The sequence below is a fragment of the Seriola dumerili genome, unplaced genomic scaffold (genome assembly GCF_002260705.1).
Source record: "Seriola dumerili isolate Sdu_G_001 unplaced genomic scaffold, Sdu_1.0 BDQW01000017.1, whole genome shotgun sequence".
NCBI classification, from domain to species: domain Eukaryota; kingdom Metazoa; phylum Chordata; class Actinopteri; order Carangiformes; family Carangidae; genus Seriola; species Seriola dumerili.
In genome coordinates this window covers 12,492,091-12,564,179 of record NW_019174272.1, presented here as the reverse complement: position 1 = coordinate 12,564,179, position 72,089 = coordinate 12,492,091, and the positions used below count along the sequence as shown (strand labels likewise).

At 41.3% G+C, this 72,089-nt stretch overlaps 2 protein-coding genes across 2 annotated transcripts; one reads left to right on the top strand and one right to left on the bottom strand.

Annotated features, from left to right (window-relative positions):
- The first annotated feature begins 25,901 nt into the window (after nucleotides 1–25,901).
- Nucleotides 25,902–48,983, top strand: apba1 (amyloid beta precursor protein binding family A member 1). The gene is made up of 12 exons (XM_022757412.1): nucleotides 25,902–27,497; nucleotides 32,365–32,463; nucleotides 32,545–32,584; nucleotides 33,552–33,697; nucleotides 40,298–40,330; nucleotides 42,427–42,513; nucleotides 44,186–44,371; nucleotides 44,494–44,673; nucleotides 46,046–46,258; nucleotides 47,555–47,674; nucleotides 47,762–47,902; nucleotides 48,912–48,983. The coding sequence occupies exons 1-12, from the start codon at nucleotides 25,929–25,931 to the stop codon at nucleotides 48,981–48,983; spliced, it is 2,886 nt and encodes a 961-aa protein (XP_022613133.1). The 5' UTR covers nucleotides 25,902–25,928.
- Nucleotides 48,984–54,724: 5,741 nt separating this feature from the next.
- fam189a2 (family with sequence similarity 189 member A2) lies at nucleotides 54,725–70,247 on the bottom strand. The gene is made up of 11 exons (XM_022759099.1): nucleotides 69,802–70,247; nucleotides 67,417–67,473; nucleotides 64,055–64,165; nucleotides 60,040–60,159; nucleotides 59,113–59,220; nucleotides 58,687–58,820; nucleotides 58,426–58,561; nucleotides 57,601–57,673; nucleotides 57,098–57,280; nucleotides 56,642–56,982; nucleotides 54,725–55,941 (listed from the first exon to the last, which is right to left on the bottom strand). The coding sequence occupies exons 1-11, from the start codon at nucleotides 70,078–70,080 to the stop codon at nucleotides 55,603–55,605; spliced, it is 1,881 nt and encodes a 626-aa protein (XP_022614820.1). The 5' UTR covers nucleotides 70,081–70,247; the 3' UTR covers nucleotides 54,725–55,602.
- Between the last annotated feature and the right edge of the window lie 1,842 nt (nucleotides 70,248–72,089).

The following is a 72,089-nucleotide window of genomic DNA, read 5'->3' as shown; positions in this document are numbered from 1 at the left end:
GTACTGTGGTTGTGGAAACAGCTAAGTACTAAATCCAGTCTCAGTGTGGTTACTGTTGCTCAGCACTGTTGGACCTTTTCACACAGAGATGACACAGCAGGAAAAGCTCAGGTGTAAATAATGACATGATGGATCACACTCAGCGACCCTGGTGTTGATCACGTTGTCTCACTCTCACACTGAAATAACATCAACAGATTTCATTGTTCCTAAGAAAGTTAGAGGTAGTTAACATCAAATTTATCATTTTTACCTTAAAGTTTAACTTAAAGCTCGTGATGTTGATGCAGGAAAGTCACTGACATTAATTTGATGATCATGAAATAATTAAAATAATATAAAAAACAGCTGCTGATGATTTTTCCTCCTCTGGAAAACTTCAGGTGTGACAAAGACTGATGGTGGATTGATGCCGAGCCTACACACACTGTGTGTTTACCAGTCTACTGATTGTCCTGCTGTTAGTATAACTAGTCAGTGATTGTGTGTCAGCAGGTGTTATGAATTTAAAGGGTGTGGACGCCACACCAGCACAAACAGCCCTGTGCAGGTGTTATACCACTTTCTGTGACAAACAACTGAGGCAGGAAATCTGTTGAGATATTGTCACATTCTGCAGATGAAGTCAGTTTTTTTAAAACTCAGTTTCACACAATTTCTTACATTTAATCAAACTAAATATCACCTGTCTCCTGTAGGTTAGGATTACTGCTTCGTTTTACAGTTTTTTTCGATTGCTTAAGCACGATTTGGAAAACAGGGCCCGGTTTTTCAAAACACTACACACAGTTAGCAGAACACTTCAGATCCTTTGCAAAATGAAACTCTCTTGTAAAAACTATACAATAATTTATAAAAAACATATTTTGTTATCATATGAAACACACACGTTTTATATGACTTAATTCTGTTTGAACCAGTTACACACTGCTGTGCTTTTAGCAATTCTACTTCTCAGTGATTAGAGCACTGTAAGTGAAGTACACAGAGGAAGTGCAGATATACAATAAATTCACCAAACATTACACAAGACCAATGCTGCAGACTGATGAAAATACCATTTATTTCTCTCCATACACCCAAATCAGTCAACATGGAGAATCACAGCAAAACATGTCCCAGTTTTCATGCTACTACAGTCGTGTGCATAACACTGTCAGCTCAGCAAATATCAGACAAACATATAATACTGTATCCAGCACAGATTACAATTACAGTAAAAAAGAAAAAAAAAATCTGACAGTACAATAGAGTACAGAAAATACGAGACATTATCTCTTCACCTAGCTGGATCTGGCCAGAGAATTTCATCAACATCACAGGTGATATCCTCATCGGCAAGACAACGTGGGAAGAACCGTCTTGAATGTGGAATCCATCCTTGCACAGCTGCGGCGTCGATTTGGTCACAGGCCTCCTCCATGGCCTGAATGAGGGGTACCTGAGCCTGGGGACGGAGATCGTCAACCCGCCACCGCCATGCAGAGAAAAACTCTTTCATTGGGTTTAGAAACTGAGAGTATGGTGGAAGGTGTAGTAATGTAAACTGTGGATGGTGTTGAAACCAGTTGTGGACCAGAGCAGAGCGGTGGAATGACACATTGTCCCAGATGACACTGTATTGCATCTGGTGCATTTGGTTTACTGCTGTGACGATGTTGTGCAATCGGTCCAAAAATGTGAGAATGTGAGGTTTGCTGTAAGGGCCCATATTGGCATGACGAATTTCATTTGATAAATTTGGTGCTCTTCTTCTTTGAGCACGTTCTCCTCCTGCTTCAGGTCTTCCTCTTCCTCTACCTCCTTCTCCTCCGCCGTGGATTCCCCCTCTCACCCTCACTCTTCTTCTTCTGACTCCTTCCATTTTGGTTGAAGACAGGTGAATTCACGTGCTGCATTTTTATACTGCTTTAACCTGATTGGTGTGTCTACAGTTAAGCAATCGTGTATGCGCACCTGATGGCTGAGTTTAACCAACTGGCTCATAGGTGTGGCAATTTGACAGTCAGTGCTTTGGAATTGCAAGGAAGTGACATCATGATATACTTCTGTGTCTAATGTATACAAAGTGTGTTTAGTGTTTCGCAAATCACGGTGTGTATTGTTTTGCAAAAAGTGTGAGGCTGACATTGTGCTCATAGTGGTGCAAATCTGGGCCGATGTTTTGCTCCTTGAGTGAAAGGTTTTGATAACTGTGTAATACTTTTGATTTTAGTGTTTATGCAATCGAAACTATAAGAACGTGAAATGTCTGAATGATTTATTTCAGCTTTTATTTCTTTCATCACATTCCCAGTGTGTCAGAAGTTTACAGACACTTTGTTCGTATTTGGTAGCAATGCCTTTAAACTGTTTAACTTGAGTCAAATGTCTGTCACAGTAAGTTTGAATCTTGGTCCTTTCCTACTCACAGATCTGGTGGAACTGAGTCAGGGTTGAAGGCCTCCTCCTTGGTCACATATGCCCTTTTCAGTTCTGAGCCTCGTGATGGTCATTATACCCTGACACCCCTGAAGTAGACTGTACCATTTCTTAAGCTTGACATTAGTTGAACGTCTCCTCCAGTGTTGCTAATTTAGCGACTTTTCAGAACCCTTTAGTGACTTTTTTTTATTCTTAGCCACAAATCTAGTGACTTTTTGGACAAACCCTCAGGCTACATTCCAGAGAGTTGCCAGCTCTGCACCGCGGGCAAGAGGCACCTGTCTCTGTGCCTACTCTGTTCAATGGGACGCAGAGAGGTGTTTGCACAGCAGATGACTGAGAGAAGAAAATGAATAGAAAAAAAAAAGATATTCTCAGTATTCAGTCACTATGTTTCAGTCACTGTTCTGACATGTCAATGAGAACAGCTTTATTGTGAGTTCAGCTGTATTAAAATACGGTATATGTGAGCGCAGAGAGGAGGGGAGAAGCAAATGTTGATGAATGAATGAACGTCTGCTTCATAAGTTATCAGAGAAACAATCAGGACAAAGGTTAGCATCAGTCTCAGCTCCAGCTCTTCCCTGAGTCTCTGTCCTCCGTACAGCGTCGCTCAAACACTGACTTTAAATGTCAAACTGCTTCATTCAGTGTTTTTAACAGTTAGAATCTGTTTGATTTCCTGAACCACTGACACTGAAGGAATCCAAACCAGGAGAAGCTTACAGCAATGGTGGTGAAGACAACAACTCCCATGATCCCATGCTATTTCATGACGTCACCCAACGCTGTCTTTTGTTATTGTTTTTGATTGAGAGACCTAGAGGCAGAAGTTACAGACTGTGTGTTTAATAGACAGGGAAATAAACAGGAACATATCTCAACCTATCTATGGGAACCTTTTCTGTGGTTTCCTTCTGTCCCACGTGACATGAACTCAGCATTAAGTCAACATTAACATGTTGAGGATTTTGTCCGGGGAGAAATAAGCAGGCTGTTCATTAGTTCATTCCTTCCAGTATGAAGTCTTCATGCCGTGATGAACCAGTGACACACACTCAAGACAAACGGAGAACACACACACAAACTGTGACACAGCCTGAGCCGCTGCTCCTGCTCCCAAATGTGAGGTGATGGATGAATGATGATGGTGATGAAGAGCAGTGAAAGGCCCAGGGCTCCAGGAGCTGCTGCCCCATCACATCACAGTCTACCTCACACTGTCTCAGAATGAAGGATAGGGTCAGTCGAGGAGCTTTGGTGTTTGCTGTGTGATGAAGCTGTGCCTGCTCATCTCTGCTTCTTACCTGTGCAGGTAAACAAACACCACAACTGTCCAAACACTGAATCCAAACAACTCGCCATCTATATAAGAGCGTGTTTGAGTGCACAGTAGTTTATCAGACAAACAGATCTCTGGGTTAAGGTTAGCCTCTCTTTACACCCATCAGCCACAGAGTGGTTCACGTCGCTCACACAGCACAGACACACACACAACATGCCGTCAGCGTGGAAGGACACAAAAGACACAAAGTGCGTAATCTGTAAAACCTGAGAGGCCAAAGTAAATAAGGAACAACCAGGAAACATTCGAACAACAAACTTAATCAGACAATTAAACGCACAGTATGCCTCTCTGGGTCTCAGCTTCTCCCGCTTCAGTTTCCTTCAGTGTCAGTGGTTCAGGAAATCAAACAGATTCTTACTGTTAAAAACACTGAATGAAGCAGTTTGACATTTAAAGTCAGTGTTTGAGCGACGCTGTACGGAGGACAGAGACTCAGGGAAGAGCTGGAGCTGAGATTGATGCTAACCTTTGTTCTGATTGTTTCTCTGATAACTTATGAAGCAGACGTTCAGCAGGTTTTTACCAGCAGCTGAATTATCCACAGAGGTGTCCTCCTCTCCACAACAAACACACCAGGGGATTCAAACCAGTAGAAACACCCAGAAAGCAGTTTCACTTAAAAATCAGAGATTCATCGAAGCTCATCAGTGGACATGCAGGACAGGACGTCTCCAGCAGCTGGGAGCTGAGCTGTCTGTCAGACAAACACAACACTGACACATCATCATAGAGGATATGATGTCATTGACAGGAGACCAAAGGACATGTGCTGTTTCCATGATTAAAATCACAGGTTTCTCTGGTTTGAGAATTGATGGAAACATTTAGGAAAATGTACATGTAAACACTACTAGAACGTAGATCTAGTTGTGACATTTTAATGTGTAGAAGTTACAAATTATGACTTCAGACAATGAGTCATGAAGCAGAACAACTCAAAACAGATCAGTTTACAAATGCAATTCGGCTCCATGTACATTTTATTAATATGCAGAGAGTGATCAAAATGATTTAGCCTGCATAAACCAGGCTGAATAAACTTTCCAGTTCATCTGCAGTAAACCTTTCCTCCTCTTTGTCATTGTCTGTATGATAATAAAATGAACAGAGAGCTGAATTACATTTGTAACCAGCTTCATGACAGATAGTTTAAGTTGTGGCTTCAGCAGCATCAGTACCTGTGTTGTCTGTATTGCCATCACTAGCCATGCTGGACTCATGCTGCGTGCTCCTGTGAGTCTTTCTCACACAGCTGAACACTGGGCCCATACAGCATGCTCACCAGCGCTCCTCTCCAGCTGGGCCAGTAGATGGGATGCGAGGGCGAGCTGACTTCCTGTTGGCTCCCTGCTGGCTCCCTGCTCACAGTGATGGGATAAAATAATGTAATTACACAGCTCTGCTGCTCTTTCTAGAAAGATGTCTTCCCTGTTTTACAGCCGCTCTCCTCCAGTGATTGTGTGTAGGAAAAAAAAATGCTTCTCAGGTCATGTGTGTGTCACATGATGCATGAGTGCAGGAGGTTGTAATACCCATTGCAGCCACTAGGCTCCACATTACACATTAACAGCCCAGCTCTGTTCCTGAGGGCTGGGCTTTGATATGGAACACTATAGAGACTATCTCCAAATGATAATGTAAATTTGAAAATGAAAATGTTCCACAATAGCAATGTAATTTTCCACATGTTTGTGTTTGTGTTAATTGAGTAAAAATGAAAATGCGATAAACCAATTTGCATTTGCATTTTCACATGCTTATGAGCATTCTAGGTACATATTACAATGAAAATGGAAAAGCAGTTTGACATTAATTTTCAAAGTCACGCTCTGCTGCACAGTGTACAATATTCAAATGTTATTTTAATGAAAACTAAAATGCAATATAAACCATTTAATTTTCCACATTTGCAAATAATATTCAGGTCAAAATTAAAATGCAATTTTCTTACAATTTGAAAATAAAACTGAAAACAACATTTGACATTTCATTCACGTCTTCACCTGCTCTACAGTGGACAATATTCAAATGCACTATACAAAACATCTATTGCATTTTCATTTTAACTCAAATAACACCAACATATGTGGAAAATTACATTGCTATTGTGGAATTACATTTTCATTTTCAAGTTTACATTATAATTTGAATATAGCGCCCTATGGGCTTCCATACTTGGGCAGGGTTTCTCTCTCACTCCTGTAATTTCTAGAAGTTAGATCTATTTGAAGTCCGACTGTTATGGTCTACATCACAGTCAAAGTCTACCAGCCCCTGAGTTCCTTTAACAGGGTGTTTCAGTGGGGGCTGAGCCCTGCTGTAAATTGTGTATCAAAGGCAACACACAGCAAGGTAAAAACGAATTTACCGTGTTGGCATGTTAAAGGTGTTCAGGGCTGGTTTCACAAAGACAGACTCTTACTGTGTCTAAGAGTCAGACTTCAGATAGACGTCTGAATTCATCTGTTTAACAAAGCAGTTTAGTTCTTGACTATCTTAAACCGGACTGTGGTGCAATGAATTCTGGGTAGAATAAGACATTTTTCAAAATAAAGAAAATGGCCGAATGAGGAACCAGATTCAACTGCTCAGCTCCGTTTACTCCAGCAGAAAATGTTTGTCTACTGGAAGAATTCAACAGTTACAAAGACTTGACTTGAGGAGTGAAACAATAAAGAGAAAAATCTGATTTGGAAAAAGATGGCTGTAGTCTCCAGAAAATTAATTCCCTTCTCTTTGCTCTCTCTATAACAGTGTTAGCAGACCACAAATTATGAGCCACTGCTCAGTGCAGGTGTCACTGATTGTTACCATGGTAACCTTGGTCTTAGGACTGAATTAGCCTGGGGGTAAGGTATCTAATGTCTTAAAATGAGTCAGTCTTTATTTCTGTGAAACAGTTGTACTTGTATTAGATTAATCTGTGAGCAAAATGAAGACTGGACCAACACTACAGACCAGTCTGACATATCTCTGTGAAACTGGTCCCTGATCTGCTGTCTGAAAAGACTTTATCAGCAGCAAACGAGCAGCATAGCCAAGAACTCTTCCTTTCTCAACATCCTTTTCCTTTTTTTTTTTTTTTTAAAACAAAATGTATTCAATAGAATTTCCCAAAACTATTTTACAATCTGAAAAAGAGATTTATTTTAACCTTGGTTGCATTAATATGTTGGGACTCAATTCAGTAAGTTAGATAAATTTCAAGACAGAAAAAAAGAAAAGACAAGAAATGTATATTTACACATACCTACATACACAAATAGGCATCCAACCTAACCCAACCAAGATTCAATGAATTTAACTCGGCCGAACTCGACTAACTTCATTAACTACATCTGTCCATTCCTGTCTTTTTATTTCTAAAAACAACAGGAAGCATCTTCCCTGACTAAGAAACAATGAGGGTAGATTTAAAAAGTCAGTCATTTCCCCTCAGAGATCGTCAGTGCTGCAGTTTGCTGCAGTTTGCGGGTTCTTTGATTGACAGCTCCACCTCTGTCCACCAGCCTCAGCTTCATCTCAGTGGACAGAGGCAGCCTGCAGTCGGCCGCCTGCTAGGACCACAGAGGATGAAATAAGTGGAGGTCCTGGTGGAACAAGAGCGGTGAGAGGCCTCCCCAGTACAAACACACTCAGATTAAATAAAGAACATGAGGAAATGGTTCCAGGCTGCAGCCACTCTGTGATGTACATTTCTGCCTCCTTGAGCAGCCTGAGGCAAAGACTGCACCTCTTACAGCACAGTGAGTGTCAGCTGTGACGAGGCTGAAACACTCCGAGGATAGACAGTGGTTTTCTGCTGTGTTTTGATGCGAGCTGATTAGACGAGCTCAGTGAAACACACTTTGATTTTTAGGTGAATCTGTGTATAGCTTTGTCAGAGTTGTTTTTTTTGTGACGTGACACTTGTAGGATGAAACCTCTAAGTTACGCATCCATTTTCTTTTTATAAACACTGCAAACTCAGCAGGCAGTCAATGTCCTGCAGGTCGCCCACCGATCGGAAGGTCGTGGTTCGATTCCCGGCTCCTCCAGTCGGTGTGTCAAAGTGGCGAGATACTGAACCCTGAGTCTGCCCTGGTGTATCAGACTGTGAATGTTGTGATGTGAAATGCTTTACGTGGTCAATGAGACTAGAGAAGTGCTGTATGACTGCAGCCCATTTACCAGGTTTCTGCTCTGGATTGACTGTAGAGAAACATCAGTGCGGGTGATGTGATGATCAGGCCTGTATTTTGACAATGTCGGATTTTTAGTTGTGATATAATATTTCTTTTTGTTAATGATTTCATAATCAGTGATTACAGTTTGTAGGATTAGCTACGGATATAAAGACGTTTCTGTTCCTCCTTATTTATCAACTGATTCGTTGAAACAGGACAGAGGAGAGAAAAATCAGGAGAGGCTGAACTGAATCTAGGGCAGGTCTCCATGTGTGTGTGTGTGTGTGTGTGTGTGTGAACTCAGGCTGTGTCTCATAAATCCAGACAAAAGACACATTTCTGTGACTGTGCAGCTTTACAATGATGATCATAAACACAGAAAAGTGTTTGGCCAGCTGTGATTGTGATTCAGCTGACTGTGACTCAGACAAATACAGTAACGTTACTGTAAGTAGGCAATGCTCTAGTGTCTTATAGTTCCTCCTTTACATGGTTGAACATGAACCTCTGGATCTCCCATCCACTAAGATACTGGCCCCTGAATCTCCCTCAATTAGCATTCAGCGTGTGAATGTGCGAATGATCGACCGATATGGGTTTTTCAAAGGCCCATGCCGATGCCAATATTTCGAGAGCAGGGCGGCCTGTGGCTGATAAACAGAGCCGATATCTTTTTTTTTTCTGTTGAATCTGATAAAATACAAGAATTTAATAACAATAACAAATAAGACACAAAATTGCTGAACATAAATGAACATTTATTGTTGTTGTAACACTGTTGTTTGCATCGTCTGCAAATAGATCTGCACTCTGTCTGCAGTGCACTTATTTTAAATTAAAAGATGTTAACTTAAATGTCCACAGGTAAACTTGTAAAACTTATGAATGGAAAATAAAGTTTTAGTGCACTTGAGAGAGAACAAAAAAATGTAAACTTATATAAATAAAAAAAATAAATGAACAATATCAGTACTGTGCAGAGTAGCAGCATTTAAACAAAGTTAGTCAGTAGTCCCAGTTTATGAGCTGTAAGTTGTAATGCAGGAAACAAAGTTTCTCAGCATTTTCCCCACTGAGCCTTTCCTTCTTATAAATGCTCCCAATCTCACTGAATACTCTCTCGCTGGGAACAGAGTGTCTGTCTATGGTGTCTGCATACATTTTTTGTTTAATCGGCCTCGTGAGCATTTCAATCGCCCAATGCCGATTATGATAAAAGGTTGTGAGGATCCTCTGGACTGCTGGGAACTGCTTTAAGATGTGTCTCAGTGACCACTTGACCACCTGAGACGGATGTTAATAGCACGTCTGAACGGGGCCTTAGTGACTGTGGTCCTCCTGCAGTCCTACTGTTACAGTAAGTCTAAGTAAGTCTCTGGTGTAACTATAGAGGACAAACACTAAACATAGAAACAACTTCCGTGAACACCTTCAGACATTTACCTTAATATTAACAAAAGAATTGACAGAGAGAAACTGCTTTAAGACGAAGTAGCATCAGTTACAGTGCAGGTTAGTGAGTGTTTTTTTCCTCACAGGCTGGTTTCATTAGATTAGAGAAATGACTTTCCTACTACAAAGCAATATTCCTATGAAGGTAATTTGGGTGCAGTGAATATGGTGCGAAACACATTCATACACCTGTATCCAATGATGTGAAGTCATGGACAGAATAGTAGTAAAATCATGATTTGACCAGAAGCGGTCCAGACAGATACTCGGTTTTGACTTAGTCTTAGTTTCCTCTTTCAGGCGACTAAACGAACTCCTCTAATTGGCCAAAAGTTTTCCAACCTGTGAACAGAACAGGCCCCTGGCTCCACAGATATACAAATCACTTTTGCTCCTCATTTTACAGAGATATGTGGTGTCAGAGGGAGAGCGCACAGAACTTGTCATTTGCGACTCGGCAGCGGAAGATTCAAGCAGTTGTAGTTATTTAATTGTTTTTGGTGCTGCAAAAATATCCAAGAGAAAATTGATTTGTGAGAAAATATTCTTCAGATGTGCAACTCTCATTGCATGAATTCACATACTGATTTGCAGATGTGCATATTATGTCAGTGGCTTCACAGTATGTGTGCACCTGCAATGAAGAATTTAAGAATGTGTAACTGTTGTGTTTGTGGGAGAGAAAAAAAATTGTGTGCAAAAAGTGTGCAACTCCCAGGGCAATTTTTCTCTGTGACCTCAAAGACTTGTCAGTAGCTTCACAGTTGCAGTGACAGAGAACAGCAACATAAACAGATTCCTTCAGACTCTTCCATGGAGGCTGGTGAGGGGCAGGAAGTGACAGTCATGGTGGTGGAGGTGGGAGAACACCGCTGCCCCCCTGGAGAGGTCACCTCCTCATTTGCCCTTCCACAGAGAGCAATTACCTGCCGGTTTCCATGACAACCAGCAGTCCCGCTGCCATCAGAGGGCTGAGGATGAGACAGAGAAGGGAGAGGAAGCATAATGATGAGCAAAAGCACAGTAACATTCTGTGTCTGTGTCCGCTGCCAAACGCGTCACCACATGATGGAGCCCTGTCGTCATCACAACGTCACGACAACAGCCAGCTAATGCAAATAATGAAAATGTTTGTAACATGTAACATTCTTCTGCAGCCTCAGAGCTGAATCAGCACAGTGGTGCTGATGAGACAGAGGTGGGAGGAGGGAGCTACAGGTGTGAACACCGGAGCTGCACAATGTTATGAGTGTAAAGGACAGGATGCAGTTTCGAAGGGGCAGGTTGTGATATTGTATTACAGAATTATATTACAGAAAATTACAGGACAAATGTTGGGCTTTTCTGGCCGTTCCAAGTCGAGGCTTAAAGCCCAATGTTATCCACGCTTTCGCCATCAGGACCCCTCGACTTTGGAGCGACCTGCCCGAGCAGATAACACAGAATCAGTAACTTCTTTTAAATCACTTTTTAAAACTTATTTTGTAGACTTGCTTTTATGTGATGTTGTCTTTTTATCGTCTCCATATCACCCTTTTATTTGTTTGTGTGCGTGAGTGTGTGTGTGTGTGTGTGTGTTTTTTTCGATACAGCATCTACTCCCTCTAATTGTCCTTGTTTATATTGAAGCATATTGTTTGTCCTCCCTCTGTAACTCTGCCTTATTTGTGTCCTACCTTTGACTGTCATTGCTCTTGATTGTCAAAGCACTTTGTAAACTATGTTTTTAAAAGGTGCTATATAAATAAAGTTATTACTATTATTATTATTTCAATGTTATGACTGCAACCTGTAGAAATCTCAGACAATATATGATATAATATGTGTTTTATTCAATTTTTATTTAATTTACGTTTACATGAACATCGTTTCTTGTCGTATTATAATTATAATTTAGCTTCAGACATTAAAGATGAAGAAATAAACAATTGTCTGGAGTAAACAGCTGACGTCAGAGTGATGACCATCAAGAAAAAACAATGAAGTTGTTGATATTTGTGACTCCGACGTGTTGAAGGGAAAGATTCAGAAAACAACTCTGTCTCTAATCCATGCAGAGGAAATCTGGGTTACAGCTCTCACTTACTGTGTGTGTGTGTGTGTGTGTGTGTGTGTGTGTGTGTGTGTGTGTTGACCATATTTCCCTGTTATTCTGCATCACTGGAGAGAAGACAACTGGAGAGTGATGAACCCTCTTCCTCCTCCTCCTCCTCCTCCTCTGTCTTTATAGGTCACTCTTCTCTTAGACTGTGACGCTGAGCTCTGATTGGTCAGTGAGTCACTGAGGATTCATATGGACCACAGTATTAGATTTAATAGATCACTGTCTAAGCTATATGTTCTCTTCTCTCTGTTCCAGAGGCATGAGAAACATCAGAGAATCTGAAACTTCAGCTGGACATCAAACCAACACAGACGAACACCTTACAGCTGCTGACAGAAGGTGAGTTCTGGTGGTTTAACACGAACAGGTTCATCTCTGAGTGTGTGAGACGTGTTTCAGCTCTCAGGAGGAAGTAGAGTCTCGGTTGACAGGTAAAGGTGGAGTTTCTACTTCCATAGCTACAGTCTAGAGCTGCTCGATCATGGCAAAAATCATTATCACAATGTTTTTTATCAATATTGAGATCATGATTATTTAACATGATTACTCATTGACTTTGGAAACACCACGCATATATTGAACTTAAAAAAAAAAAAAACGTCTTTTAAACACTAGACTTTCTTGAACTTTAAATACAATTTAACGGAAAAACTAAAATAATGAGATAAATAAATAAATAAATAATATATAATATCTAAATATATACAATAAAATAAATAAATATAAATATAAAAATGAATAAAAATAAATTAGACCAAAATAAATCTGATCAAATATGTTGAAGTGCACTGCACCAACATACTGAAAACTTGTGATCTATGTTTAATATATTCTGCTCAGTAATTCAGTTCAAGGAAATTAAAGACCGGCACAATTCTGAACCGGCAAACTGCTCAAGATGACGCAATCTTACGAACATTGCTAACCTATGCCAAAACGTAACCAGGAAGATGGTTTTTGAAGGGGATGAAATTTGTTGCGAAACAGAATGCAGCACAGTAATTGTTTTATCTCATTTATCTTGTTTTCATAATCATTGGAAGCCAAACTTAATGGTCCAGCCCTATTACAGTCCAGTTCCTAATTCGTCCACTTCCCTTATCTCTGCTCTGAGTGAGGAAACACCAGGCAATCCCTTGCATCGGACTGATCAGCTGATCATATTGATCTTATCCTACATCAAACACGATTGGAGTTTTAAACCAGAAATTTTAGGGGTTAGATTGGATTAGTGTTGTGATTGATCATTCGTCATTTAAAATGATTAAATGTATTAACAAAACAACCATGAACACACTTTATTGATTCAGTAGAAATGCTTCTTTTCACCATCTGGAATTTAACTTTTTACCTGTAAATGATCAGGGATGATATCAAAGTGAGGATCTGTCCCTACATTCTCTTCGGTCCCTGTTTCCTCCTGTAACACCTGTCGTTCTCCTTAGATCCACAAGATGTCCCTGTTCCACTTTCTCACCTTTTGCCCTTTTGTAATCACCTCAGTGTTTCTGCCCGCCTACACAGCTGATCCCTCCGTTTCTCATTATCCTGTCAGTATTTACGCCTGCTTCTTGTGCGATCATCTGCTCTTGTTTCCGGTCATGTTCCTGCGTGTTGATGTGCTACCTGCAGGTTTCTCCCTGTTCCTGTGAGATCAGCCTGTTTTAGTGTCAGTTCATCTAGTGGACACTTTTTGTTTGCAGCAAATCCTCTCTCGGTCAGACTCAGTCAATCAGTCAGTTATCATCCTGTATCATTTTCTCTCCACCTCAACACAACATCCACTATTTTAGTATTTGAACCAGTGGAATAAACACATTAAGACAAGTTGTGGGTTTAGCTCAATCATTCAGTAGTATGTTCCTGCAGTACCAAAGGCTGCAGTTTCAAGACTGCATTTCTAGGACCCTAGTTTTTACTTTCTGTCTTGTGGTTGCATCACGGATGGATCATAATTAGATAATTATCAGATAAAATAAAGATGGAATCATATGATATGGCCTTTAGCGTCACTAGATCTCGACCAGATATTCGAAAGGTTGGAGAGAGGCAAGACACAAGGACAACTCTGGGGTCGGATTCAAGATCATTAACTGTTATAATCTATATATGTGTGTATGTATATATTTATATACACACGCACACACACACACACACACACACATATGTTTATTTATTGTATATATATATATATATACATATATATACATATACAATAATAAATAAACAATAAACACATGAAAGAACCTCAGTGACTCCTGAGAGAGAGAGATAGAGAGAGAGAGAGAGAGAGAGAGAGAGAGAGATGTTACTGGCTTTCAAATTTTCCTGACCCTTCAATACTCATTAGCCTACTTATTACTCACAACATTAATACTAATTTAATACAACTTTCCCTGGAACTATAATTCAGTAGTTTAATGTTGCTGCAGTACAGGACCACAGTTGTGTATTATTAAGAATGATATATCATTTTATTATTATTGATATGGTAGATGGGTAAAAATAATAAAGTAATTTGTTCACAACTCTTAATATATTTGTAAGAGCAGTCACACTCACTCTTTGATGGCTGTCCATGTTCTTACTGAAATGTCGTCCTGTTGTCCACTTCCTTAGGTGGCAGTGTTGTGAAAAACTAAGGTCCTACAAATGGTCCTGAAACTGCTGCAGCAAGCACACAGTGTGAAGTGTAATGAACGTTGTGGCCTCAAGAGGCTGCTGCTGAGGCTTTAGACTGTTGGTCTGCTTTTATTCTGAAGGCTGGTTAGCTCTGTCAGTGCTGTGTATCCAAGCCTTTTTATATACAGTCTATGATCCTAACCTAAATATGAGGAGTCAAATTTGGGATACATGTAAATTGACTGTCCGCCTTGTCTGCCACTTGCTAACAGAGGGTTTACCCACCAACAGACGTTAGGCGCTAACGTTATTATATCATATTACTCCTCGGACGTCTTGACTGGGCAGTGTCTCGTCCTCATTTCTGTTACCGCTCCGTTACCTCTTGTCTGTCTGTGTGTTTACTGTCTGTCATCTTCCACCAACATCAGTGTTTTCTGCCTCTTCCTTCCTCTGTCTCTGTGAAGAATAATGCACAGTAATTCAGTTATTGAGCTGAAAACTGAATCAGCTCCAGAGTGTGAAATGAACCACGTTTTCAGTGAGCTGTTCTTCAGTGGATGTGATGATGTTTCCTCTGACAGCAGTTACTGAGCTTGTACTTCACGACAGTGCATGTGACTTACCCAGTGTAGAATGCTTGATGAGCAGTCATGTGACTGTGATGACATCACCACAGATGTCACATGTGTGGCAGTTCTGCATGTGTGTGACCTCAGGATAGTATACATCTTTACTTCTATAGATTTACACATGTTGCTTCTTATAATTTCAGGATAAACTAAATCTTGAGCCAGTTATGGTGGTGATTAACCCCTGACCAGCGGCTACACCCTGCAGCTCATATAGCTGTAAACAAGTCAGTCAACTTAACATGAGTCAATGTCGATGTCAAGTTACTAACCAACTACAGGTTATAAAGATCAGACTAACTTTTTAATATTAGAGAATTTCAGTTAAAGGATGATTGTATTGGATTTTATTCTCTTAGTTTTGTCTGCTAACACTGGACTCAGCAGATTACAGTTTTTAGTGATTTCTTACACACTTTTTGCACGATTTGGCTCATTGTGTCAAAACTCCACACACAAGCCAAATAAGACCGAAGACTTGGAGCTGAAGATCTCACTTCTATGTCAAAATGATACTCTGCAATCAAAACCTGACAATCCTTTTTCAAAATGGCATTTCTGGGATAAAACCATACACACACGCACCATCTGAATTTCTCCTTCAAAGCAACAAGAACACACTGGTGAACTTAACACAAAACACTGCTGTCTTTACAACTTTGTACATCTTTTTTTAAATTCTGTCATCCAGGCTTCACACAACACAGAAATAGAAATACAAAAAACAACTCATTTTGCCAGGACAGGTTTTTACAGAACAGCAGAATTTACAGGTTTTTACAGTTTATGTTTCCATGTTTTCAAAGTTCTCACAGAAGCTCACCTAAGCTCTACATGCAGCACTAAGGCTCAGACTGATGGGTGTTCAATTTCTGCTTAAGTTTTTAGGTGTGTATGTGTGTGGTGCCAAATCCAGGTGTGTTTTGCAGTTTGAAAAAGAAGTGTTTTCCCAATGATTGCTAGATTTAAGTCTTGAATGAAGTGTCTAACGTAAGAACAAGCGTGTAGTGTTTTTACAAGTGAGTTGAATTAAAAACAAAGTTAAAAGCAGAAAATATGTTTGTACATTTGGCTCCTTTGTTTAAGGCATGATTTCAAAAGTTAAGGTTTTAATGCTTTAGTCTAAGCATTCACTTTTAGTGTGTAAGCAATCACAAAAAAACTGTAATAGCTGAGATGTGGGAACAAGGTAGTCAGACTTTAGAGTGATACCAATCTGTGTGTGTTTTCAACATCCATCACAGGTCACAGTCCCACTTCCTCCTGTGCTCACTGTAGCTGTGCACACAGTTTCCCTGTGCAGCAGGAGATACTTGTTTGTTTCACACATCTGCTTGTTTTTCTTGGCCTTTTGGTCTTTATCATAACTTACAGACAAACTTAAATATATAAAAACATATAAAACTGAATGTGATTGACCTATGGTCTGATAAAACCAGTATTTAAAACAGTGACATTTCAGTGTAAAATTAATTCAATTCGATTAGTGAATTTAATGTTACTGACCTTTAAGAGTGTACTCTATCTGAACGAGGTTATATGACCTGCTGGGAAATCAAAAGTTTTTATACCTGATCCAAACACACACACTAGAAGGAGCAGACCATCATGGCCTTGTTTAAAAATGGGGACAGTGGCGCACTCATTCTCTGGTCTGGAGGACACGCTTAGTGTCACATGCAAGAGTGACAGAAATAGAGTGACATGATATGAGTAAATAATGGAAAAAAAGATCTGAGGATTTAACCTTCTGACAAGCATTACTGATGGAGTATACTGGCTCCTTAAAGAGTTCAAACCAAAGTTAGCTATCATAGCCCAGTATCTATGGGGTTACTGTGTTCTTCAGTTGGCAGTTACACCCTGAGTGAAGCTAAGTTGTTGTTCGTTTCATTTATTCCTTCAGGGTAAATGTCACCTAAGCACCTTCAAATTTATAGTAGTGTACTCTTCATAGTTGATTTGTTTACTCTGTTGTATTGTGCTTTGTTATATTGTTTGAGGGAACTATAACATTAGGTAACGGCATGTTTTTGAAGCCAGTGACACTAAAACGCTAGCATAGTTCCTCAGTGATTTAAACAGTTCTTTTTCTAATCTGTATAATCGAAACTGTGACAGCACATTAACTGTTGGAGCTATTTGGTGTTATTTAGTTTAGTGTTTAGATTTCATTATTCTATTTTGATCTCATTATGATTAAATTTCTGTTAGCATTCTGTTAGTTTATCATTTCTGTAGTTTGGGTGTTTTGTTGTTATTTGTTTGTTTCATTTGGGCACGGTAGGGAGGCACCATAGGTTGTATAGGTAAGCGCACGGTAGGGACCAGCATGCACCTGGGTGGGCAAATGGTCTTTTACCGGAGCGGGAGAGGCACAGGAATTTTTCTTTGTTCTGTGTTTGCTTGTTATCCGACTAAATAAATCACGTTTTTTGTTGAAATTTGACAGTCGTTTGGACCTTATGTTTTCTCCCATCCGTGTACACCACAACCCACGGTGCAGAAGTGGCCTTTTGAGTTTTTTATGATCTAGAGTTTGATTTGAAACCTTTTGTTGTTCTTTGTGGACAAACGGCCACTACATTAACCAAGAAGGTAAAGACTGTGATAGTCGGTGGTACTGGTTGATTTTGTTTGAATATGCCGGATTGTAAACTGTTGTTTGGCTGAGCTTGCTAAACCCCCTGATATTTAAGATCACGGCAATTGTCTCCTGTTGCCATAGCAACAATAAACACTCGCGTAGGATTAAGCTACACTGTAAATACGATAAGGACCATTGTATTTAGCACAGAAAGCATGATTTTAGTAGTCAGAAAATCTATAGAATATAATCATTTTGATTTGTAATTCTTATATATTGGAATATTTGGGTAAATTTATTGTATTCTATAAAAAAAATATACTAATTATAAGAATTGTACAACAGAGAATGTGTTTAATACTTTCACAGAAAAATGAAACAATTGCATTGAAAAACATGTACTAGAAAAAGTTATATTGGCAATACTGGTACTGGAAAAGGTTCAACTGGAAGGTAAAAAACTGGCATTGAAAAAAACTATAATCTTATCTTGTTAAATAAAAAAAAATTGTAGGCCTATTATGATTTTCAAAGTCAATCTCCACATTTTTTTATTTTTATTTTTTTTAACACTGTCACTATTTTTCAGTGTCATTGGTTTTCAGTGCAGGAGGGGACTGGCAGGTTTTGAAGTACAGGTTAGCTAGCTGACTTCTTAAATGCTAACTTTAACCCAGTTTAGTCCTATGTGAAAAACCACCTGAGGCTTGGGAGTTCCAGGTGAACTTGTGTAAACCATCGCTTAGGTGTGTGGTCCTGTCAGGCTTCTGAATGCTAATAAATCAAACATTCCTTGCTGAATGAAGTTGTCCTGCTAACATAACAGATTAGGCACTACTTTAGCTCCCAGATAATGTAATGCATATTACTCCTCAGATGTCTTGACTGTGCAGTGTCTCGTCTCTCTTTTCCCTTTCCCCTGGTAATTCTTCTATGTGTCAAACACTATATAGTGGGTAAGTGAGTTACATTGTGAACATAGCCACAGTGTGACTGTTTACATTGTGCAGTCCGTGACATCACCTTCAGAGGATTCTATGATGTCACTACTTCAAAGGTTTCTATGTTACAACCTTAAAGGATTCTATGACATCACAATTTGAGAGAATGTTGCTCATTGAGTTTGTAAATCATATCTATTACCCCACCAAGGCTTTTTTTTGTTTTAAAATGCTCTGCACACACTGGCACAGTTTTTAATTGGTCAGTAACACATGAGAGTTGGAGAGAAGAGAAGAAATTGCATTCCATTTAGTTTATATCATACCTTTTAGCACGTGCTAATACCTGCTAACAGAGAGAACAGACATTTCCAGATGGATGCCAATCCCAAACCATTTACAGCTGTTACAGAAACAGCTGATGAGACCGATAAGAAACCACCTGGCATCAATAAGGAAACTTTCCCTGTCTCTGTTTGTCTTAAAAACCAACAACTCCAGATAGAAAAATATGATGTTCTGTCTGGTAATGTAAGTAATTATCTCATACAGAGGGTCCTAGGGAGGGGGTCATTTGGGCAAGTGGTCCAGTGCATAAACTTAGACACCAAGGAGAAAGTGGCCATCAAAATTATGAGGAAAGATGAGTCCTGGGCTGCTAAAAGAGAGGTGATCATTCTCAATAGACTCAAGAAGCTTGACCGAGACAAGAACAACTTGATTAAGTTTACTGAGCAATTTGAGGACAAAGGACATGTTTGTTTGGTGTTTGAAATTTTGGATATAAGTATCGAAGATTTAATACAGAGGATGACTTTCAAGCCACTGCATCTGTCTGAGATTCGAGTGATCGCACAACAGATGCTGGTGGCTCTGGACGCCCTCAAGAGCCTAGGTCTGGTACATGCAGACATCAAGCCAGACAACATAATGTTGGTCGATCATCAGCTGCAGCCATTCAAGGTGAAATTGATTGATTTTGGCATGGCTGTTCCAATTTCCAAAGTACGCACTGGCACCATGATACAGATCCCTGGCTACAGGGCCCCTGAAGTCATGTTGGGCCTTCCACTGACCGAGGCTGTAGACATGTGGGGTCTTGGCTGCATTTTGGCCTTCATGTACCTCGGCCAGGACCCGTATCCATTACACTGCAAACTTGAAGTGTTGAGAGTCATAATTCAGATGCAGGGTCAGCCTAATGATCATATGCTGAATTCTGGAATTCATACCAGAGACTATTTCAGCAAAGACCAAGACTCCCCCAGTCCTTCATGGATGCTGAAAACAGAGTGCATTTTCCCCTGTTGCAAGAATCAAGGCTCCATCACCAATCGGCGTGGGGGTGCTTTTGACATGTTTACCAGTTTTGATGACATGGCTAAGACTCACCCCGAGGTGAACACTTCCACTGAGTATGAGGACACAAAGGCCTTTTTAAGCCTCCTCAAACGGATGCTGCATGTAGATCCTGAAAAAAGAATCACCCCCAGCGAAGCACTGGGGCACCGTTTCATTACCATGAAACACTTACCTAATGATGCGAACCCCAACCCTTATGTGTCATCATCGTATTTGAAGATAAAAGAGTGCCAACTGGAGGAATCATCAGTTGAATTCAAGCGCTTTGTCACATCCAGCGAAGTTTTAAGTTGGAATGGAGCATCCATCACTAGCTTAGATGAGCCACTTACAGCTGATGAAGAAACTGTTCCTTGCACTAATGATGAATCACCACACATAGCTGGCTTAGATGAAGCCAACAACACTTGTTCAAATTCCAGAGCCACAGCTACAGCTGACAGAACTGCTGCTGACAATAATGACAGACCACCAGGGAAAGCTGACATAGATGACAACACTGCTGCTGAGACTGATAAGAAACCAACTGACATGACTGAGACAACTTCACCTGCTTCACCTGTTAGTCATGATTCTGAGAATGGATACCTCCAGATAGAAAAATATGATGTTCTTTCTGGCAAACAAAGTGGGTACCTCATAAAGAAGTTCTTGGGGATGGGGGCGTTTGGGCAAGTGGTCCAGTGCATAAAGTTAGACACAAAGGAGAAGATGGCTGTGAAGATTGTGAGGAAAGATGAGACCTGGGTTGGTAAAAGAGAGGTGACCATGCTTGAAAAACTCAGGAAGCTTGACCAAGACAAGAACAACTTGATCAAGTTTACTGAGCATTTTGAGCACAAAGGACATGTTTGTATAGCATTTGAAATGCTGGACTTAAGTGTTGAAGATTTAATAGAGAAGACATCTTCCAAGCCACTGTATCTGTCTGAGATTCGAGTGATCACACAACAGATGCTGGTGGCTCTGGACGCCCTCAAGAGCATAGGTCTGGCACATGGAGACATCAAGCCAGACAATATAATGTTAGTCAATCATCAGCTGCAGCCATTCAAGGTGAAACTGATTGATTTTGGTTTGGCTATTCCAATTTCCAAAATTCAACCTGGCACTGTCATCCAGACCATTGGTTACAGGGCCCCTGAAGTCATGTTGGGCCTTCCACTGACCGAGGCTGTAGACATGTGGGGTCTTGGCTGCATTTTGGCCTTCATGTACCTCGGCCAGGACCCGTATCCATTACACTGCAGACTTGAGGTAATGAGAGTCATCATGCAGATGCAGGGTCAACCTAATGATCGTATGCTGAATTCTGGAATTTATACCAAAGACCTTTTCAGCAAAGACCAAGACTCCCCCAGTCCTTCATGGAGGCTGAAAACAGAGTGCGTTTTTCCGTGTTGCAAGAATCAAGGCTCCATGACCAATTTGCGTAGGGGCTCTTCTTACACATTTAACAGTGTTGATGACATGGCAAATGTTCACTTTGAGGTGCAGGATACCAGTGAGAACAACACACAGGACTTTTTAGGCCTCCTCAAACGGATGCTGCATGTAGATCCTGAAAAAAGAATCACCCCCAGTGAAGCACTGGGACACTGTTTCATTTCCATGAAACACTTACCTAGTGATGCGAACCCCAACCCTCATATGTCATCACATATGGATGAAGCCAACAACACTTGTCCAAATTCTGGAGCTGATAAAGAAACTGTTACTTGTACTAATGATAATTCACCACACACAGCTGGCTTAGATGAAGACACTTGTTCAAATTCCAGAGCCCGAGCTACACAACTGCTGCTGACAATAATAACAGACCACCAGGGAAAGCTGACATAGATGCTGCTGAGACTGATAAGAAACCTGGCCTGACAGAGGTAACTTCACCTGCCTCTGTTGGTCATGGTTCTAATGGGGACAAAACTGCCACCTATGAAGGAACCACAGGATTTGTAGAAGTCAAAACCCGAAATAAGTTTATCAGGAGGATATGCCAATTCTTCTCACGAAAGTTCAAGAAAATAAGTTGTTGTAGAGTAGATGTTATTGAATAAAGACACACCGCACTTGATTGAAGATACAGAGAGGTGCAAAGGTCTGAGACCAGTGGATTATCATGGGCAGCACAGCAGTGCAGTGGTTAGCACTGTCACCATACACAATGTTCTCCCCATATCTGCGTGGGTTTACTCCAGGTGCTCTGGTTTCTCCCACAGAACAAAAACATACAGGTCATGTTAAGTGACAACTTTAAATTTCCTGTTAATATGAATGGTTGTCTATTTATGTTTGCCTAGTGATTGGCAGCTGACCTGTATGGACACAAATAAATTAAAATTACAAATTACAAAATTCTACTCTCCCATTTAAGTGAATGTCATCCGTTATTGGGAATATTTAAGATGCAGAATAAAAAAATGTATTTGTTAAAAAAATAACCATGTGTCATTAATCGTTAATTAATTGATGATAAAGACTATTTTGTTAGAAGTGAGTACTGCTATCCCTATAGTAGTTTGCTTCAAAGGAAAAGCCTTTCCTGCCTTTATTGGCCCCTGATTTGTGAATAAATATACAGTAACTATTCTGTCCACACAATTGTATTTCTGAGCAAAGCCAGATAGATCGATAACAAAAACTCTAATAGACCTGTGTTCTGTAAAAAGGTGTGGCTTTAATTAGCTTAATGCTAATTTCAGCATGCTGTATTTTCTATTGTTATCACAATAATTCAGTCCAGTTATGGTTCCAGTCTAATTTAGTTTAGGCATAGGCCACATCAGCCTCCATAATGAAATTTTGAATTTCAATTTAACATAACTGTTAGCACAGGAAGCTAACACTAAGCTTTAGAGGGGTAAGTACAACAGTGCCCCAGTGCCATATTGTAGCCAGCTAGTAGAAGTTGGTAAAGGAGGGATAAACAGTTCTCATGTACGGAGCATGGGTTCTACATGTTGCTGAAAAGAAGAACAGAACAGAACATGCACCTAAATTAGCACTGTCACCCACTAATGAGACTACATAGTTAGTGATTGTCTATTCACACTGATTTTTCCATAAATGAATAATCACACTTCTCACTGACACCTTACAGTGTTTTACAGAGTTTCCTCTCTTCCTGTAAGAAGCTCTAAATCCATCCACTGACAGCATGATGAGTGGGGGACACACAAACCTACACACAAAATCAGAGAAGGAAAACAAATGCTGGCACCTTAACCATTGTTTATTGTATAATATAGGCTAACATAGACCATAGAGAGGATGACATGAAAGAAGGGCCACAAGTTGGACTCCAACCCGTGCCACTGCAGTTATGAGGAAACTGATGATATAGTGATCTATAGGAGTGCTGTTCTACTGACTCTACCTGAACAAGGTGAGGTGTGTTTTCTCACAGCACACAGAGCTCGTCAGTTACTGCTCATTGATAAACTTCTCCAGTCCACCTGTAGCTGTAACTGGTTGGTTTTACTTGACGTCACATTATTCACGTATTATACAGGTGAGGTGGTTTCCCTAATCAGCAGGTTTGCTCCTCTGCTGAGAAGAAGACAGCTCTTGTTTTCCTTTCTTTCTGTGACATCATCCTCTACTCCACAGTTGACTGTTCTGGGCTGCTTGTACAGTCTGTTGTGCTTGTACAATGCAGCTTCTTCAAGCCTGGTTTGAGTTAATGTTGACTAAGCTCAGCTAAATGGTGAGAGCATGACGTGAAAGTCTATGTTAATTCTAACCGGGCTTTTTCAAGTAAGTGCAGATTTCCTGAGTGACATTGATGGAATACCCCCCTGGTCGTATCATTACCATTTTATTCTGCTTTATTGCTCAGATGTAAACATACCTGGCTGGACATTCAGGTATCTTGATATTCTCACACTCATCCTGCAGCCATAATTTTCTCCTGAATAAGAAGAATACAGAGAGAGATGTTAATATACAGCACGGCTCTGAGGATGGTAACGTCGGTTTGTCAGTCAGTCCACCACTTTAGTCTGGACTAAAATATCTTAACAACTACCATATGGATTGTAATTACATTTTATATAGACATTCATGGTTCCCAGAGGATGAATCCCACGGACTTTGGTGATTCCATGACTTTTTCTATAGCACCATTCACAGATTCATTTGTGGTTTTGAGTGCATTGTCTGGATGTTGGATGGATTGCCATATAACTTGGTTCAGATATTCCCCTCAGGCGCAGTTAGATTTTTTGTTCATGGACACGTGCGTAGAGACGTTAGTTCTCCTCTCAGTTATTTAACTAATCCAGATTTTGTCAGCTATCACACCCCATACCGCAGCAGTTCAGCGATGTGAGCCGCCACGCTCACGCCACGCATCCAGTGTTATCGGACGGAAAGCTGTAAGGAGATATGTCACTTCTATCTCAGTATGGTTCTAATAAGGTTTATTTTTAGATTAACCTGGACTTTAATCCTTGTCTCATTGTAAGTATATAGGTGAAAATCATCTTGGTCTTAAAGTGATTTTGGGAAACTGGATCCTGACCGCTATAAAATAGATAGATAGATAGATAGATAGATAGATAGATAGATAGATAGATAGATAGATAGATAGATAGATAGATACTTTATTTATTCCCTAGGGGAAACTCATGTGTCCATTAGCTCATTGTTGATAATAATAATAATAATAATAATGATAATAATAAAAACAGTTAATAATAAATAAACAATAATAATTACATTAGTCCACTTCCTTTGGCTGAGTTGTTATACAGGCTGATGATAGTGGGAACAAAGGATCTCCTGAACCTCTCCGTTCTGCAGTGCAGTGAAATGAGACATTTGCTGCAGTTGCAGCTGTTTCTCTGTCCTGCCAGAACATTGTGGAGAGGATGGTTGGTATTGTCCATGATGGCCTCCATCTTACATTGCATGTGTCTCTCCACAACAGTACTGAGTGAGTCTAGACTCCTGCCAAGCACAGACCCAGCCTTTTTGACCAGCTTATCCAGTCTCTTTGTGTTCATGTCGGACATGCTGCTGCCCCAGCAGACTGCAGTATTAAAAAGTTCACTGGCCACCACTGACTGATAAAACATGCGCAGCATTTCACTGCAGACGTCAAAGGACCTGAGCCTCCTGAGGAAGAAAAGAATATGTCACGACTGGACAGGGAAGTGAACCCAAACGCACGACTCAAGACCAAAAGATCCAAAAATAAACAATCTTTATTGATAAAGTAACAACAAAAAACACTCTCTTAGGAGGCAAAAAACTACTAACAAAAAATCGCTCTTGATAGAGGAAAAAACACGTTCGTGAGAAAATAACCAGGATAACACAAAAATACAAAGGTACCTGACGTGGCTTGGCTATGGTGTGAACTGGCTTGGCTGACTGTAACAAACAAGACGAACTAGCACAGGACAAAGGGAGACACAGACTCTAAATACACACAAGGTAAGGGGACACAGGTGGAGACAATCAGGGAGGGGCAGGCAATCAGGGAGGGGCAGGCAATCAGACAGGCGGGACACACACGGGGGGGAAGGAGCCAGTTATCTGAAACGAGAGGGAAGTAAGATTTCAAAATAAAACAGGAAGTCACGAGACATAAAGACAGGACAACACAAAAATAACTTAACATAATCTCTTGGACATGACAGAATATGGTATTCTAGCCACTACCTGGATCACCACTGGGATATTTTTGAGTATCACTGTGACAGTGCTTACATATAGTGTTCAGTGCTTTATACAGTATATGGTTCAGTCCAATCTAATTTGTGGAGGTGGATAGAATCTTTATTAAAGTTATAGCAGTCATGTCAAGTCCAGAGAAATCACTTCACAGTTTCAAAACCAGGAAAATAAAAGTAAATGAAATCTCAGCCGATATGTTGTGTACTATCTGCCCACTTTAATCCTGCTCTGTCACAAACTCTACAAAAGCTCAAAAAAGACATGAGTCTGCAGACAGCTATTAGTCAGAAGTCAACGGTACAATGAACTGAAGAAACTGTGTTATTGTCTGATTCCTAACTTGGACTGCTGTTGTGACTGAGTTGTACCTCCATGTTATTGAGAGTGTGAATGGTGAGCACGCCAGTTTTGTGAGAAGTCACGACGTCACCATACTACCAGCACCACCTGTTATACAATTAAAGCACTCCTCTCATGTTCTCCCTCTCTGTCCATTACTTTCAGTCTCCTCCTCAAAGCCCTCGCCCCGACCTCAGAGAGGTCCCTGCTGATGATGGACTCCTAAAGCCTTTCTCCGACACCACTGAACCAACCAGAACCAGACAGCCATGAACCCCCAGGAGATGGAGCTCGGCCAGGAAGTGATGGAGGAAACCGACGCCCCTCCTCACCATCGCCACAACAACCACAACAGCCGGTCCCGTAACCACAGCAACCAGGAAAACCCGTACAGACGCTGTGAAGCCCCGGCTGGAGGAAGCGCTGGCGGCAGAGCCAGGGCGACACAACAGCGTAGGCCACAGGAGGAGCAAGACATGGAGCTGCAGTATGGAGCTCAGTCCCCACAGCCCCAACAACCCCAACCCATTCCTCGACCCGCAGTGACACGTTATCGCAGACAGGGGGACAGCGAGGCCCGGATCCGAGCCCAGCAGCAGAGGCACAGACAGAGGCAGCAGAGGGAGGCAGAGAGAGCACAGCACTTAGCACAACAACAGGAAAAGCAACACCACGCAGAGATGACCCAGGAGGATGAACGAGAGAGGGACGACTCAGTGCTGGCCCGCTCTGCCAGCACCGAGAGCGGCTTCCACACCCACACTGACCGAGCCGAGGGGGACGATGGCCTGGTCATGATGTCTCTGGAGCCTGAGGGGCAGCCAGAGGCAGAGGATGAGGCGGGGAACTACGGAGTTCAGCTACGGCCAGAGGCGGAGGGGTACTCTGAGAGTGCCGAGGCTGAACAGCAACATCTCCATCCACATCTATCCAACTATCCTCCTCAGACCCCACCCCTGCCTGATATCCAGAACCCTCAGAGAGAGGATGAAGCAGAGGGGATACTAAACGCTGGCTACTCCAACTACGTCTACACCCAGCCCCTCAGCCACTCCGGGGGGAGGGCTGACGTCTTGGTCGGTCAGAGCTTGGAGAGTTTAGATACTGGACTTGTGGATGAAGCCTATTCTGAGCCATATGACATTTACTCACTGTCTGAGCATGTTTACGAGGAGATCTGTGACGCTCCAACGTCAGTTTCATCTGCTGCGGAGGGGGCTGGGGAGCCAGAGTCTCTCCAACAGAGGAGGGCCGGCTTTCGGCTGCTGGAGAGCCGGGCCGGAGGTGGCAACTACCATCAGCAGGAGGCGGTGGGCTCCCGCCTGCGCCATTATGATGAGCGCTCAGATGGCGAGTCAGACAGCCCAGAGAAGGAGGCAGAGTTTGCCCCATACCCCCGTGCAGACAGCTGTGAGCAGGAGGAAGACATTGACAGCATTGTGGCTGAGGTCAAAGAAAGCCTGAGCTCTCAGAGTCTTCATCATTGTGCAGAAGACACTATTGATGAAGAAAATGAGCTAACACAGGAAGAAGAAAAACCCCAACCAGAGTCCCAGGCCAACTCCGATAAAAACCACAAAGCTGCCAACCGAGGGAAGCCAGCCCGAAAACAGGCAGTGAGTCCTTCAGAGGAGCCTGTAGCAGTGAGGAACAGTCAGGAGAAGAGGGACGCCATAAGTCTGGCCATCAAGGACATCAAGGAGGCCATAGAGGAGGTTAAGACCAGAACGGTGAGATCCCCTTACACACCTGATGAGCCCAAGGAGCCTATCTGGGTGATGAGGCAGGACCTGAGCCCCACTGCCGAATGTGACCTTCAGCCATCATTGGGGGGTGACGTAAGTACAGCATTTCTGGATATTATTGATCAAGCTGTATTGGATAATATCTCTGTTGTGTTAGTCTGCTGTTTATATATGAATGTCTTAGTATACTTTGCTGACCTTCTAGGGTCAGGTCTGTTTTCTCTCCCTGACCTCTGGTTGTGTCACAGTGGTTAGACACCTTTGAGTCTCTTTACTCTCTGAGGCGGCTGTTCTGGTGTAGGCCAGACCCCTTACTGTTGTTCCAGTGGAGGGAACTCTTAATGCTCCAGCATGCTGTCATATTTACACAATAGTCCTGAAAATGGTCCTGATCTCAACCTTTGGGATGAACTGGACTGTGGGGCAGACCTCAGGGGCTGACATGGAGTAGTTTTCTGGTGTTCACATACGTATCTTTGGCCATGCAGTGTATTTTATGATCACACAGTCGACTGACAGAATATGTAAATACCCATCAGTGACAGCACCTGTATCGTGCATTGCCTCTACAACACAGGTGATGACACAGAGTTAAATTGTTCATCAGGACTTCACCAACTCATCCACACCACTATTTAAAGCTGCTGTTTTCCAAAGCTGAGAAGTCAGAGAAGACACAAACACAGAGGTCACATTAATCGACTGAATTAGCTGAGGTGTCGCCGAGCAGACAGCTAGCTGCTAGACACAGAGCAGTTAGCTAACTGTCACTTAAGGGCCCTCAATTATTCATAACTTTAAGCCTTGATAAAATGTAAACAGGTGACTTATATCAAAATTAACCTGCTGTACAGTTATCATGAAAGAGGAAATTAGCTATAGAGACCAAAACCGGTTTTTGTTCCAGACTGTAATCATTTCTGATGTAAAGTTGAACATTTTAACATGAGAGTCGATGGGGATTGACTCACTGTTGGAGCCTGTCTCATTAAAGGAACAGCAGTTTTTGACACTTCAGTGTTGGCTTAATTTTTTAGCATTTTTCAGTTGGCTCTTGGCCACTATCCATGCTAATGCTAACAATGTATTCACCACAAGGGCAATAGACATACATAGTATGATCCTGTGTTTCTGTAAATCCTACAGAAAGAGAAGGAGGCTGGTTTACGACAATGAGCTGCTGTTTAAAATATTAAACATATGAAGTCACCCCATGTACCCAAACACACACACTCCTCTCTGACACGATTGAGATGAGTGTGTGTGTTCAGTGGCCTACAGAGCAGGAGTCGGGATGTGGGTAGCTTAGCTTAACATACAGAAGCAGAAGCAGTGGGCCACAGTTCCAGAATGAAAGTCTTCCTAAAACCACATTTATGTGTGTTTGGATGAGACACACGTTGATGAGAGAGGTGTGGGATCACAGTCTGTCAAAGATGGTGTGGGTGGTGAGGAGATCACAAACCATTAAACTGAACAGTCCTGTCCACTCCTCCAAACATCGTCCTCGGCCTGAATAGAACCCCCTCCCCTGTTGTCACTCCCTCTTCTCAATGATTTATTCAGTGAGGGTGAGACAGAGAAAGGTGAATGTAAGACAGGTTTAATAATTCAGTGAGGATCCAATAACAGAAAGACAGGCTCTGGTTTCCTGCTGACATCACAGTGATCAGAATGTACCTGAGAGGATTTAATAACACCTGGGCTTCAGCCTTCCTATTTATGGGTAGAGATCAGACAGACAGATGCAAAGACAGGTAGACAGACAGGTAGACAACCTGTTGCTTCCATGGTGAATCCTGATACCTCAGTATCACCTGAGCAGTGGACTCTCAGTCTCCTGGTGTATTTGACCACACGACTGTGCTCTGGACACCAGTTCACCTGTGCTCTGGACACCAGTTCACCTGGGCTCTGGTTGGTTGAGGTTCATCATGGAAAACTTCTGGATGTATCAGGTGGAGAAGCTTGAGGAGGAACAAGCCAAGCAGAGACCACAGACTGAGCAGCAGGAGACAGATGAGGTGTGGACAGAGTGGTTTTTATACTGGTGTGTTGGTGATTCATATCTGTAGTGGTGGTTTGATATGTGGAGAGTGGTGACATTGGCCAAATGATGTGTTTTATGGGTTCATATCAGAAACAGAGGGTGATGGTGGTGTCTAATGTTTTATCACCATGTTTGGATTTTTAGCAGAAGTATCAAAATTAAAAGTTTTTATAATTTCTGCATTATGGATTATGTATAATAAACTAGTACATTATTTTTTACAGATACATTACATGTACAGTTGCATTTTAATATTGTAACTGGTGGAGCTATTTTAACTTTAAGTCTAAGTCGTTTGGGGCTAATTACAGAATCATTAAGTGAAAATAAGTAGATATGTCTGGGAACAGACTAAGTCAGGACTTGGTGCTGTTAGGAGACATGTGCCACGATGTATAAGGTCGATAGATTATTAACAACTTTCAAATATAGTTTAAGTACCTCCAAACACTGGGCATGTGATTAATGACATGCATGTTAAAATGTGAAATTGGTTGTTTTTGTAAACAACACTTAGTTTAGTTAGTTAGTTAGTATGTATCAGTATTTTCAGAATTCATCCACCGGACCTGAGGAAATGTCAGATGACATCACTTTACTGTAAATTCATCAGTGTAACATTCATAATCTGCATTAATGTTTAATGATTAGTTTACAGATTATAATGTGGATGTGTCTGCTCCTGTCTCCAGCCTCAGCTCACTGCTCCCAGGCTCCCAGAAGAAAGTTGAGTAAATATTAGACAGCTCAGCCCCCAGCTGCTGGAGACGCCCTGTGTCCACTGAACTGTGTCGGTGTATCACTGACTTTAAACGTGAAAGTGCTAGATTTTTGTTTTTATAAAGAACCATTTTATGGAGCTAATTTATTCCCGCATTCTGGGAAAGATGTACTGGTGTGGACAGAGTTGTGTTTGATTAGATAATTCAGCTCCAGGTAAAAAACCTCCTGAACCACTGACACTGAAAAAGTCCAAACCAAGTGGATTTTACGGTAATGGTGGTGAAGACTCAGCTCCCATGATCCCACACTACTTCACAACATCACCCAACGCTGTCTTTTGTTATTGTTTTGAATGACCCCTAGAGGCAGAAGTTACAGACTGTGTGTTTAAAGGCAAATGGGGGTCACAGTAAATACTGGTCTGTTTCGGGTTTCTCTTTTTGCTGAACTTTGGATGAAGTTCATTTATGAATAAAAACTGTTCCTGGTTCTAAAAATGTCCTGACTTTAACTTTAGAGCCTAAAACTGTCGCACAGTTCTGTTTGTGAAGCTTCATGAATAAATGGACAGTGAAGGATGTTTATTTCAGTTTAACTGGATCAGTTTAACAGCTGCTGAAAAACTCAACAACTCAACTGAGTTTAATTAAAAACAGCTTCAGTCTCTGTTTTCCTTGGAGTTAGAACCAAACACATGGTGCTATTTGTTGTCTGCAGATAGATTGTTATGAGATGAGAAACCAGTGTCAGGCTAATTACCTCTTTGACATTAATCTGTTTATTGAGATCATTTCCTCAGGCAAAATTTCAACAGGCCCTTAAAGACCTGATTCAATTCAAAATGTCAAAAACCGTTCACCCATCATAATGACAAGTGTTTGTGGTCTAGGGACTTTTTTCTCCTTCATTATTTCCAGTGTCTGCTGCTCTGTTTGTGTTGCTGGTGTCAGTGTTTAAACAAGATCCTGGGGCTGGTTTCACAAAGTGACTTTGAATGTCTTAGATATAACAAAGAGTCAGACTTCATGCTTCATGCTATGCGTTGCACATAGCAGTTTAGGTCATGACTATCTTAAGGTGGACTGTGGTACAATGACTTCTGGGTAAATCAAGACTAGCAGAAAATGTTTGTCTTTTGGAAGATTTCAACAGTTACAAGAATGTTTTACTTGAAGAGGTTAACAATAAAAAGAAAAATCTGATTTGGTACATAACAAAGTTAGCCAACCACAAATTATGAGCCATGTTTTCCTATTTTTTGTTGTTTGGTGCTACTGGTTAGCACAAGTGTCAATGATTGTTACCGTAGTAGCATTGGTCTTGGCGCTGCGTTAGCCTGGGGGTAAGGTGTCTAATGTTTTTTGGCTTAAAATAAGTCTTTATTTTTGTGAAACAGTCAGACTAACATTAGACTAATCTGTGAGCCGAATGAAACTGCTCCCTAATCTCACACACACTCTGGATCCAATACCTGTCCATGGAGATAGATTTATTTTTACGTGTCCAGGTTTTCATGAGCACATTGTCTTGTCTTGTAATGTGGGTTTTCAGTTCTCTTCACAAAGTTGGAGGCAGAAATGTCAAACCTGGACAAAAATAAAAACCAGAACCAGATTCCACCAGAGGCAGAATATGCTGTTTAAACCAGCCTTTTAAATGGTGTGAAAGTCATAAAAGAAATATTAAAAAACAAAGTACGGTCCCAGCCAAGTGTATGAGCCTGCAGGATGCTTCTGTGTTCTGAGAGAGAGCTGCCCTCTCCCTCACAGGGATGACATGTAATGCTGTGATGTGTCCATTCAACACCCCCGATGTTGACTTTAAAGAGGCTCTGAGGTCTTTCACGCCTTCACAGAGTCTGATGCACAATTAACCTTTAATCACCTTTAATGACCTTTGTGCTGAGTTCAGATCAGTTTTTTCAAGTGTCGTATGTGGACTGTACAGGCCTCAGATCAGGGCATGTTCAGAGAGCTGCTGTCTCAGCCTCAGAGTCTCCTGAAATAGAGCAGTGACTCCCAGACTCTCACATCAGGTTTTAATGACAGTTTAATTTCGCATTCACACTGAAGAAACCCAACAGGCTTAACTGAGCTTTATCTGGATGCTACAGGAAAAACAAAGTTCCAGTTGCTTCACTCATTTGGTACCATGGGTTTAAAAGTGGTTCCTGTTCTGTCCCTGCAGTCTCCTGGTTCAGGCTCGCCCTCTCCTCCAGGAGCAGAGTCCTCCAACAGACACCTGCTGCAGGACGACAGCTTTGAGTCCTCTCCATCCAGTAAAGAGGTGTGTTCACTGTGCAGTAGATCTTCACTGTGTCTGTACGACATGTTGATGTCTGATGTTCTCCTCTCTCTCTGTTCTCAGTCCAGGAGAAGCCTCGCCTCCTTCCCCACATATGTAGAAGGTGAGTGCTCCATCCTCTGGTGCAGAGGTTCTCAGACTGAGGGGGATTAGACTGGGGGAGGTGAAGGGACAGATGATTTCTGGTAATAAAATGGCTGCTCATCAACACAGTTGGGAGCCTCCTCCAATCAGCCAAGTTGTAGGAAATATGGTCTCTCCTTTCTGAGCGACAGCATTGAATAATGGCCACAGGTGTTTTTGCAGAACATTATGATGTCACAGTGAAGTTGACCTTTGACCTTTTGGATATAAAATGTCATCACTTAATTTTATCCTTGTAGACATTTGAGTTAAATTGTGTCATAATTAGTGAATGAATTTTTGAGTTATGGCCAAAAATGTGTTTTGTGAGGTCACAGTGTGACAGAAGTGAGGAAATACCCTCTGGGTGTTCCTGATACATTGTATTCACAAGAACGTGAGGTCACCACAACCTTGACCTTTGACCTTTTGACCACCAAAATCTAATCAGTTCATCCTTGAGTCCTAGTGAATGTTTGTGCCAAATTTGAAGAAGGTCCGTCAAGACTTTACTGAGATATCGTGTCCACAAGAATGTGATGGACAACCAGAAAACAATATGCCTCTGGATCTGGCTGTCACCGACACGGGGGAATAAAATATATCGTCCATAACGACTATAATATATAGTCCAGGTTTCCTGATTTCATCAACATTAAAGACTTAAAGACATTAAAGACTTATAATAAAACTGCAGATCTTGATAACTCGATAACAATTTTATGAAAGGACCAACATTCAACTGCAACATGACCATTGTTATTTTTTTATTAAAACACAGCACAATATTGTAAGACAGTCAGTATTTAAGCAGTATTACAATTGTATAGTATATACGGTACAGTATGAAATATCATTAATAAAACCTGTGGTCGATGACTCTGTGAATCCCAAAGTGGGAGGAGACATGGTGTGACACAGAGACTGACCCTCTCTCCTCCTCCCAGTCCCAGGCCCGTGTGACCCAGAGGACCTGATCGATGGGATCATCTTTGCAGCCAACTACCTGGGCTCCACCCAGCTGCTGTCAGATAAAACCCCATCCAAGAACATCCGCATGATGCAGGCTCAGGAGGCCGTCAGCCGCATCAAGGTGACCCCACACACACACACACACACACACACACACACACACACACACACACACACACACACACTAACACACACACATACAGATATACACAGACACACACAGACAACCAGCTGTATCTCTCTCTGTCGATATACACTTTGTTCAGTAGTACAGTGTTTGGCCTCAGTTCTAAGTGACATGTCTGTAGGAAACCAGACATTGTACAATAGTGAGTCTGTCCTGAGCTGACTGTGTGTCTCACTTCCTTCCAAGCTCCTACACCGTCATCATTAGTAAAGACAAGTGTAGAAACTACAGAGCCTGGGAGCCGAAAACACTGATGATGTCTCAAATGACTGCTAGATGATCATTAACAATTAAATTTAACTATGAGTCATAACAAGCTCCTGCACGGACGTCCAGAGGACACACTACGCTCTCCACACACACTGTGCCATCTCTTTCTCTGCACTAAGCCAAACTACAACCACAACACTGAGAGCTGTTCACATTAAAACTTAATCATTCTGTGCTGAAAACCAGAGCTCAGTGCTGGTGCAGTGTGAGAGCACAGCTGGTGAGCGGAGACTTAAACTGTTTACTGGACAAGAGGAACTGGTGCAGTCTATCACAGCTGTCCAGAGGAAACACACTCTGCAGCTGGTGAGGAGCTGCTTCTCTGTATGCTGCTGCTCATGTCGCCTAACCTATGACTGACAGACAACTTATCTGAGGCAACATCATCACATTTGAATCTGGATCTGAAATCTGAGCCTGAATCTGAGTCTGAATCTGAATCTGAATCTGAATCTGTGTCTAAATCCGAATCTGAATCTGTGTCTAAATCTTAATGTGAAATCTGAATTCTGAACCTGTGTCTATATGTGAATGTGAAATCTGAATTTGAATCTGGGGGAGAATACTGTGGTGATGAAGCCACATCCAGGGTCACCCCAGAACAGCCCCATGTGAGCAGGGGGCAGGATGGATTTTTATAGAAGTATATTTAAATGATCATTTTAATTAGACATTACAGGTTGGAGAACAGGTGTATCAATCTCTGTGTATCAGATTATTTTGTCACAGTAGGTAAAGTGTTTAAACTAACAAGGACTTTGGGAACAGCAGAAACTAAAAGTATCAGATCAGACTCCAAAACATCAAGTTCATCCTATGCAAATTAAAAAGCAGTTAATTTGTATGTTAGCCTGGACTTTTCACAACATACAGGAACAGTATTTAAATATTTGCATGTTCCTCTGATGTGTACTGACTTCAGGACTCTTATTATGGTAAGAGGTTGTGGTAATTGGAATCAATAGAACTTGTTCACAGTCTCACATTTTTTCTATAACAGTTACATTTACATAATACATTCAATTACATACAGTTACATACAATTAAATACAATTGCATATAATTACATACAGTTACATACAATTACATACAGTTATATACAGTTACGTACAATTACATACAGTTACATACAGTAACATATAATTACATACAATAACATACAGTTACATACAATTACATACAATTACATACAGTTACATACAATTACACATAATTACATATAATTACATAGTTACATACAATTACATACAATGACATACAATGACATATAATTACATACAGTCACATACAATTACATATAATTACATATAATTACATACAGTTACATACAATTACATATAATTACATATAATTACATACAGTTACATACAATTACATATAATTACATATAATTACATACAGTTACATACAATTACATATAATTACATATAATTACATACAGTTACATACAATTACATATAATTACATATAATTACATACAGTTACATACAATTACATATAATTACATATAATTACATACAATTACATACAGTTACAGACAATTGCATATAATTACATACAATTACATACAGTTACAGACAATTGCATATAATTACATACAATTACATAAAATTACATATAATTACATATAATTACATACAGTTACATACAATTACATATAATTACATACAGTCACATACAATTACATATAATTACATACAATTACATACAATTACATATAATTTCATACAATTATATACAGTTACAGACAATTACATATAATTACATACAATGACATACAATGACATACAATGACATATAATTACATACAGTCACATACAATTACATATAATTACATACAATTACATACAATTACATATAATTTCATGCAATTATATACAGTTACAGACAACTACATATAATTACATACAGTTACAGACAATTACATATAATTACATACAGTTACATACAATTACATACAATTGCATATAATTACATATAATTACATACAATTACATACAATTGCATATAATTACATATAATTACATACAATTACATACAATTACATACAATTACATACAATTACATACAATTACATACAGTTACATACAATTACATATAATTACATACAATTACATACAGTTACATACAATTACATATAATTACATACAATTACATACAATTACATACAATTACATATAATTACATACAGTTACATACAATTACATACAATTACATACAATTACATACAATTACATACAGTTACATACAATTACATATAATTACATACAGTTACATACAATTACATACAATTACATACAGTTACATACAATTACATATAATTACATACAGTTACATACAATTACATACAATTACATACAATTACATATAGTTACATACAATTACATACAATTACATACAATTACATATAATTACATACAGTTACATACAATTACATATAATTACATACAATTACATACAATTACATACAATTACATATAATTACATACAGTTACATACAATTACATATAATTACATACAATTACATACAATTGCATATAATTACATACAGTTACATATAATTACATACAATTACATACAATTGCATATAATTACATACAGTTACATACAATTACATACGGTTACATACGGTTACGTACAATTACATACAATTACATACAATTACATACAGTTACGTACAATTACATATAATTACATACAATTACATACAATTACATACAATTACATATAATTACATACAGTTACATACAATTACATACAGTCACATACAATTACATATAATTACATACAATTACATACAATGACATACAATTACATATAATTACATACAGTCACATACAGGTACTTACAATTGCATATAATTACATACAGTTACGTGCAATTACATACAGTACATACAATTACATGCAATTACATACAGTTACATACAGTTACATATAATTACATACAATTAGATATAGTTACATACAATTACATACAGTTACATACAATTACATATAATTACATACAATTACATACAATTACATATAATTACATACAATTACATACAATTACATACAATTACATATAATTACATACAGTTACATACAATTACATATAATTACATACAATTACATACAATTACATACAATTACATATAATTACATACAGTTACATACAATTACATATAATTACATACAATTACATACAATTACATACAGTTACATACAATTACATATAATTACATACAATTACATACAATTACATACAGTTACATACAATTACATATAATTACATACAATTACATATAATTACATACAGTCACATACAATTACATATAATTACATATAATTACATACAGTTACGTGCAATTACATACAGTTACATACAATTACATACAATGACATATAATTACATACAATTACATATAATTACATACAATTACATCCAATTGCATATATTTACATACAGTTACATACAATTACATACAGTTACATACAATTACATACAGTTACGTACAATTACATATAATTACATACAATTGCATACAGTTACGTACAATTACATATAATTACATACAGTTACATACAATTACATACAATTACATACAATTACATATAATTACATACGGTTACATACAATTACATACAATTACATACAGTTACATACAATTACATATAATTACATACAGTTACATACAATTACATACAATTACATACAGTTACATACAATTACATATAATTACATACAGTTACATACAATTACATATAATTACATACAATTACATACAATTGCATATAATTACATACAGTTACATATAATTGTATACAGTTACATACAATTACATACAGTTACAGACAATTACATACAATTACATATAATTACATACAGTAACATATGATTACATACAATTACATATAATTACATACAATAACATATGATTACATACAATTACATACAGTTACATACAGTTACATACAATTACATATAATTACATACAATTACATACAGTTACATACAATTACATACAGTTACATACCATTACATACAATGACATATAATTACATACAGTCACATACAATTACAAATAATTGCATATAGTTACGTACAATTACATATAATTACATACAATTACATATAGTTACATACAATTACATACAGTTACATACAATTACATACAATGACATACAATTACATATAATTGCATACAGTCACATACAATTACAAATAATTGCATACAGTTACGTACAATTACAAATAATTACATACAATTACATATAGTTACATACAATTACATACAGTTACATACAATTACATATAGTTACATACAATTACATACAGTTACATACAATTACATACAATGACATACAATTACATATAATTGCATACAGTCACATACAATTACAAATAATTGCATACAGTTACGTACAATTACAAATAATTACATACAATTACATATAGTAACATACAATTACACACAGTTACATACAATTACATACAATGACATATAATTACATACAGTTACATACAGTTACATATAATTGCATACAGTTACATACAATTATATACATTTACATACAATTAGATATAATTACATACAATTACATATAATTGCATACAGTTACATACAATTATATACAGTTACATACAATTAGATATAATTACATACAGTTACAGACAATTACATATAATTACATAGAGTTACATTCAATTACATGCAATGACACACAATGACATAATTACATACAGTTAGATACAGTTACAGACAATTACATATAATTGCATACAGTTACATACAATTACATACAGTTACATACAATTACATATAATTACATACAATTACATACTGTTACATATAATTACATATAGTTATATACAATTACATACAGTTACATACAATAACATACAATTACATATAATTACATACAGTTGCATACAATTGCATATAATTACATACAATTACATACAGTTACATACAATTACATACAGTTTACATACAATTAGATACAGTTACATACAATTACGTACAGGTACTTACAATTACATATAATTACATACAGTTACATGCAATTACATACAGTTACATACAATTACATACAATTACATACAGTTACATACAATTACATGTAATTACATACAGTTACAAACAGTTACATACAGTTACATACAATTGCACACAGTTACATACAATTACATATAATTACATACAGTTACATATGAGTACACATGTCAAGGTTATTGATTAGTAACTGATAATACAACAGTTAGTTCTGACCAAGTATTTTGATTGGACGAGAGGCATTCCATAAGTGCTGATATAGAGTATAACAGCACTGGAACTTTTAACTACATGTATCACTCCACTTTACAGGTGTTCTATTGACCATTAATTAGAGTTACATTAATCTATGTTAGATTGTAACAAACTGTGCAAAGGTCAAAATATTTCCAGAAATAACATTTGAATTAAATGATGTCTGGTCGTCAGAAGAGGATGGAGGGAAGAAGCCTGGATACTTCAGCACACACCTGAGGTAATGTGAAGTCTGGAATGGGTCTGGCTCCAGGTGCTAGCTGAAAGCTGAACCAGGACCAAAACTTGTCCTAGCTCTGGACAGGACCTAGACTTTCAGCAGAAGGTTGACATTACTGTTTTATAACCCTCACAGCTATCAAGTAGAAGTTATGACGAGATGCAGTTGATTTCTTAACAGCTGTGGTTTGGACTATTAGACCAGGTAAAATTCAAAAAGATCTTTATTCAGCCTTTAGCATAAGTTATTTTGCATGTATAACATGGATAACTTGGTGTGTTGTTTGTGTTGTTTGCCTCGACACGTGAAGCTTAGACCCAAAAATGTGTTTCTGTTTTCTGAATTTTGACTTTGACCTGTGGGTCAGTGTTTCAGCACAACTGTCAGAAAACTACAACATCATCAGAATCTCTGCTGTACACTCTGAACGGTGGAATCATACTGTCGTCTGCTGACAGTCAGTGAAGGAAGCTTCATCAGTCAAAGTGCTCCTCTGAGGTCACACTGGTTTTTTAGTCCTAGAACCACTTTCAGAGCCAGTCCCAGGAGGATCAGGCCCAGGTTCAGTAGCCTATATAGTTCATGACACATAAACACAACCAAACAAATAGTCACTGTACAGTGGCAGTACAGATCAAGGGTATTAACTGCCACACTCTGAACACCCCCCCACCCCCACCCACCCCCATGATCCAGTCTCTCCTGTTCTCTAACCCATTACTCTCCTATCTGCTTTATTCCATGCCTGCAGACGGCCCAGAAATTAGCCCAGAACAGGAAGAAGGTGCAGTACCACATATTCGTCTCATCGCCCACTGCCTCTTCCCTCTGCTTGGCTCTGTGTCTGTGTCTGTGTCTGTCTCTGTGTGTCTGTGTATCACTGTCCTGTTCTTCAGTGTTCTGTTGTTCTGATGAAATGTTTCCTGCGACCAGCTGATGTTCATTGTTTGGTCTCTGGTCTCTGTTTTTTTATTTTTGTTCCTGCTGATCTCTGGTCTTTGTCAGACTGGTGAAGTGCTTGTGATGGGAGGAAACCAGTTTGCTGGATGCAGGAAATGGCTCATCTCTCTCTGGCACTGAGGTCTTACTGGTTTGTGGTTGTCTTCAGTCTGCTTCTCATTCGGGTGCTGACTCTGCAGTGATCACCTACATCCTCTTGTTTGTTAACCTCTCCAGAGCAAGATGACAAAATACACATCAGATCATGTGTGTGTGTGTGTATGTGTGGTACAGACAGGTCTACTGCCATGCTAGCAGCTCTGGAACGATAGCATTTTAGTCTAAATGCTAATGTTAGCATGCTATCTTGCTCACAGTGACAACAATAACATATTTAAGTTGTGATTGTTTACCATCTTCATATGATGTGTTAGCATGCTAACATGCTGTTAAACAGAAAGTACAGCTGAGGTCTGTGGGGATGTGAATGTGAACCAGTGCGTGATGAAGAGTTTCATCAGTGCCAATAGGGTTCATCCTCTGGGAACCATGAATGTCTGTATCAGACTTCATGTTAATCCATCCTGACCTTGTTGAGATCTTCCAGTCTGGACCAGAGGGGCCATCACGAGAGCCATTTGTTTTACTTCTACTAACATGACATGTAACTGATTTTACTGATGTTACATACTGACCTATGATTAGCTTTTATAGTTATCTTATAAAATATTATGTGTTCTCAGTGATTAATGTATGTTAACGGTTTTAATTCATCACTATGGTTCCCCCTCAGGGAACCCAGGCCCAGAGCCTACAGCTGGATTCAGGTTATGAATGGCTACATGGTTTAAAAAATGAATAACTGAAAAGTGCTGTGGTCCCAGTCTTTGTACTAAGATAATGGATTTGTAAACTGATGTTGTCATATTTCTCTGGGATGAGACGTTCATTTTCAAAATGTTGAACTGTCCCGTTAACCGTCATGTGACATCGTAACAGTACTGACTGAACCACTAAAACATGCACTGCTGTTCACTGTATAACCTCTACTGATTTTGGTATCAGTGTGTGTGTGTGTGTGTGTGTGTGTATAAACACTGCCATCTACCATGTGTGATGCTCAATGACAGCAGCAGCTGAATTCTTAATGTCTATATATGTGGTGTTATGTGGGGTGTGTATTGGTTCAGTTTGGGCAGGTATTTTCTACTGAAGTTGAAACCACTGAAACTGAACTAATAATTATTAGACCCAAGGAAAACAAGTACTACAAATAAGTACTACACCATTGTTTTTGTTTTATTGAGTCCATTCTCCACAAACCATATATATATATATATACTGTATATATATATTTCACATTAGATTATTCTGTTTTCACGACTTCAAGTCTTGGTGACATGTCAGAACTTAAACACACAGTGTCAACATCTGTGTGCTCACAGTAACAGTAGGGTTGATGTTCATTGATGGGCTGTAAGTTTCAGATTAGTGTACATTAAGGCTATTTGTTGTTGTTTTTTTGTTTCAAACCAAAAAACCATAGGATTTCCTTTTGCAATAATCTACTGGTGAACCTACCAGAGTTATTAGATGTGATCTCAGATCACTGGCAGGTCACTGAAGGAGCAGAGAGGTGAATGAATGAATGAACAGTTTTCTGTCAGTGTGTTTTCTGGTTGTAATGAGACAGTTACTGACCTCTAACATCTGCTCACTAACATTTGGTTTTTTAATGTCTGTCTTGTGTTTATGAATCTCTGTGTAATATAATATGTGACTTTGTGTGCTGTGTGCCTGTGTGTGTGTGTCTGTGTCTGTGTGTGTGTGTGTGTGTGTGTGTGTGTGTGTGTGTGTGTGTGTGTGTGTGTGTGTGTGTGTGTGTGTGTGTGTTTGTTTGTGTGTGTGTGTGCATGGGTGCGTGTGCGTGCTCGTGTGTAGGCCCCTGAGGGTGAACCTCAACCCATGACAGAGGTGGATCTCTTCATCTCCACCCAGAGAATCAAAGTGCTCAATGCTGACTCCCAGGTACTCACACACACACACAGACACACACACACCTACACACACACACACACACATACCTTTTCTTATCACCTCATCCACCAGTTTAAACATTTCAGCAGGGTTTCCCAACCTTTTCCAAGTCACGGCCCACTTGAAAATGTCAAAAATGTTGCTGGCCCACATCCAACTCCATAACAATAGGAGGCCAAATAATGTCTTCTCAGAGCACTTTTTATTGTAATAATAACGGGCAAACATGCTGTGGAAAGCAGGGGAAACATGTCGGAAGCCCCACAGTCCCTAACACAGCATCTGAATCACGTTGCAACACTTTCAGTGTTACAGACTTTTCAAGGAGCTGTCCATCAGGACTACATTAAACGGGCTGTCTGCAAAGGGCTAATTAACGAATAAATTATTACGAATTGATAGGCTTCTAAACACACATTAAACCAATGTAGGTCTACATATGCTGTAAATTCAGCAGGGGCAAAGCCAGACCGAATTTCAATACAAGCAACAGCCATTATTGCAAAGAAACAAAATGAAAACATTGCACTCTTACTTGTGGCTTTTTATAAAACTGCCAACAATATGAAGACTGCATGGTTTTTCAAAACAACAGTCCATTTCCAGTGGATTTCCTTTCCACTCCCCGCATAGAAAGACAGTATGTTTTTGTGCCAAATGAAACATCCACTGCTGGCTCATACAGGGGCTTTCATCCCCGACACGTATCCACAGCTGATTCACACTCATTCAAAAATGACATGTTTTATATCAAATCGATAAGTCTACAAACAGACACAAATTCAATGTGATCATACTGTAAATTCAGCCTGTAGGCATAACCAGAAGAAAAATATTTAAATAAATAAAGCAACAATTGCAACAAAACATAATTAAAGCATTGCACTAGTACTTATTGATAATTATAGAGCTGCAGTGGATCGGTTCAACAGTAGTTCAACAATATGTTGACTCACCTATGAGACAGCCGAAGTTGCATAGTGGCCATCAAATGCTTGATGTCTGGCACAATAGATGACAGTCTCAGTGGAAGATCTGGCTCAATATTCAGTTTATTTCTATGCCACAAGTGCAGAAAAATCCTGTCTCACAGAGGTATGTTGTTGGGAAAGGCATTAGTAATCTCAAATCTCAAGTCGGACACATCGGGATACTCAGAAGCAACATGAAACCAGAAGTTTGTCAGGGACTTCTGGGAGACAAACAGTTTTAATGCGGTGTCGCAGGAGAGATCCACAAGACTGTCTTGCTCTTTTGCGCTCAGGGCTGCGAGGGCCCCTTACGTGGCTGAAAATATTGTCCAGGTAACCCAATGTAGCCAACCACTCAAAATCACTGAAGCCATGCGCCAGTAAAAACACCCACATCTCATCACGTAACTCAAAAGGACGCGTCAACTTTTTCTTTCTTGTGTGACGGGGGAGAGGTCACTTGTCGATTCAACATCTGTCTCTTAACTCTCTTTCCTTTTAATTCTTCCTGTTGCCAACCAACTCTCCATTTTGATTCTCCAGTTTTTGACATGGATGTGATCTTTTAGAGCGCAATCAGCTTTTAATGAGCTGTTCATATTGTCTGGGTTGAATAAAGTTTGCAGTGTTTGGTAACTTAGCTTCTCTCCTCAGATTTAGATGATATGATGACTGAATGTTTCTCTGAGCAGGACACTATGATGGACCACCCTCTGAGGACCATCTCCTACATTGCTGACATCGGTAACATCGTGGTTCTGATGGCGCGGCGCAGGATGCCTCGACCCGACTCCCAGGAGAACGTGGAGGCCTCAGACCCAGGTCAAGACAGCAAGCGGCAGTACAAGATGATCTGCCATGTGTTTGAGTCTGAAGATGTGAGTCACAGTTACATGATGTATGATGATGACATGATCATGATGTTAATCAGCCATGACCACGGTTCTTTAACAACACCATAAAGAAGGGTCATTAACACTCTGTCCATGGTGTCCTCCAGGCCCAGCTGATTGCTCAGTCCATCGGTCAGGCCTTCAGCGTTGCCTACCAAGAGTTCCTACGGGCCAATGGCATCAACCCTGAGGACCTGAGCCAGAAGGAGTACAGTGACCTGCTTAATACTCAGGACATGTACAATGATGACCTCATCCACTTCTCCAAGTCTGAGAACTGCAAGGATGTAAGTGGATGTTTTATTCTCACAGTTTCACACTGGTTTAATATTTTTGGTGGGCTTGCTGACAATATTGTTCTCAGGTCAAAAAAGGTTTTCTTTATTCTTCTGCTCCCTTTTTTTTTGTCAGGATTTTTTTTCCTATTAAGATTAATGGAGGGAATGTTTAAATCCTTGAAAACTTTCTCTTGAAACTTTGAAACTCAGCTTCTTCAGCATAATTTTAGCTACAGACTTCATTTAAACTTTAAATGGGTCCCGAGACTTAAAGCTATTTAACCTATATTCAGCTTTTTGATATCTTGTACAGTTTTTGATTTATCACAGTTTAAGTTTTATGGTTTTTCTGGGGCGCCCCGATGGCTCACCTGGTAGAGTGTGTACCACATAGGCTTCGTCATGAAATTTCCCCTAGGGGATAAATTAAGTATCTATCTATCTATCTATCTATCTATCTATCTATCTATCTATCTAGTCTTAACTGCAGCGGCCATGTGTTATCCGACCCATTGCCCTTTGCTGCATGTCATGCCCTCTCTCTCTGCCCAATCTTCCTGTCTCTCTCTCACTGTCTCTATCACATTAAAGGCAAAAATGCCCAAAGACATAACTTAACATCACAGCTAGAGTGGGGAGACGCTCTTAAACTGGTCTGAAAATTTTCTGTTTAACTTGTCCTCACGGCCACAAATTTCACTCTTCATTTATCATTTTTTCCCACAATGTAGTTTCTTTCAGACAATGTGACTACCAAAGCACAAGACTCACATAATTTGAACTAGGAGCCTCTGAGTGATGGGATTACCATCCAACTGTCCCATAGACTGCAATACAAATTCAGAAGTGGATTTTCAGAGAAAAACTGAAAAACCCTTTTCCTTAACTTGCTCCTGTTTCCACATTTTTGACTGTGGGGATACCAAAACCACACAGACATATTCAGGAAGGTTTAGTGGCACTAACTGTAAAAATTCTTCTGATATGAAGTACCATTTTTTATTAAATGGCAGGAGTACGAGATGTCCACCGAGCAAAAATCTCAATCAGGTCAATCAGTTACACGCAGCTGAAGGATATCAACAGCTATTTAAAATCAGCTGATTCGAGACTCATCTGAATTCTGTGATGTTCATCAAACATTTGACCGACATTTCTGTCAAAGTCCTCCTACAGACTGTTCCCACACTAAATACAAGACATGGATTTAAACACATTTCAACAGTTTCAACAGGATCCAGCAATCCTACCACAATTTCTCCAGAAATTTCACTGTCTAGTTGAATATGTTTTTTCATCATCATTGTTATTGTTGTTATATACAGAGTGAGCACAGCGATGTTACTCTGCTGTTGTCTCTGTTTGCTTGTGGCTGCCTCAGGTGTTCATAGAGAAAGGTAAGGGGGAGATTCTAGGCGTGGTCATTGTGGAGAGTGGGTGGGGCTCCATCCTGCCCACTGTTATCATCGCCAACATGATGCACGCCGGGCCGGCTGAGAGGTCCGGCAGACTGAACATAGGAGACCAGATCATGTCAATCAATGGGACCAGTCTGGTGGGACTGCCGCTGTCCACCTGCCAGAGCATCATCAAGGTAAGTACATGATGTTATCGTAATAACAGGTGATGTAACTGAAAATACTGATGGGTTTGGGTTAGGTAATGTAAATGAAGACACTGATGATGGAAGCGCACAGGTAGCACAGACCCAGGGTTCAAAGCTGGTACCTGAACCTCCAGCTTCAGGTGTGTTTCTACAAATCACAACTAAACTTTATTTTAAAACTTTATTGACTAAAGTTACAAACAACATAAAAAAAATATATTTTTGGCATTATTGAATGAACAGAGCAGAGATCCAGACAGGAAATGACTGAGAGAATAGAGCTGCTGCAGCCACCTGTGTATGACCGCTGAACACCCTCAGCATTAAATCAGGATCAATAATCAATACAGAAATGAACAGAGGCTGTGTCAAAGTAATCTCCTTTCTAACCACTTCTCATCGATGGGAAACGTCATGAGGTCAAAAGGTGTGAAGGAGAGTTCATTAGGACTTAGGAAAATAATCCATCTGCTCTTACACTAGGATTGTTTTTTAAACCAACTTTATTTATAACACATGTTCCTTTCATAACCACAAAAAAACAATCAGGGTTGAAATTTTGAAATAAGATATCATGAAAGAAATATGCAAGTACAGAAGGTTGAGCCATTAAAATAATAATTGAATAAAAATAAAGAACTAAGTCAGAGTAATTCACAATGCTTGTTCTTCATGGTGACTCCTAACTGGATCTATAATAAATTTATATTAACGGATTTGGAGCTCAGACATCAGACAAGGATTTCCAGAGGTTTTGGATTGTGTCAGGTGCTCTGTTATTTCTACATTTACCTGGGTCTGCTATGGTGGCACTACAATGACTGCAGCTGCAGCAAGGAATTGTGGGACAGCATTTTCCTATGCTAAGGAGATAAGATAGGAAGCACTGAAGCTCCTTTCCTCAGCTCTTATCATGGCTGCTGTTCAGATGTTTCAGGTCATTTCACTTTTCGACTCCAGCTTGACTGTCATTATCTGCCCTCTGTCCCTGCCACCCATATCTCCTACCTCTTCCTCACCTTCTCCGTGTTCTCCTTTTCAAACCTTTCATTCTCCTTCTGACCACAAGATGTCCCCATATTTTTTTCCTTACTCCACCTGCTCCACCTGTTTCTTGTCTCCCATCATCTGGGCTTATTCCCCACTCGGGCTCCTTGATGAGGCGACAGAACCATCCATCGAAAATGACAATAAACAGACACGTCCGTTTTCCAGCTGTGAGGAAAACCAGTTCAGGGTGAAGATCCTGACCCCATATCTCACCATGTGCTTTCCTTTATGTAGGGTCTGAAGAACCAGTCCCGGATCAAGCTGAACATTGTCAGATGTCCCCCGGTCACCACAGTTCTCATCAGACGGCCAGACCTCCGCTACCAGCTGGGCTTCAGTGTCCAGAATGGCATTGTGGGTGACACCATGGTTCTGTTTCTATGTTTTATGATAGTTGAAGTGTTTGATTTGTCATTAAAGAACTGATCTGTCTCTCAACAGATCTGTAGCCTTATGCGTGGGGGCATCGCAGAGCGTGGGGGGGTCAGAGTGGGTCACCGCATCATTGAGATCAACAGCCAGAGCGTGGTGGCCACACCCCATGAGAAAATAGTTCACATCCTGTCCAACGCTGTGGGAGAGGTGAGTGAACACAGACGTCACGGGCCGGTGTGAGTCACTGACTACTGGAGGGAACACATGAGTGTCTGCTCTCTGTGACCTCATGGTCACTGGAGCTGTTCGCTGTGACTGACACAGCTCAGCTGCTGAGCAGAGGAAACATCAGACCTCTCCTGATTGGCTCTGCAGCGAGGACGTCGCTCTGAGCTGTTTTCTGGTTATAAACAGCAACAGCAGCTACATGACACCTGAAGGAGCATACCTCTGCACCCAGTGAGAGCAGCTCAACACTGCAGCCTTAAAAATGGATCTCCTAGTGTAGCAACCCAGGCCAGTACTGAGACTGATGTCTACAAACCTGCAGGGCTAATCATCAGACATTGCATTGCATTTGATTAAAAACCAGTCTCCAGTTTTTCTTTTTAATAAATTACAGTTGCTTTCTCTTAAAGGTCCATACAGTATAAAGGTAGATGTCCATGTGTTGTTTGATTATAAAGCAGGTCTATGTTCTATATTAATACTGTGAAAGTATCAAAGCGCTCAGTCCACAGAGAAATGCACACAGCCTGTATTTAGAAACTGAGCCGTAAAACCAGCCGTCAGGACTTTCTTTAACTTTGTTTTCTATTTTCATTGACTCTGAGCCTCTCTTCTGATTGGCTCTCAGCCTCTGAGCCTCTCTTCTGATTAGCTCACTGACCTGCTGCTAACCTCCAGAGAGACTACGATGAATCTATGTATTTGTCAGGTGTTTAGAAACATCTTCAGTAGGAGCCAGTGGGCTCAGTAATGACAGACTAACTAACTGTTGACTATAATCAAAATATGAAATATCTCCATCTTTATCCTTTAATGGATAATGACCAGATTACAGTGACATTGATCAGTTTTATAATTTCTGTCAGAGTATCAGACCTGTGCTGTTGGTAACATTAACTGAACCTTTGACACTTGATCTTCAAATGATTTAGAATATGAATGATGTGAATAACAATGAAACGGTTTGTTGTGTTTGTCACTGTCTCAGATTCACATGAAGACAATGCCTGCAGCCATGTACCGCCTGTTGACGGCCCAGGAGCAGCCTGTTTACATCTAACAAGACCGAGCCCTGACCTCACTCCCTTTAAACTTCCTGCTGTCACTCCCCATCAGACCCCATCAGTCCTCCAACCCTCTGCCCACAGCTGATGGACCACAGTGAGTTTTTGGTGGGATCGTACTGTTGCTCAGCCTCGTCTTCAAGTGACAACTTCAAAATATTCACTCAGAGCTTCTGACTTTGGCTGGAGTTATAGTTAGTGAAAGGAAGTCTACTCCTGGTGAATCTTCAGTCTACACCTGGTGAATCTTCCGTCTGCACCTGGTGAATCTTCTGTCTACACCTGGTGAATCTTCAGTCTACACCTGGTCAATCTTCAGTCTACACCTGGTCAATCTTCAGTCTACACCTGGTCAATCTTCAGTTTACACCTGGTCAATCTTCAGTCTACACTTGGACAATCTTCAGTCTACACCTGGTCAATCTTCAGTCTACACCTGCTGAATCTAAAGTCTACATCTGGTGAATCTTCAGTCTACACCTAATGAATCTTCAGTCTACACCTGGTCAATCTTCAGTCTACACCTGGTGAATCTTCAGTCTACACCTGGTGAATCTTCAGTCTACACCTGGTGAATCTTCAGTCTACACCTGGTGAATCTTCAGTCTACACCTGGTGAATCTTCAGTCTACACCTGGTGAATCTTCAGTCTACACCTTCTCAATCTTCAGTCTTCACCTGATGAATCTTCAGTCTACACCTGGTCAATCTTCAGTCTACACCTGGTCAATCTTCAGTCTTCACCTGGTGAATCTTCAGTCTACACCTGGTCAGTCTTCAGTCTACACCTGGTGAATCTTCAGTCTACACCTGGTGAATCTTCAGTCTACACCTGCTGAATCTTAAGTCTACACCTGGTGAATCTTCAGTCTACACCTAATGAATCTTCAGTCTACACCTAATGAATCTTCAGTCTTCACCTGGTGAATCTTCAGTCTACACCTAATGAATCTTCAGTCTACACCTAATGAATCTTCAGTCTACACCTAATGAATCTTCAGTCTACACCTGATGAATCTTCAGTCTACACCTGATGAATCTTCAGTCTACACTTAATGAATCTTCAGTCTACACTTAATGAATCTTCAGTCTACACCTAATGAATCTTCAGTCTACACCTACTGAATCTTCAGTCTACACCTGCTGAATCTTCAGTCTACACTTAATGAATCTTCAGTCTACACCTGCTGAATCTTCAGTCTACACCTAATGAATCTTCAGTCTACACCCGATGAATCTTCAGTCTACACCTGATGAATCTTCAGTCTACACCCGATGAATCTTCAGTCTACACCTGATGAATCTTCAGTCTACACCTGATGAATCTTCAGTCTACACCCGATGAATCTTCAGTCTACACCTGATGAATCTTCAGTCTACACCTGATGAATCTTTAGTCTACACCTGGTCAATCTTTGGCTCCCAGAATCCTCGTAGTTCTTCCCGGTTAATGTTTGGACACTCAACACATAAGGTTCTTTTCAGTCTATGATGGTGTGGTGTGATGAGCACTAGGTTATTGTTTAATTAGAAGAAGTAGAAACCTTATTTGATGAGCTGAACCTGACAGTGACCATGAAGACAACCTGACCATCTCTCCCTGACTTCTCCTGACATGCTGCTGTTTCACCTGCATCACCTCTCTCCACACCAGGGAATGTGTGAATGAGTGTCTTTTTTTTTGTTGTGTTTCAGATTTGTTCTCTCTGCAGCCCCAGTCAACATGCAATAGCCTTCAAACCATCAAACTGATCCCCCTCCACACCACAGACCCTCGTCCAACCAGTGTGCCCACACATTGAGTCAGTGGACCCTGTTAACACATTGTTGTCTAAATCGGCCAGACTGATAAATACTTCAGTCTACCAGGTGACTGTGGACTTGGAGGCAGGTGACTGGAGATATCACCTCTCTCAACACAGATACATCTCTGGGTTCTTCTTCTGTTGTTTTTACCAGATACTGTCAGTGACTCTCCTGTTTCACAATGAAAGTCTATAGAAGAGAGGATTATTCCCTCTGAGCCACTGGGGGGCTCTTAATGTGAAAATTGAGTCAATGACAGAAACAACAGCAGAGAAGAACTGGAGACATGGCTGTTGTTGTACTGATGAATTAGACATGACACTGAATTCATCAACACAACAGGAAGAGGTCAGCTTTTTTCTGAGTACTTGAATTAGGAGCAAACAGTAAGTGAAACAGTCTATCTGAGAATTTAAATTAAACAACATTTAAGATCAGCTGATTCGGGATCAAACCATTAAAGTCGTGAGAAACAAAATTCATTTCATAGTAATAGAATAAATGTTGCTGCAGGAGACTTTCACCATAAAGTTTAATAAGACATTTTAATATTGTTTTAAATGTAATAAATGATGATTCACTGTTTCATCATCAGTGAGAGGAGAGAGATTAATTACACCATCAGGATTATTACACTGATGTGAAGGAGGTCACTGGCATACAACAGCTCACTGTAGTTTTTCATCAACACATACAGCTGTATCTTCTCTGTTCCTGCTGAAGTGTATTAGTGCAGCAGATGAGCTTGTAAATGGATGGTATTGTTCATTTTACATTCACTTAAGCATGAAACTTTCTCCAGTGTTTCTATAAACCATGAAGTTTATTTTCAGACGCGGAGGCATTTTAGATTTGACCTCTGGGACAGGGCAGAGGGTGACCCCAACTTCAGGCTGTCAAATAAAAAAAAAATTCACTTTTTTCACAAACATAAGGCAGTATACATCAATCTGCCAGCTGTCATGGCCGAGAACGTGCTGCTTGTTTTGTGCAAACTGAGACCGGAGCTGAATTCCTTTCGGACTGTGGGGTGTTTCCAAGAGAGGACCATCATGTCATGAATGTGTACTGAGAGCCACCTGGTGTAATGAGTGTGGTCCAGAGAAAACTAGCATGCTAGCTTCTGATTACAGTGGTTGCTAATGTATAGCTCGCCACATTATGTCTTTTGGTTCTTTTATTTTCTTTGAAGTTTTAAGTTTTTCAATTACTGGTCTACTCCCTCTGCCTCGTGTACTTTTATACAGACCTCCTACGCTTAATGGTTTTATTGATGAATTCTCTGAGCTCCTCTCTCCTGTTATACCCAAATATGATAGACTTGAAAAATGGAATGCTGAGGTCAATGAACTCTCAAGGTCACCAGAGGTCAGATATAAATTGTCTCCATGGGGTATGTAGATTATATGCTGAAACGTTAATGCTTTAGTCAAAAAATGCGCAATTGTCTTGCCAGCCTGCCGCACTGTATGATCCGTGGTGTGGTCACACTGAAGCAGACTCGGTCAGTAGAGGACAGAGCTTCAGTACATGTTGGCTGTGCTGTTCTCCCCGTAGTACAAACTGTTTCGTCATGTTTACACTTTTGATCAGACTTTTCTTATTTTGATGTTTCAGGTTCATTTGTACAGTAGCTTGTTTTGACAGTTGAATGGTGCTGAATCTGTATTTAAGTTTGACCCTTCTCTGTTACTGTAGCTTCACTACACACCCTGCTTGTTATAAACCTGCTACCTGCAGGAAATGAAACGTATTTTACATCTTCAGCTTCCAAAGACGTGACACTGGGTTGGACTCTTCATCACCAGGTCATCATCAGGTCTCAGGTCTCTGCAGGCTGGTTCTCAGACTGTCAGGAACATCAGAGGCTGGAGAAGTGAAGGTTCTCCTGGAGAACACTGACTTCTGAAGAGTGCAGTGGACGTTCTTGATGATCTACAGGTTCTCTGTGCGCTGAGATCACATGAGTCAAACTAACAGAAGCAATGAGGAGGTTTTCCCGTCTTCATGGCTAAAACATGGTGAAGCTGTTAAAGTGAATGTTTAAAGCAGCTTTTCAACTAGTTTAACCAGATCCAGTTCTCTCCATCAGTTTAGGAGTTTCAGTCTGTGGTCCAGGTCTACCTGCTAGCCCGTGATGTCTGTTGCCTTGCATGCCACTTGATTAAAAGCTTGATTGTCATTGGCTAAGAAAGCAGTGGTCATGTGACTCAGGATTATATCAGTTCTAACCACAGTCCAGAACACTGAATTGAAGATGATGTGTCAATTTTAAATGAGATTCAAATTGTTTCTCTCTCAACATTGAAATCAGTGGATCACATGTTAAAGAAAACGTCTCTGTGCTCCTCCTGATTGGTTGAGCTGAATAATGACATCACTCTAATGAAAATATCTTTTAAACAGACTGACTCTCCTCTGCTGTGAACTGCAGCTGGACTTAAATGTAGCACATCAATAGATGTTTCAATGTCTTCTGAACCGTCATCTGCAGCTTGACTTGGCGTCACTATGGCGACAGATTATTTCACAGTTAACACAGACACAGTCGGTCGGTACAGATAGTGGGTCCATGTCCTCCCAGTAAAACTAAACCAGTCTGAACAGGTTACATTTACACATGACTTATGGTGAGCACATCTGGAACTGTGCACATCTGGAACAGTCAACAGGCTGTGGTTAAAGTTAAAATGGATGATAAACACACTGGAGGAACTTTGGACTGAATTTGATTCTGGACTTTTGACTTTTGTGAATCTGTGGAGCCTAAAGCATTTACCCCATCACCCCTCATGACCCCCCCCCCGTTTCTCTGGGAATGTACCTGCCTTCATCACATCAGCTGTGACCACCTCTACTTTTCCTTTGGGATGTTATGAACTTCTCTCTTCAGGTTGCTCTGTGTTTAAGGTAAAATAGCGACAGGTTGAAAGCCCCCCACCTCGCTCCACCCCCCACCTCTGCTCACAACCCACAGCTGACTCCAAATGTCTGTCGTCATCATGATGCTCATCTTGGCCTTATTACCACTACTGGACTCAGAGGCAGCAGCAGCAGCAGACTGGACTTTGACACGTCATGCTGTCCTGTTCTTTCCTCTGGTGTGTGTGCGTGTGTGTGTGTGTGTGTGTGTGTGTGTGAGAGATTACAAGCAATGTACTCCATGTTGAATCAAAAACCAGCTGGATATATAAAATACACATATAGATGAACTATATAGAAAACTATGTAAAGGTATATACTTCTAATGGTTGTGCGTTGGGTACTTCAGTCAGTAGAGAGCAATGCAACATGGGAGATTTCAGGTGAGTGGACACAGCTAGAGCACAAGATACCTGAAGATGTGTGATGTTACTTCAGGTGTAGGTAACCATGGAAACGAGCACTTGAGACTGGAGGCAGCAGCACGGTCGATAAGTATTTACAAGTGCACTCATTCTGAATGTAAGTGAAATGTAACTCAGTGTCTCAACATAGAAACATTTCTGTAGAGCAGCAGCAGCGATGTTGTATTTATTTGCTTTTCTGTGATGCTAAGCTAACAGAGCTTCTTCCTGTAGCACAGAATGTTTGTAACAGTATTTACAACAATAAAAGACTTCAGCAAGGACCGGTGTCAGCAATTTCACTGAGCTGTGTGCGCACGCTCACAGTGCAAACTAACATACTCAAAAAATAAGTAAATCTAGGCTACTTCATTACTGCTATAGTGGATACAGATATTATAACCATTGTGATTTTGATGGTAATTCTGACTGTGGTGATGGCTGTAGACATCAGTAACAGTCACAGACATAAACACAGCTACAACCATCATCACACAGACGCACGCACACACACAGACGTACAGACAGGCACATACTGCTGAGCGCTAAGATCAGATCAAACTGTGTTAAAGATAATTAAACCAATTTTATTGAACATGCAGCAAATGACCATCTGAGTCCCACAGACATGAGAGGTCATTATAAACACAAGTCTCTGTCATCACTGTACACGATGTGGATGTGACGTTAGTCCGACTCTTTAACACAACAATCAGTTCATTGTTCTTGAGGCTCTGCTGTTCACTCAGAGGTTAAATAGATCTGTGTAGAGCTTTCACCTCAACACAGCTGACAGTGGTGACACAGGGAACTACATGGCTGTTTCACGTCCTCCTCTTTATAATACCTCTGCTATAACACCAGCTGCTTCACAACAGAGGCACAGTTTACTCACTGATTTAACTGTGATCATTTCTTTTTGTTCAGTTATCAACCAAGCTTCATTGACAACAGACAAACCTCCTTCCTCAGTGGGAACACTTTTATTGAAGTAGTATTTGTAGTTTTCACATCATTTCCAATCAGTTTCCTGCAAAGAATTTAGACTGTGTTCAAATGGCATATTTTCATTCTAATTAACTGACAAAGGATCAGTGTTCAGCAGGTGAGTGAAACATGAAGTTTCAATGATCAATAAATCATGAACATCCGGATGATTTCATTTCTTTCTAAGAAACTTGTTGGAAATAATTAAGAAATGATGGACTCATAAAATAAAGTTTAACTCACTTTAATCGTTAAGTCAATTTGTCTAAGCATTAAATAACAGAGAGATACCTGCAGCAGGTGGATGATGCGTTCAGTGTCTCAGGACAAGTTTTCTATTTCACTAATAAACAGAGACACACACACACACACACACACACACACACACACACACACACACACACACACACACACCTCCTCAGTGGTGGGATTTGCAGTCCATGGGTTAGATCAGTTTATATAGTGACAGGTGGGGCAGCATCCAGCTGGTTCTCCCTCAGAGCACTGTCTCTCTGAAGACTCCGATCAGACTGTGAGGGCGATCAGGACGATCCAGGCGGGACCCCGTCCTCGACCCCGTCCTCGACCCCGCTCTTGAACCCACCCTAGAGCCCGCCCCTGACACCACTTCTCTATTATTTCCTTGACGCTCCGGAGACTCTGCACAGGTGAATGAGCTGAGGTCCCCACAGCTCCGCAGGTGCAGCACACCGCACCTCCTCCTGGGGGGGCGGGGGAAAGTCTGGGAGGAACTGGCAGCTGGCTGCTGCTGCTGCTGCTGCTGCTGCTGCTGCTGGGGTGGTTGACTGGGACCCATCTCTGAGTCAGTGAACACCTGACAGGAAACAGAAAACTATTGTTCAGGACAACTCAAAATACAGCGATGTGGGGGCCAAGCAGCTCAACAGGCCAGAGTTACCATGGAAACATGGCTGGCTGAATCAATTAGGCTGACATGACATTTTGATTTTAAAGCATCAACAGTTACAAGGCAAAATGCAGATTTTCTTACTGTAGTGCCCCCTAGAGGTCAAAGGACACCAGAGTTCTGGAGCTGCCTCCATGTGGGATCCTGAGTCCATGTACAAAGTTTAGTTGTCTTACATAAAAGCGCTGCTGACCTCACTTCCTGTTTGGCAGCTTCGCCGCCACTTTCAATCGGCTGAAAGAAAGGTCCATGTGATAACTGTTGTGAGGCTTGGTCTGAAGAACATCTCTCCCAATCTTAGTGAAGATTGGACAAAGTTTGTCCGAAAGGTCGCAAAAGAATACTTTAACATAAAATCCAATATGGCAAAAATTGATGTGCCTTGAACTCAGATATAGTTCAAAAACAGTGAAAGCATCTCTAATTTTGACCTGTTGGTGGCACTAGAGCGCTTGAGGCACAGACATGACACTTGGTGACAAGCATCATGGGAGTGTCTCCAGTCAGTGTGCCACACTAATGTAAACCTAGAACAGTCTGATCCATGATCCATGATAGTGTACAGCTGTCTGTTTCAGACAGCTGTTGTCAGTGTGTGATCTCCTACCTGTTCTATGTAACTGGCACAGCGCACAGCCTCCTCCATGTGCTCCTCATCTGACTGCAGGACGTTTCGAATGCTGTCCACCAGCTCCTGGACCTCGGGGGCCAGTCCCTGGGCGGCCGGCTGCTCAAGAATCCTCCTGACCAGGTGCTGCGTGTGTCGGTAGCTCTGGTAGTCCACCATGGAGGACGGACGGGGCCGGCGGGGGGTCCTGCTGTCGTTGTTGCCCCGTCGCAGCGTGACCTGGCCCTGGGCGTGGGCAGCCAGTGTGGGCTGGGAGGTCTGGGTGGAGGAGTCTGTCGTCTGGGGAGATGGAGCGAGGGGAGTGTCGCTGCTGCTCCACCCTACATCAGAGGAGAGTGTGTGTGTGTGTGTGTGTGGGGGGGGGGTCTGTTAGTCCTAGTGGAACCACCAAACTGGACCACCAGTTTGAACACAGATGAAACAAAGACAGCTGACCTTTAGCAGCGAGGTCCATCAACACTGGGTCACTGCTGGAGTGACGGATCCCTGCTCTTCTCCAGGGGGTGGGTCCTGGAGCATGTGGCTGCTGAAGAGGAAGAGAAGGAGGAAGAGGCTGGAGCTGGGACTTGGCCTGGTCAACCACGCCTGGTGACACTGACACGGTTTGGAGACTCAGGTCTGATGAGACACAGACAGATAGAGACATGTCAGAGTCTCCACTTTAATCACATACAGACAGTGAGGGGTCAGAGATGAAGCTTCATTTTAAGTATTAGAACTAAAGTGTTGGAGAATCATCAAGCAATGTGACAGGAGCACTGACTGACTGACTGACTGACTGACTGACTGACTGACTGACTGTCTGTCTGTCTGTCTGCCAATCAGAGGGCAGAGAGAGTCTCTGAGATTCATGTTCCCTGATCAGTCAGTTATCTGAAGGAACTGGTGTGTGTGTGTGTGTGTGTGTGTGTGTGTGTGTGTGTGTGTGTGTGTCCTACCTGCACCACAGGTTGGAGGAGGTGGAGTGGTGGTGGTGTTCACAGGCAGTTCAGTCAGAGGAATCTCTGTTTCCTGAAACAAATACACGCACACCATCACTGTGTTGATTCATATTAAATACCCCGAAACATTAATACTCCAGCACACTGAACACTCTGTGTGTGTGTGTGTGTGTGTGTGTGTGTGTGTGTGTGTGTGTGTGTGTGTGTGTGTTTTTAGACCATTTCAAAATCTTGGTGATGAGTTCATGCACACTCCGGTGTTTTATTTTCTGCCTGATGCTGCTGTAAAAATGTCACATTAAAAACCTTCTTCGTTCAGGCAGATTAGAGACCTGTTTGAATGGAGGAAAGACTTTGCTTATTGTTGTGTGCTAGCCCATTGTTTCCTTCAGGAACATACAAAACAACTGTTCTGTAATCAGCCTTCATACCTGACACAAACATGAACTCTACATTAATTCATTACAAACCTCAACTGAAACTGTTCACACCAACACATTGATCAGTTTCCAATCATCTGTTACCACGGACAGATGGTCAATATTTGTGTTTAATCAGAGACTTTGAGGCAGAACAATCTACAAACTGCTCTGAAAATCTCAGATGTTGATTATTGTGTAAAACATTTAAAGGACACAGACATTATGAACCTGATGTTGACAGTTCCTCCTCTGACCTGTGGTGGAGCTGTTGGCCAACATCAGCTTGTTGCACGCATGTCAGTGAACATGTATGAGACAGAGTCCTTAAATAGTTGACCTTTGACCTGTAAGCATCCTGCTCAGTCTGAATCACAGTGTTACAGGTGTGATCTGAGGTTACCTGTGTGTCTGTGTTAGTGGAGCTTCCAGCAACAGCCTCATATGGAGGAGGAGGATCCAGAGGACAGAAGACCTCCACCCCTTTGATCCGGGCCCCGTAGATATGAGGGAGAGGGATCACGCTGTCCCCGAGTGTCCTGACACACACACGTCAAACAACACACTCATCAGTCAGTTATCATAGACTGAGACAGACGCACAGCAACACAAACGCAGTGTTTGTGTATGTGTGTCTGTGTGTGTGTCTGTGTGTGTGTATTACCGGCATGTCAGACGTGGTGTACATGAGTAGAAAGTGGAGAAGTAGGAGGGGGGAGGGGCTGGAGCCACAAACTCATCTGGATCTGGGACCTGAGGAGGCTCCTCCCTTTCCTCCACCGTGGCCCTGGGCTCGTCCTATCACAGATCGAGGACACGTGACATCACACATCATCCTAAAACACATCAGATCCTCAGGCCTGGTGAATGGATACGCTCACGAGGACTGATCCAGAACCAAAAGATACTGGGATCTACTACAATCTGACTGTGTTGCTTAAACCAACATGGACAAGAAGTTTTTATGCTAAGATATTCATTTTCTACTCTCCTACTGTTCACAGTCCTCTCACTGGCCTCTTGTACTGAGAGACTTCAGTCTATGAGCCCCGTTACCCAGAAACCTCCTGGCGTCACGCGATGTTCGTACCATGCAGGGAGCTCTGGTGGAGAAGATCTGCAGGTACCTCAGAGCAGCTGCCATCAGACACACAGCTGTGGTCAGCGCGTTCAGAGCGCAGAGAGCAAACAAAACTTTCTGGAGAGAGGAAGACACAGATCAGTTAGGACAGAGCAAAACAGACCAACAGTGATCACTTTATTAGGAACAGCACACTAACACTGGGTAGTTCCTCAGTCCTTCATGTCATGGATCCACGAGATGATGGAAATATTCTGTTGAGATTCTGCTCCATGTTGACATGACTGCATCACATCAGTTCTACCACATCGCAATAGTGTTCTGCCGGTTTCAGGTCTGGAGACCTGGTTTCACCAACACTGTCATGTTGGTGAAACCAGTTTGTGACCACTTTAGCTTTGTGACATGGAGCATTATCCTGCTAGTAGCCATTAGAAGATGATGAACATGGTCAGTAACAATACTCAGACTGTGACATTCAGACCATGACTGACTGGTATTAAGAAGAAAACATTCCCCACACCATCACACCACCACCACCAGTCTGGACTGTTGACACAAGGCAGGTTGGCTCCATGGATTCAGACTCTGTCCCGACCGTCTGCTGCCTCAGCACAAATCCAAATCCATCAGACCAGGTCTTCACCTGTCCAGTGTTGGTGAGACTGTGTCCACTGCAGCCTCAGGTTTCTCTTCTCTGTGACAGGAAGTGGAAGCCGACTTCTTCTACTGTTGTAGTGCGACCAAATTATTTGAAACACTGTGCTAACACCAGGCTGCCATACAACAACCACACACACACACTCACACGCACACACTGAAACCTCCAATTCAACAGCTCACACACTGAGGTGCAAAGACTGGGGACATGACCTGTGTGTTATTTATTAACTGTGTACATGTGTAACTATGTTCAGGGAGTATTGAGAGCTTCACCTTCAGCAGGATCCTCATGGTGCCGCAGGAGTGGGCTGGGTGGAGCTCCAGCAGCTTCTCCTCGGGACAGGTGGAGGAGGGGGAGAGGGAGCAGCAGTAACACACATCTCCATCCTCACTCTGAAACAACAGAGTGACAAAACTTACATGTGTACGACACAGACTGCTTCAGTCACTGTGGTGAGGATACATCAGGATGTTCATGGTCCCCAGAGGATGACTCCTCATCATTCTGACTGTGAAGCCTTAGATATCAATCATCACTTCACAGAGTCATAGTTATATACTGTATTTGGCCCTAATTATCTGATCACACAGTTGCTGTGGATGACCTCACCAGGACATGTCCTTTACCTCACACATGAAACAGCCTTCTTCTACCTGAGCATTATTGTGAAAATCTATTGTGAACATCCTGTCTTTAAAGGATGCAGATACCTCTAGACTGGACTTCTGTAATTCTTTATTATCAATATGTCCCAATAACTCTGTGAGAAACCTCCAGCTGATTCAAAACGCTGCAGCAGAGGACTGACTAGGAGAAGAGATCACATCTCTCCTGAGTTACTGGCTCCCTATAAAATCCAGAGTGGAATCCTCTCCTGTGGAACCAGCTCCCAGTCTGTCAGATACTTTACACTGATATCAGTTACATTCTTCTTTCACTCACCCTGTGGGAACAATGATGCATCCCGCAACCGCTCATCCTAACCCTAACCATCACAACCCTCACTCTCAACCATACTCAACCATAAAACCAAGTCGTAACCCCCCAGACATCAGTGGTTCCCACGGTGACATAAGACCACGTGTTTGTGTGCAGTCCCCACTGGGATATAAAAACAAGCACGTGCACGCATGCACACACACACGCAGACACACACACACACACAAGAGAGAGAGAGAAGAGAGAGAAGAGAAGAGCATGTATTTATAGAGTGACTAGGTAACCTCATCTCTTGTTGTTGGTGAAACCTCTTCACAGGGACAGAAGAGAGGTCAAAGGTCACACAGGAAATCATTTTCCCTAGTAAAAAGCTGAAGTTCTGTGCAGCTGTTTACACACACTATGACACAACACACACCCACACACACACACGACACACACACACACAACACACACAACGGATAGTGTTGCGTTGAAAAGATCAATAAATAATAATAATGGGAAATTACGTCCTCACATAAATAAAACTACAAAAGTTATGAAAGTAATTCAAAAAGTGAAATGCTTCCTTTTTATTTCCTTCCAACCTGCCGTATTCAATGGATAACTACAGCAGTGACTTTAACGAAGAAGAGAAGGAGGAGGAAGATCCTCTGAACTGAACTAATTGAACATATCACATGTGCAGCATAGAGGAAATAAATCACTACGGTTCTTCAGAATATTTAACTGACACATGACAGACTCCTGGCTGCGTTCAAAAAGTCTTTTTTTGTTTACGAAGGTTCCTAACTCGAGTGAAATGACCTGGAAGTATCTAAGCAGCAGCTGGTCCAACTCTCTACTGATAAGGAAAGGAGCTTCAATGCTTCCTATCTTATCTCCTTTAGCAGAGAAACACTGGACCTTCCTTTACGAAAAGGAAAGGAGAAAATGCGCCGTCCCACAATTCCTTGCTGCACCACCAACATTTAAAACGATGCACTTTGATTGTAGTTTCACCACGGCAGACCCACATGAATGTAGAAACAACACAGCATCCTATTTATTTCTAACCACTTTTTCCATCGAGGTCAAGGAAAAGTGCTTAGGAAAGGAGATTATTTTGACTTTTTGACCACAGACTGTGTGTTTTCCTGTCTCACACTTCTCAAACTTCCTCAGATCCTGCACAGAGAATCTAGATCTGATTTACAGAGAGGAAGTTAATATGAAACCTAAAAGAGAAACAGACTAAAAGCTTAGGTTTTATGACATGATTAACTGAATAATACGTCCGTTACAGCTCTCTGTCATAGCTCGTACACTCTAACTCCTCATCGTCACTGAGGTGATTAGTGACAAGACTTAAACTAATGTCAGATGATGAATCAGTCATTTACTGTTTACTTGTTACTGCTGCTTCTGAACACTGAGGAGGAAAAACTGTAGAAGTAAATTAATAAGGCAAAAGTTTAGTTTCCACACATCTGTGCATGTGTGTAATAATGCTGCAATATCATAACTGAACAGTAGATGCTGAGTCAAGGACAGCTTGACTATCACACTTTGACTATAGAGCCACCTGTCACCTGAGCAAACATCCATAAAACACTGCTCCTCTCTCTGCTTGAAGCTCCAGTCTTTGTCAACGGGACACGGTCACAGAAATGACAGAACCTTTAGATACAACCGCTGTAGTCAAGCTAGCTTCAGAGACAATAACCTACTGCTGCCACTGGCGGGCAGTAAATAGCATGATAAGAGGAGACAAGCATCAGATCCTTAATGAGACAGAATGCTGTTCTGAGATCAGATGTAAGGAGAGATATTGCTTCAGTAACTGGTGTCTATTCTTAGCTTTAACTGGTCACACCACTGTTAGTCCTGATGACTCACCACTGAAGAACTGAAGTTAGATATTTTCTTTAACATCAACAGTCTGGTTGAAGCTGGGAGGTTGTAGCAGAGTTTACACTGAAGTCCTGATGAAAACTTTATTAATGATGTTGAAATGTTTTAACTGAAGTTTGGTGTGGAGATCTTGAGGCTAGTACAATCACTATATGGGCCAGATCCACAGAGATATGTCAGACTGGTCTGTAGTGTTGGTCCAGTCTTCACTCTGCTCACAGATCAGTCTGATGTTAGTCAGACTGTTTCACACAAATAAAGACTGAGACTCATTTTAAGACAAAAACATTAGACACCTCCAGACTAACTCAGTCCTAAGATCAATGTTACCATGGTAACAATCAATGACAACTGTGCTGAGCAGTAGCACTCAACAACAAGAAACAGGAAAACATGGCTCATAATTTGTGGTTTGCTAACATTGTTATGGAGAGAGAAATAAGAACGGAAAGAGTGTTTAGAGACCGCAGAGATTTTTTTTTTTTTTATATAGTTTCACTAAGTTCTGAATTTCCAAAGTAAGATATCCTTGTAACTGTTGAATCCTTCCAGTAGACAAACATTTTCTGCTGGAGTAAATGGAGCTCAGCGGTTGGATGTGGTTCCTCGGTTTTTTATATTGAAAAAAGTCTTAATTTGCCCAGAATTGATTGTACCACAGTCCACAGTCTTAAGAAACCAAACTGCTTTGTGCAACCGATGAACTTAGACGTCCATCTGAAGTCTGACTCTTTGTTATATCTTAGACACAGTCAAAGTCTGTCTTTGTGAAACTGGCCCCATGTCTATGACATTTCCTGAAACTCACCATGTTCCATATTCAACCTGCTCAGCACTAGATTCTTCAACAGACTGTAGCTTCAGATTCTAACACTGTGACCATGTGAGTCAAGGCTCATGGAGCTTCATCAACACAGGTGTGTGTGGGAGGAGCAGCTACAAATACCTTTTCATGTTAACGAGTTGAGTCCAAAGATTATTTCAGAATCTTAATTCTTATTTTGTTTTACACGCACGCACGCACACAGTAGTGATGTCCTCTGGCACTGACTCTTATGTGGGTTTTTACAGAATGATTGGTGTTATTATAACTGATCAAGGTCACTTGAAGACAGGCTGAAACACACACGCACAGGCACACGCACACGCACACACACACGCACACACGCACACACACACACACACACACACACACACACACACAATTTCTGTGTTGACGTTATATTACTGTGACTCCATGCTGACGTATTTCTCCTGATTAAAGGTTATTTTCTTCATAACTTCCTGTTTATTTGTTTATTTGTTTATTTGTCGTGTCCTGACAGTAAACTGCTTCGTGATGGACCACCTGACATTAGTGACCATGATGCTGTCAACCCTGTCCACAGGAGAGACAGAGGAGCAGAGAGACAGAGAGTGTGAATGAGGATCAGACACAGACAGGTGCAGCCTCACCAGTTGGCAGCTGGTCATACTGGAAACCAGCTGGGCTCCCTGGCAGCACAGGATGAATCCAGCCAGATTAAGGAGCACACACACCACAGACAGCAGGACAAACACATTGACCTGGAGATGGAGGGATGGGGGGGGGGGGTGGATGAAAGAAGGGAAGATGGATTACTGTAGCTTCAACACGTGTCTGACTGTGTATAAACAGGTTTAATAAACATGATGTCATCAAATGGACAGTGACAACAACAGTGGCAGAATAACCCCACTGTACCCCCCCCACTCCCCCAGCCCCGCCAAAATTTATCAGATTAATTAGAAATATTGTTAACCACATAAACAGAGGATGAACAACAACACAACCTGAAACACGTCATACATCAGTCATGGATGTATGTGCACACACACAAACACATGGATACATCAGGGATTGTCAATAATGCTGTTATATACAGTATGATACACATCTTATTATTGATTACTGATAGAAACATTTGGTCACATTCACAACATGATCGTGATCTCAGTGACTCTGACTGTGACACGACTGTTGGTTTGTGTGTTTCTCAAACTGCTGATCTCCTGGATTTTGAGTGAACAACATGTTGAACCTTGAGGTGGACGGACTACAACAGCAGAAGACCACGTCAGGTTCCACTTCCTGTCACCGAGAAGAGAAACCTGAGGCTGCAGTGGACACAGTCTCACCAACACTGGACAGGTGAAGACCTGGTCTGATGGATCTGGATTTGTGCTGAGGCAGCAGACGGTCGGGACAGAGTCTGAATCCATGGAGCCAACCTGCCTTGTGTCAACAGTCCAGACTGGTGGTGGTGGTGTGATGGTGTGGGGAATGTTTTCTTCTTAATACCAGTCAGTCATGGTCTGAATGTCACAGTCTGAGTATTGTTACTGACCATGTTCATCATCTTCTAATGGCTTCTAGCAGGATAATGCTCCATGTCACAAAGCTAAAGTGGTCACAAACTGGTTTCACCAACATGACAGTCCCCCCAGTCTCCAGACCTGAAACCGGCAGAACACTATTGGGATGTGATAGAACAGGAGATTGGCAGCATGAATATGCAGCTGACAAATGTTGGAAATGATGTGATGCAGTCATGTCAACATGGAGCAGAATCTCAGTGGAAAGTTTCACTTCAGGACTGTCAGTCAGAATCTGCAGATATTCATTTCCCATCAGCCCCAGAGCTCTACAGAGTACACATTACATCACTTTACACTGTGCTAAGTAAACAGACATCTTTCCTCTATGACCAATCACAGCTCCGATTTTGTCTTAGACATTCTGCACCATGGGTCAACCAAAACAGGCTGTGAGCTGTCGTTATATCCGAGGACCACACAGCTCACACCAGACTGTCAAGACCACAAGACCAGGTCCTCAATCTTCCAAGACCTTCCTCAGAGAACTGTCTTCCTAACTTTAATAAAAAAAAAAAATCTGAAATCTCTGCACACAAACCTCCTCCACTGAGAGACTGTGTCGGACAGAGGCTCAGTTTCTGAATACAGGCTGTGTGCATTTCTCTGTGGACTGAGTGCTTTGATACTTTCACAGTATCAATATAGAACCTACAACTGATCTATAATTAAAAAAAAAAACATGGAAATCTACCTTTATACTATATGGACCTCTAAAACACATCAATCAGTGAAGTGTGGCTATTGTGAGGGAAACACAACATGTTAGTCACTGTCATTATATCAGACAACAAATAGCATCAAAATGTGTTCACTAAACAGCAAATCAGTTTAGATCTGTCAGACAGTAACACAGTCTGGGCCCGTCACAGCGAGGATTTTCAATTTTTGACCCTAAAAGGTAATTTCCTGCTGTCCCTCAGCTAAACCATCACATGGACAGGAAACAGTGTCACAGCTTTATGGTGGATGGACACGAGGCGAACCGGGAACAAACAACCAAAATGTCCAAGGAGGAACTGGGGGAAGAGGGGGTTTCTTGCTGTTACCATGGTAACTACAGATATTAGAATACAGGTGGAGCAGGTGTAGAGTTTGCTGAGAGGATGAAGCTTTTCACTGAGAGAATCACACAGAAGCAGAGGACTGACTTTGCTGTCACTGTCTTTTTATCAGATGATGTTTCAGACAGATTTTTAATCAGCTTCTTCCTTTCTGAGTAAGTTTACCTCAGCACAGTATGTGTTACCACCTTTTCTCCATTCAGCCATGGGCACCACTGTTTAGTTCTGGCTGTTGAGTTGAGTGTTTGAGGGAAAACTCTGTGTCCACATCTGTCCTATCTTTTTATCACATCTGTCTGTCATATCTTTATTTATGTTATTTTAAATCTTTTCTGACTAGGTCTGATTAGTCCTTTCAACTGATGACATCTGCAGGTGGTTCCTCTGCCTCCACCTGAGGGACCTCCACCTCAGGGACTTCTACTCGAAGCACTACACCTGAAAGACCTCTACCTGAAGGATCTTGACCTGAAGGACCTCCAACCGAAGGATCACCAACCCAAAGACCTCCACCTGAAGGACCTCCAACCGAAGGACGTCCACCTGAAGGACCCCCAACTGAAGGACTTCCAACCAAAGGATCTCCACCTGAAGGACTTCAGGGACTTCTACCTGAAGGACTCCACCTGAAGGACCTCTTCCTGAGCAACCTCTACCTTCAAGACTCCACCTGAAGGATCTGGACCCGATGTACCTCTAACTGAAGGCTCTCCACTTCGACCTCCACCTGAAGGACCTCCAACCAAAGGATCACCAACCCAAGATCTCCACCTGAAGGACCTCCAACCGAAGGACTGCTACCTGAATGATCTTGATCAGAAGGACCTCCACCTGAGCGACCTCTGCCTTCAAGACTCCACCTGAAGGACTCCACCTGAAGGATCTCCCCCTGAGTGACCTCTACCTTCAAGATTCCACCTGAAGGACGTCTACCTGAAGGATCTCCACCTGAAGGATCTCCACCTTAGGGACCTCCACCTGAGCGACCTCTGCCTTCAAGACTCCACCTGAAGGACTCCACCTGAAGGATCTCCCCGAGTGACCTCTACCTTCAAGATTCCACCTGAAGGACATCTACCTGAAGGATCTCCACCTGAAGGATCCCACATTAGGGACCTCCACCTGAGCGACCTCTACCTTCAAGACTCCACCTGAAGGATCTCCACTTAAAGGACTTCCAACTGAAGGATCTCCACCTGAAGTACCTCTACCTGAAGGACATCCACCACAGTGCTGATCAGCAGGATGGAGTCCTGGTTTAAAATCTAACTTTGTTCCTTTGACTAATTGTTTTCAGTTTTAACAAACTCAACACTTTTATCGGGACACTTGATGGGAGGAACCAGAACCATGGCTTACCAGCAGCAGCATGGGTCTTCTCCATGTTGTGAGGCCGACAATGCCTGACAGGATGACCTGTAAACACAAGGAAAAGATTAAACACAACACAGAACTATACAAACAGACAGACAGGTCCGTGAACATTCAGTCTGTTTGTTTTTTCATTTTAAACCAAAAAACAAAAAACAATTTGGACAAATTGGAAGACCTGCTCTAATTCTGGTATTTGCAAATTCCTTTCTTTCATTTTTCCTTCTTGAATTGAAGAATGAAGAAAGGTAGTCAGGTTGCACGGAAGTAAAGGTAGATATTTCAAAATAAAAGCCAAGCGGATAAAGTTGGAAACCTTGACAATCAGCTGTTTTGTTTTGGCTGGAAAGAAGGAAAAAGGGAAATTGTTTCCTTGACTTCCATGTGATGCTGTAAAAGTCTTTGGTTTGTCCAGAACCTGAAGCAGAGCCAGAAACACTTCAGCTGGAACACTAGAGATATTACGTGTCCATCCACACTCGACCTCGACATGTGGAGCAGTTCACACTTTGCTCACCAGGATCAAGTGACTGTGGTTAATGATGACTGTGCTGACCTGTGTTTGGTAGGTGTCAGTCTGAGAGGTTAGAGGGTTGTGTGTTGAATAGTAAGTAATGAAACACTGATATTGATTAATTAAAAAGAACTGATTTACAATGATGTAAAAATTTTAAAATAAGAAGAATATACTGTATATTTTGCTTGTTATTGTCAATAACATGTTGGTGTGTTTAGGAAGAGCTGACAAAGGACTGTCATGAGACACAGTTTTATGCCTCTGCAATGGGTTGTCTGTCCATCCACTTGGACTCAAGGAAGAACAGATATGATTTTGGTGGTCAAAGGTCAAAAGTCAAGGTTAACATGACCTCGCAAAACACTTTTTTTTAGCCCTAACTCAAGACTACACACAGCAATTATGTTAAAATTTCACACAAATGGTTAATATTTTTTATATGACTCTGGATAAACAGGGATGTAACCTGAAACTAGTCTGAGTGGCGGAGGCAGACAACCATGAGGCGGTAATTCTAGTAGTAGAATTAAATCCCCTCTGTTTCCATAAACTGAGCTGCAGTGAAGGGAAATATCCTGCATCCAGACCAGACCAGCTGAAACCTACACAACTTCTACATTTACCCTGGTGCTGAGACTGTTAGTCAGCTGACCGGGTACCTGATAGAGAATTCATCATCTATTACTTTTGAGACAGACACATATACCAGATGGATAATTTGACAGCTCCTTTAGTTAATGTTGTTTGCCACTTAAGGGTTAGCGGAATCAAAGTTGAAGTCCAGTGTTCCCTCTCTTTTAGCTCTGTGTTTGGTCTCCACCAGCTCCTGAGGAAATATCTGGCTCTTTAGCTGCTAAACGTACCGGTGTTCACCAGCTGCTCTCTGTCTGCTGTTTGTATGATGAGCAGGTAGAGAGCAGAGGCTGAAACCAGGTTGTTCAGAGTCTGGAGGCTACAAGGCTAAAACAAAGAGCTAACATGCAGTAAGGTGTTCAGTGGAGCTGCAGAGCTGTTGACAGTTGACTGTGGCTTTGTCTCTACTAATGACATATTTCATATTATACAGCTATCTGATTGTTAATACAAACAATTAATCTGTTTTTATATATTTTCATTCCTCAGGAACTCATATGAGTCAAGCTCCAGTTTCTTCTTTCCTGAATTATTATCTTATTATTAACAAATAAAAGATGCTAGCTATGCTTACTGTTCTGATACGTCTGCTAGTCTCTGATTCTGGTCTTAATAACAGACTCATCATCTGAGTCTGGGTCTGACTGAGTCTCTCTGATGTTTCCTCCTCTAACCATCTTGATACTCTATGCTCTTTCACCTGTGGGGAAAAGGCCTGATCCAGATTTCTCAATCAGAAGGTAAGAATAGAGGAGCTTCAGACCCAGTTTTTATGAGTGAAAGGGGAGGGGAGGTGGACTACCCTGGACAGGTCCAGTCCATCAGTCTGTTCACTGTGATTAATGACAGGTCTCTTCCACATTGGTGTGAACAACCTGGACCACCAGGACTGTATCAGACCTGCATAGATCATCAAGACCAGAATTTGGTTTCTCAGGACCTGTATTGGTCACAATGAAGTTAACTACCACTGCAATGGACTGTGACAGTAACGTGTGTTGAAGCACTGACTGTCTCTCATCTCCAAAGAGGCATAGTGTTAAAGACATTACAGTGGATCTCCTCTCTGACGTCATTTCCGTTTAAATAGTAAATATTGAATTGAAAATGCCTCTGTGGTTAAATCCACTGTTTGTTTCCCACTCCGATCAGGACAGCCTGTCCTCTGAGCTCAGCGGTCTGAACAGTGAAAAACCACCATGGAGATGAGACCCCAAACTTACCGAGGAGCCCGCCCAGAAGGGACACGAGTTCCGGATGGCAGGTGAGCTGCTGAGGGACAGAGCTCCGAAGGACAGCGCCACCATGGAGCCGCCGAGCAGCAGCTGCAACAAGCCCAGCGAGAGCAGCGGCCGCCCGGGCAGCAGTAGCCGAGAGCCGCCGCCGGCGAACCGGGAGGAAGCAGACAAGCCACGGGGTCTGTTTCTGTACGACGGCTCTGCGAGCTGCGAAGCCCCGGTAACCGGACAGCAAGACCCCGGCAGCACCACCGGGAGCGACATCTGAGACGGATCGACGGGCAGGGCGGAAAACAGAGGCCGTTAAAGGGACTACAGCGGCGTATTGACGGGTGGATCCTCGCTGGGTTCACCGGAGCAGCTCGGTACCATCATGGTGTCCAGTCTAAAATAACACGCGGGCTGCTGGGATTGACTTTCACATAGTTTGGCAGCAGGCTGAGAAAAGTGAGGGCGGGGGAGGGGCGGGGGAGGGGCAGAGGGGCCATGTGTAACATGTAAACAGGGTGTGATTGGGGGGGTCTTCCTCAGTCTCTGGACTAACATGTAGTCCTAAAGCCTTATAAAGACCACTTTCACACATGTACTGAATACAGCTGCTGGCATGTTTCATAATGAATCATTATGTACCAGTCCTGTCAGGACGCCCTCCCCCCTCTACTCCCACCACATCCCAGCCCTTATATACTCCTCACATGTCATATTTAGAAATGATGCAATGTTCAGTCAGCAGTCTGAAAAACTGCTTTGGGTCCACATTTAAATAAAACTTTGAAAGAAACATTAAACCACAAAAAGCTTTGTGGTTTAAAATAAAGACCCAGATCCGGTCCCACAGATATGTCCTGTTTATTTATTGTTTGATGTTATTTGAACATTGTAATAATGATGTTACTGAAACCATAAACATCAGATTCATATGTTGAGAGTTTATGTTAATACAACATCTGAACATCTGGACCAGCTGTTAGAAAACAAACAGGTATGATGGAGGTTCAGTGTTGTTTGATGCTAATAGAGAAAATGACCCTGATAGTTTCACAGTTGTGAAGCAGTTCACTACTATGTCAGATGAACGAATGAATAAGTCAGTCAGTCACATTAATGTGACTAATGATGTCACTTGCATAAATCAGTTGCACCTGAGAATGAATCGGCTGTGACACATCTTTTATTTTACCCTCTCAGCTGTTCCTCCTCTTCGTCTTCTTAGATGTGCTGTGTTTAACTTACCTGTGTTTGTTATTCACTTTGCCTCCTTACAGCCTTCAGCACTCTGTTACTGGTCTGACTGCTGCTGAACCTGGCTCTGTTGACCAACCTTGACCTGATGAACCTGATCCAGTTCTGCAGGACTTCGGAGGAGACACAGACCCTGTCCTGTAGTTCTGCTGTCTAACCTGCAGGCTGCAGCATCCTCACATGGAATGCCTGGCCACCCTCACGTCAATCTCTAATGCCAAGCAGTTTGACAATGAAAAGTATTCTACACTGTGCACCTTGTAGAAAATGGCTTGGATTAAGTCAGTCAATCTTGCAACTGGCCTGTACTGTAATGAAAAGTTGTTGAGATGTTTTGCGTCTCTGAAATACACCAGTTCTGAGCTTCATAAAGCAAAAAATGACTGACAACAATTGCAACAAGGCGACAGTATCATCAGTCATTCATTTTAAGCAGCATTAGTGTGCTAAAGCTAACTGCATAATTAATGAACAATGCCCTTGTGGCAAATCCCTGCAGCCAGGTTCCAGGTTGTTTGTTCGTCCACATACTTTTGGCCATGTACAGTATAGAACATATAGACTGCAGATACAATGACATCACATTTAGCTGGTCTGATGTAAAATATACCTGTCTGTCATCTTACTGTGAGCTCAGTATTGAAGGAGCTTTTTGCTGTTTGGAGGAAAAAACTCTCACCCCCCCACGGGGTGTGTGCAGTGTTCAAAATACTCAAAAGACCAGTGAATGTCCACACCAAAGAGTTTAGTTAAATTTGTTTAGTAAATCTTTTCAGCAAGCAATGAACAAATACAGAATTCTGGATCAGATGTGTATTTCCCTAACCAATAACAAGTGTTGGTCAGTCCACAGTCTGACTCTGTTCTCATCAGTGCAACTGGGCAACCTGACCAAAGCACATCCACAACACAATTTAAGACATCCAATCCCCATTATCCATTCCCCACCATAACAACACCACCCTTTCCATACAATCCCTCGACCTACTGATTACCCATTTCATACTTCAGTTTTTGTGTCTGTTGTTCCT

Coding starts and splice junctions, on each gene's coding strand:
- apba1 (XM_022757412.1), top strand. CDS start 25,929: ATGAACCCCCAGGAGATGGAGCTCGGCCAGGAAGTGATGGAGGAAACC. Junction 32,464..32,544: donor CCTCTCCATCCAGTAAAGAG/GTGTGTTCACTG, acceptor CTCTGTTCTCAG/TCCAGGAGAAGCCTCGCCTC. Junction 47,675..47,761: donor TCAGTGTCCAGAATGGCATT/GTGGGTGACACC, acceptor GTCTCTCAACAG/ATCTGTAGCCTTATGCGTGG.
- fam189a2 (XM_022759099.1), bottom strand. CDS start 70,080: ATGTCGCTCCCGGTGGTGCTGCCGGGGTCTTGCTGTCCGGTTACCGGG. Junction 64,166..67,416: donor GAAGACCCATGCTGCTGCTG/GTAAGCCATGGT, acceptor CTCCATCTCCAG/GTCAATGTGTTTGTCCTGCT. Junction 59,221..60,039: donor CCATGAGGATCCTGCTGAAG/GTGAAGCTCTCA, acceptor TCCTCTCTCCAG/AAAGTTTTGTTTGCTCTCTG.